The sequence below is a fragment of the Erinaceus europaeus genome, chromosome 12 (assembly GCF_950295315.1).
Source record: "Erinaceus europaeus chromosome 12, mEriEur2.1, whole genome shotgun sequence".
Classification (NCBI taxonomy): Eukaryota; Metazoa; Chordata; class Mammalia; order Eulipotyphla; family Erinaceidae; genus Erinaceus; species Erinaceus europaeus.
In genome coordinates, this window is record NC_080173.1 from 16,144,234 (window position 1) to 16,216,107 (window position 71,874).

Here is a 71,874-nt window from a genome sequence, read left to right on the forward strand (position 1 = left end):
CCAAGATCAAGAAGTCTTCAGGGTTGCTTACTCCCTCAGCCTCATTTACTTCTTTATTTCTTTTTTATTTTGGATGGAGACAGAAATGGAGAGGGAGGCTGGAGAGACAGAATAATGGTTCTGCAAAAACCTTTCAAGCCTGAGGTCCAGAGGTCCCAGGTTTGGTCCCCAGCACCACTATAATCCAGAACTGAGTAGTGTTCTGGTCTCTCTCTTTCTCTCTCTCTCTCTCTATCTATCTATCTATCTATCTATCTTTCCCTCTGGATCTACTCTTTCTCATAAAAATAAAAATATTTTTAAAATTAAAAAAAAGGAAATTGAGAGGGAAAGGGGGGATAAAGAGGGAGAAACAAAGAAACAAAGACCTGCAGCAGTGCTTAATCACCTGTGAAGCTTCTCCCTTGCAGGCGGGGACTGGGAGGTTGAATCTGGGTCCGTGTGCATGGTAGCAAGAATGTTCTATCCAGTGTGTTATCCTCTGGTTCCCCTCTCTTGGCCTCTTTCGTCTTGTTGATGCCTCTTCCTTGCTGTGTCTCCATGTGACCTCTGTCAGTCACACCCATCCATGAAGTCTCTTCCACTCATACTGGATTAACGACAACCCAGTGGCCTCATTTTCATTTCATCACCTTTTGAAAGGCCCAGACACAGTCACAGTCTAAGGAAGTGGGATTTAGGATCTAATGTGTGAACCTGGAAAAGACACAATTCAGTCCATAAAGATTGTATAAGTAGGCCCTAATACTAGAAGGTCTATGATCATTCTTTTTAAAGTATTGTATCCTAGGATGCTGGGTTCTCAGGATCCTGTTTGTAGTGTAGAAGACAGAACCCATGATCCAAACACCTGGTTTAAATTCTGCTGACAGGGCCAGCAAGATAGCTCACCTAGGAGGGTGTCTGCTTTGCCCTGGGCATGACCCAGGCTCTGATTCCAACCTCTGCCACACTGGGGGGAAGCTTCAGTGTTGTATTATCCTTCCCTCTCTGTCTCTCTCTATCTAAAAAAGTTAGGGTGGGGGAGAAAGCATTGGTTATGCAAACAGACTTTCATGCCTGGGGCTTCTAAGTCCCAGGTTCAATCCCCCCACACCACCATAGGCCAGAGCGGAGCAGTGCTCTGGTGTTTCTCTCTCTGTGTGTGTGTGTGTGTGTGTGTGTCTGCATCTGTCTCAGAAATAAAATAAATGAAATTTTAAAAGTTGGTTTGAGTGGTAGAGCTCCAATGACAACAACAACAACAATAAAATTCTGCTCATGGTTCTCTGGGCTTGGGCAGGTCATGAGCTCTGCCTGGGCTGGGGTCTCCTCCCGAGTAAGTGGAAGCAGAAGATGGATGCTAACGCAGCAGTCACATGTGTGAACTTCCTGTGCAATCTCAATCTCTCAGGTTTTTGCCCGAGTTTAAAAAAAAAAAAAAAAAAAGTAGAACTAGATGAATGGTTTTGATCTTCCTTTCCACTCTCTGTGACTGATCTTGGGGTGGAAATTCAAGTTTTAGAACAAACTGTCAGCATAGCAGGTTCTGGCTTCAGGCATCAATAGCTGTGGAATCATCAGTGAAGAAAATCATCTCACTGCAGGTAATGCCTGCTCGACATCATAGTCCTGAGCCAGGGTGGTGCCCAGAACATACTCATTCCCTGGGCCCTGACACAAATGGCTGGCCTGTGGGAACTCACAGCAAACTAGGCCTAGAAACTAGGTCTGCCAGGAACTGAAACCCTCCCTATCTCACCCAGTAGGACATGTGTGTTACCATGTTCACAGCTGGGAATGAGCCCTACTACCACACAGGAGTGCCAAAGCACTAGGAGAAGCCTTGGTGCTCTGGTATTTCTCGCTTTATGTATATTTCTGAAGTAAAAGGAGTGAAAAACTCAGCCCAGGAACAGTGAGATTGTGTCTATGTGAGGTCCTAAGTCAAAAGAAAGAAAGAAAGAAAGAAAGAAAGAAAGAAAGAAAGAAAGAAAGAAAGAAAGGAGAAGGAGGAGAAATAGGAGAAGAAGAAAGAGGAGGAGAAGGAGGAGGAGGAGATGGAGGAGAGGAAGAGGAAGAAGAAGAAGAAGGAAGAGGAGAAGGAAAAGGGGGAGAAGGAGGAGGAGGAGGAGGAAGAGGAGAAGGAGAAGAAGAAGGAGGAGGAGGAGGAGAAGAAGGAGAAGAAGAAAGAGAGAGGACTCAGGGGCCGGGAGGTGGTGTACCCTGGGCAGAGTGCACACAAGTGGTGGAGCAGTGCTGTAGGTGTCTCTCTCACTGCCTGCCCACCGCCCCGTCCATTTCTCTCTGTCTCTATCCAAAAAGAGAGGAAGAAAATAATGGCCGCCAGGAGTGTTGGAGTCTTCCTGTAAGCCTGGTGTACAGTAATAGCCATGTGGGAAAAAGGAGGAGGGAGAGAAACAAGAGGAGGAGGAGGAGGAGGTGGAGGAGGAGGAGGAGGAGTAGGGAACTTCAGTTCTTTTAGAAATGACTGCTAGGTCTTAACTTCCACCTTTCTTCAGGCACCTTTCCAAAACTCTGATCTTCTTTAATGACTAAGCTTTAGAGGAGGGAGTGTAAGGAATGATGGATTTGGAGAGTCAGAATCTTTGTCTGAATTCACACTCTCTTCCTGACTCTTGGTAAGCCACTTTACTGACTTAGTTACTTCATCTATCTGATGGAGCAATGGGCATTTTTAGCTCACTGGGCATGTGGAGCTTCAGTGGGGTAACATATATAAATGTGTCTCATTCATTCATTCCACAATGATATTTTTTTTGCGGGGCGGGGGGTGGGGGGTTGAACTGAGGACCTGGAACATGCGTGACACCACTGAGCAACCTCTATAGTCCAATTTAAAAATTTCTAAATCCTTTATTTAAAAATTTTTTTTTCTTTTTTCTTTATTTCCTTTTATTGCCCTTGTTGTTTTATTGTTGTAGTTACTATTGTTGTTGTTGTTATTGTTGTTGTTGGATAGGACAGAGAGAAATGGAGAGAAGAAGGGAAGACAGAGATGGGGAGAGAAAGACAGACACCTGCTGACCTACTTCACTGCTTGTGTAGCGACTCCCCTGCAGGTAGGGAGCCAGGGGCTTGAACCAGGATCCTTATGCCAGTCCTTGCTCTTAGCGCCACCTGCGCTTAACCTGCTGTGCTACCGCCTGACTCCCAAAATTCTAGATCCTTAGGTAGTGGAGAGTAAAGGGGGTAGAAAGAAAGAGGTGGGGGAGGGGGGAAGAGAAACCAAACAGTTTCCACCTTCCATGCAGTTCTGCAGCTGCTGTCCATGGTGCCCAGGGTCAGACACAGGGCCTTGTGCATGACTAGACGTGCATGCTACCCACTGAGCTACCCTCCACACCCTCCATAAGTAATTTTCAAGTTCCCACTCTGTGCAGGAGCTTCCCTACGTTGTTCTAGATACCGGGATACAGAAAAAAAAGCAAAGCAAAGTCATAGCGATGATAGAAATTAAATTTTTAATGAAAGAATAAAGGAAAAAAACAAATTATACTTCATGTACACCAGGTCATGATAAGGATGGAAAAGAAATCACACAGGGAGGCCAGGACATGGCTCACCTAGTAAAGCATAAACATGGAACTCAGGGTGAGGACCTGAATTCAAGCTCCTGGTCTTCATCTGCAGGGGTGAAGCTTCACAAGTTCCTGGTCTTCATCTGCAGGGGTGAAGCTTCACAAGCTCCTGGTCTTCATCTGCAGGGGTGAAGCTTCACAAGCTCCTGGTCTTCATCTGCAGGGGTGAAGCTTCACAAGCTCCAGGTCTTCATCTGCAGGGGTGAAGCATCACAAGCTCCTGGTCTTTATCTGCAGCAGTGAAGCTTCACAAGCAATGGAACCATGCTGTAAGTATCTCTCCTTTTCTCCATCTCTTTCTTCACTTTTCTCTCTGTCTCTCACTGTCTATTAAAAAGAATGGCTGCTAGAATGGTAGAGAGGTTGTGCAGGCACCAATAACCCTAACAATAACCCTAACAGAGAGAAAACTGATGAGGAGGCTGATGGGGGTGATCCTGACTTGGGTTGGAGCAGTGGGAATGAGATAATGAGAAGTGATTAGGGTCAGTAAGATGATCCACCTATGTGGGTACCTGCTTGGCCATGTGTGACCCAGGTCTGAGTTGGCTTCCACAGCACTGGGAGAGACTTCGTTTCCCATTCTCCCTCTCTACCTGAAAAAGTTGACCAAGAGCAGTGAAGCTCCAGTGATGATGAAAAGTCAAAGCAAAATGAACTGGTCAGGGGCCGAGCAGTGGCACAGTTGGTAGAATGCACGTTACCATGAGCAAGGACCTGGGTTCAAGCTCCCAGATCCCCACTTCCAGAGAGGAAGCTTCACAGATGGTGAAGCAGTGCTGTAGGTTGAGGAGACCATAATGGGGGTTGAGGGTGGGGGTAGATAGCATAATGGTTATGCAAAAAAGACTCTAACGCCTGAGGCTCTGAAGTTCCAGGTTCAATCCCCTGCACCATCATTAGCCAGAGCTGAACAATGCTCTGGTTAAAAAAAAAAAAAAAAAAAAAAGAAGGGAGTCAGGTGGTAGCTTAGCGGGTTAAGTGTTAATAGACTGGAGTAAGGATCCTGGTTCAAACCCCTGGTTCTCCACCTGCAGGGAGGTCACTTCACAGGTGGTGAAGCAGGTCTGCAGGTGTCTATCTTTCTCTCCCCCTCTCTGTCTTCCCCGCCTCTCTCCATTTCTCTCTGTCCTATCCAACAACGACAACAACAACTACAATAATAAAACAAGGGCAACAAAAGGGAATAAATAAATAATAAATAAAGAAGAAGAAGAAAAAGAGATATATAGAGAGGGAGTGGAAGTGGGAGAGGGATAGAGACAGAGAGAGAGAGAATAATGGTTATGTAAAAGACTTTCATGCCTGAGGTCCCAGATTCAATCCCCAGCACTACCATAAGCCAGAGCTGAGCAGTGCTTTGTGTGTGTGGGGGGGGGAGGAGTGGTCATATTTAGAATATATATTATTTATTGATTGGTTTTTATGAATGAAAGAGGCTATTGCAGTAGTCCTGTAGATGTGTATTGAGGATGGAACGGGCTTCACACATGCAAGTCCTGTGCTCTGCCTCTGAGCCACCTTGGTGGCCACCAGGATTTATACTGAAAGTCAAATGCAAAAGATTTGCTGATGGAGGAGATAAAAGGAAAAGAGGGGCTCACTTGGATAGTATGTTGTTTTTTTTTTGTCTCTTGAAGGAAGCTTTGGTGCTGTGGTCTCTTTCTTTCTCTTTCTCTGCCTCCTCTATCAAGAGAGAGAGAGAGAGAGAGAAAGGGGGAGACATGACTCCCAGACTTATAGTCTGAGCAGTTGGGTGAATTACTGAAAAGAACACTTGGGAAATCACAGGGTTATCCACAGTGCTAGGTACAGATCAAAATTACAAAACTGTGGCTCTTAAGGGGACAGGGAATATGGAATGGAAGGACTCACGGAATTTCTCAATTCAGAATGGTTACAAGTCAGACTTAGTGAGGTTTAATTTACATAAACTTTTCCAAATTTTGATAAATACATCTTGTCCTATAATCATCTTAAAATCAAGATGTAAATTCCTTCTATGTTCCCTTTTGCTATCCCTACTTCTGTAGTCAGTTCCTTCTTCCACTCGTGTACGTGTGTGTGTGTGTGTGTGTGTGTGTGTGTGTGTGTTTGTGTGTTAGTGTGTGTGTGTGTATTATTGCTAGGGCTTCACTGCTCCAGGCTGACTTTATTAGTTATGTAAAAGGAGACAGAGAGGGAAGGGGTAGATAGCATAATGGTTATGTAAAGAGACTCTTATGCCTGAGGCTCCAGAATCCCAGGTTCATCCCAACACCACCATAAGCCAGAGTTTAGCAGTTCTCTGATAAACAAAACAAAACAAAACGCCACTGAAACTTCCTCCAGTGTTATAAGGGCTTGGCTGAAACCTAGGTCGAGTATATGACCAAACAATGTACTATGCGAGTTAGCTAATTTGCTGAGCCTGTTTTTGTTTTCTTAATTAATTTCCCCCCCAAGCACTGGAACTTCATTACTCTGAGCTAACTTTTTCAGAGAGAGAGAGAAAGAAGAGCGACAGACACTAAAGTTTCCTCCAATGCCACAGAGCTTTTTGTGATATAAGAGCTCAAACCTAGACCATGTTCATGACAACATGGGTGCCTTCCCAGGTGAGCTGTCTCTGTGTCTCCTCTTTAACAGTGTCTTTCAAAGAGCAGAGGTATTTAATTCTGATGAGATCTATGCTATCAACTTCTTCTCTCTCTCTCTTTTAATAAAAATTGTCCTATTTATTTTTATGAGAGAGAAAGAGAGAGAGAGAGAGCCTGAGATCCAAGAACACTGCTCAGCTCTGGTTTACTGTGGTTCTGGGGATGGAACCTGGGACTTTGGAGCCTCGGACGTACAAACACTGTGCTCAAAGAAATGGAGCTATTTCCTCCACACACCCACACCCCAGCCTTCAACTTTTCTTTTACAGATCATGTTTTTTGTGGATCATGCCTAAGAAAGCTTTGTTTATCAAGGTCATGTAGCTTTTCCCCTACATTTTCTTTTGGAGTTTCAGAATTTTAGAGACTATACTTAGGTCTAGATAGATTTTGAATTACTTTTTGTACAGTGGTGTGAAGTGTATAACCCAGAGCAGTTGGACTTGGATATTTTCCTCTGTCAAGAAGCAGATCAATACAAGTTTGCATCTCTTACAGATGCTGCACAGGTAACATCATGATTGGTCACGAAGTCTGGCTAAGGTTCAAATGCAGGTGACAGGGAAGCCCTACCTCTTTGACTTGGGGCTGCTTTCTGAGAAGCTAATTCTATCTTCAGTGTCACTTTACAAATGATACCAGCACAAGTCTGTATCTTTTTTTTTTTTTATTTGAGAATTACTTTATATGAGAGCACTGTGAAAATGGAGCAGTACTCTGGGTTAACACTGTGCCAGGGATCAAACTGATGCCTCACATGTGCAAAGCACACACTTACCTCTTCGTTTTTGAGTGAAATGAACTACTCCCTCCACCCCCAGTTTCTAAGACATAGACATTCCAGGTACATAGCTGCTTCAAGAGATAATATTCTCTCTTAAAGCACTGAAGGAATATCCAGCCCAAAAGACATTAAATCTTAGCAATTACATTAGGAAGCCTGACTTTCCCAGCTTCTGTTCTTTTTGGTAGCATCTTCAGTGACCAAATGATACTGCTTTCTACCTCCTCTTCCCCCTCAAGAACACTAGCTTTGGAAGTTAGTTTCTTACACTCTCTCTCTCTCAGTGCACCATTCAGCTTTGGCTTATGGTGGTACAGCAGGGGAATTGAACCCGGATCCTGGGAAGCTTGGGCACGAGTCTGTTTGCATGGTCATTATGCTATCTTTCCCTGTCTGAAAGTTTCATTAAAACCATTTAGATCTTCAAAAACTTAAAATATTGGGAGTTGGGCGGTAGCGCAGCGGGTTAAGTGCACATGGCACAAAAGCTCAAAGACCGGCTTAAGGATCCCGGTTCAAGACCCCAGCTCCCCACTTGTAGGGGACTTGCTTCACAAGCGGTGAAGCAGGTCTGCAGGTGTCTATCTTTCTCTCCCCCTCTCTGTCTCCCTTCCTCCATTTCTCTCTGTCCTATCCAACAACAACAACAACAATAATAATAGCTACAACAATGAAGTAACAAGGGCAACAAAAGGGAATAAATAAATATTAAAAAAATAAAATAAAAACAAAACAAAAAACTTAAAATATCAAGAATAAAACCAGTGAAGAGAGATGATTGGGAAACCAGTACAGAATTGTCAACTTTTGGTCTGGCCTGTGATGGACATTTTTAGGAAAGGCAACTACCACCTACTATTGCTATTATTCCATTAAAAAGGGGGCACTTATTTTTTTTTGTAAATTTTTTTTTCCTCCAGGGTTATTGCCAGGGCTTGGTGCCTGTACCATGAATCCACTGCTCCTGGAGACATTTTTTTCCCCTTTTGTTGCCCTTGTTGAAAAAGAGGACACTTATAAAGCCGCAGCTTAGATGTTACCAGGAGATAGCTCACCCAGTTATGGGTTCAAGCTCCCAGCATCACACCGATTCACCACACATGGCATCTGGAACTTTCATATATTTTTTTTCCCCTTTTGTTGTCCTTGTTGTTCATCGTTGTTGTTATTAGTATTGCTGTTATTATTGTCGTCGTTGTTGTATAGGACAGAGAGAAATGGAAAGAGGAGGAGAAAACAGAGGGGGGAGAGAAAGATAGACACTTACATACCTGCTTCATCGCCTGTGAAGGGACTCCCCCCCTGCAGGTGGGGAGCCAGGGGGGCCAAACAGGGATCCTTATGCTGGTCCTTGCACTTTGTGCCATGTGTACTTAACCCGCTGTGCTACCCCACCTGGCCCCCGCATCTGGAACTTTCATGGTCAGTGCAATGGTGTCTCTCTCTCTTTCTGTCTCCCTCCCTCTATCTGAAATTAAAAAGAAAAAGAATTTATAGGAGTGGCAGAATTGTTTAGGCATGAAGTTTGTTAAGAAATGAATGAGAGCAAACAATGACTTACACAATCTTCAGAGAAAAGGGGAAAAATAAAAGGAAGGCTATAATCTCAGAATGAAAAAAGTTCTTCTTAACAATCAACAACTGATCATTTACTTGGATGGAATGACATATTCATGCGTTTACCCTCCTTATCTCTCTTTTCCTTGAAGATAGGTGAAAATGTCATCCTGAACTAGAGTTTGAGGGCACAGAGCATTTGAAGGTATAACATGGGTTGGCTGGGAGTAAACCCTGACGTATTTGGAGAAAGACTTTTTCTCTTACCAGCTTGTGTTCTTTGGTATTTCTGAGTCTCAGAGTCACAGTCTTTGTGAGCATCTAGAGTCTTGCCTGAGAGCAGCACTTGTGTATTGAAAGGTATGAGGAAACACAGTTGGTATTGTTCCAGACCCTTCTATGGGCAAGCACTAGTAGGTTTTTTTGTTGTTGTTGTTTGTTTCTTAGCACAAGAAAGGAAGGAGACACTGCTCCTCTTGGTCTCTCAGCCCTCCCTGCCAAACTTCCAACCTCCACTTCCCCCAACCATCTCTTTCATTACGGGGTCCCATGTGGACAAATTCTCCTGGGAAACTCATCCGTGGCTTCTATAGTCCAGGGCATAAGGACCTCACTCCCAGCTAAGCCCATCCTACCCTGAAGGACAGATTTGGCTCTCTCTGTCCAGTCCCAGCTCACTTCTCCTCCACCATTAACTGCTGCTGGCCCTCAGGCCATTCATAATACCCCATTCCAACTCTTCCAGGCAATCTCACCTATTTCAAGCGCCCCTCTGCCACCAGCCAGCTCGTCAACCCTTCCCCCCGTGTCCTCTTCTCTTGTTTACTTGTATAAAATCTGGTTTCTTCACTGGAATGTAAACTCCAAAAGATTAGGAGTCAGGTCTCTATGGTTTATCTGATCTTTCACCCTCTGGGAAGGGGCACGGCACCTAGCTGTTCTTTTATAAATTCTTGGAAAATGAAAGAAATTCTTTTCAACACATGTTTACCAAGCCCTGTTCTGGGCACCTGATATATCAGTAGATCAGTGAGGAGAGGAAGCATAAGAAGGCTGTGGTGGGAGTCCCTACCATTATGGGGATTACTACTACCTTTCTTTGGGGTGGGGGCTGGTGTAAAGATCTGCTAAGCAAGATGAATAAGCTGCCAGCTATGGTGCGACAGCAATAAGTGCCACAGAGAAGGCAGAAAAACAGTTATGAGGGGCAGAGCAATCAGTTGTAGGTTGGCATATGAGATTTTTGGATTGGGCAAGCAAGGGTAACCTCATTGAGAGAATGGGACTTATGAACAAAGATCTGCATCAACTGAAACAAAATGGCCTAAAAATGGAGTTCTCAGGGCCGGGTGGTGGTACAGTGCACAAGGACCCGGGTTCAAGCCCCCAGTCCTCACCTGCATTGGGAAAGCTTTGCGAGTGGTGAAGCAGTGCTTCTGTCACCCCTTTTTCCCTCTCAATTTCTGACTGTCTTCAATAAATAAAGATTAAAAAAAAATTTTTTTTTAAGTGGAGTTCTCTCTCTCTCTCTGTCTGTGTGTGTGTGGTGGGAGACTCTCTAGGCAGGGGGAGTAGCAAGTGCAAAGACCCTATGATAGAGGCATGACTGTTTTGGTTTCTAACCAGGATGCATTCTAAAGCCAAGAATTTCAAATGAGTTTTTTTTTTCCCCTCCAGTGTTATCACTGGGGCTCAGTGCCTGCACTACAAATCCGCTGCTACTGGAGGCTGTTTTTTCCTTTTGCTGCCCTTGTTGTTTATTGTTATTATTATTGATGTCATCATTGTTGGATAGGGCAGAGAGAAATGGAGAGAGGAGGGGAAGACAGAGAGGGGGAGAGAAAGATAGACACCTGCAGACCTGCTTCAACGCCTGTGAAATGACCCCCCTGCAGGTGGGGAGCCAGGGGCTCGAACCGGGATCCTTATGCCGGTCCTTGGGCTTGGCAGCACCTGCGCTTAATCTGCTGTGTTACCGCCCAGCCCCCAAATCAGTTTTAAGTAAAGCAGAAAAACAAACACACAAACACACAAACATTAAATGAAAAATGAAGTGGATGTTTAAGACAGGAGACAGAACTGCTCTTTTTTTTCCTTTCTTCAAACTGGCCCAAAGAAACACCTGGGAGAAATGTATGGTCCTCAGTTAACTCAGGTGGGAACCTCAGCTCTAGAATTGCCTGTGGTTCTCCTGGGAGCCAGAACGCACCGTAACATGTAACACGCTGCTCTAGAAGTCTGCAGGGTGAATGCCACCAACTACGAGGAGACTTTAGGTAGATATTACCTCCAACATCTGAAGGAAACCAGAACCACAGGGTGATGTGCGGATCTGATGCGTTCCTAGAAGTTGGCTCTCTGTTCTGGAATTTCTTTTTTTCATCCTTTCTTCCTTCCTTCCTTCCTCCCTTTCTTTCTTTCTCCCCCCCCCCCTTCTCTTTTATTTTGTTCATTTGGACTTTGCTGCTCTGGGTTGACTCCTTTTTATGTAGAGAGAGAAAGAAAAGAAACAGAGAGAGAGGAGGTACAATTGCACAGAAGCTTGCCCCATTGTTATAGTACTCCCATGGGGTATACTGGAGACTCGAACCTGGGTCTCAAACATTGGCAAAGCACGCACCCTCACAGGTGAAGCATCTCACTGTCATTGGCCCCTTGAACGACAACTACTACTTTGTCTTCTTCTCCCTCTTTTATTCTTATAAACGTGAAGAGCTTTCCCCCCCCCCTTTAAAGTAAGACAGTATAAAGACAACAATATGGATTACTATCACAAATATTTATTTTTATTAAAGTTTTTAATATAAATATACCCAGCCAAAGGTTCCAGATGGACACAGGAGCCCATACCACATGACCTGCATACATATATGACTTTCATGAACAGGAAGAGCTAAACTTTGGTGATTGAAGTCAGCACAGTGATTAGGTGCTGGGAAGGAAGTAGTTCACTGGGAGGATGAGAAGGTTTTACATCTTGCTATGGATGGTTGATATAACGGTGTAATCCACACAGATATACGGAGCCTGAGTTGTACATTTTACTCTATATAAATAAAAACAGTAATTCAGTGTTCTTCCTATTTCTTTTTTTTTAATATTTATTTTATTTATTTATTTCCTTTTGTTGCCCTTGTTGTTTTATTGTTGTAGTTATTATTGTTGTTGTTGTTGGATAGGACAGAGAGAAATGGAGAGAGGAGGGGAAGACAGAGAGGAGGAGAGAAAGATAGACACCTGCAGACCTGCTTCACCGCCTGTGAAGCGACTCCCCTGCAGGTGGGGAGCCGGGTTCGAACCGGGATCCTTGTGCCGGTCCTTGTGCTTTGCGCCACCTGCTCTTAACCCGCTGCGCTACAGCCCGACTCCCATTGTTCTTCCTATTTCTAAACTACCTATGTCTATCTCCACTGAAGCTACTCACCTAGCTGGGACTTTTTTTTTTTTCTTCCTTTATTTCCTTTTTAAAAAAATTATTTATGGAGGAGAGAGAACCAGAGCATTGTTTTGGCATATAAAATGCTGGGAATCAAACTCAGGACCTTATGCTTCAGAGTGCAAGGCTTTATCCACCGTGCCATCTCCACGGCCATCATTTCCTAGTGCCTTTTTTTCTTTCAGTCACATCATACCAGAAGCAGAGTCCTGTGAGTATGCCAGGCAGATACCAGAGACCAAGATGTGGGCGTTGGGCCATGGTTTGTGTGCATGCTCCTAGGTTCCTCCGGCCCCTTTGGTCCCAATCCCCTTTTCCTCCCTTCCGTTTCTGAGCAGGCAGGGCACCTAGTTGGCCCCTGCTAAACCGAGCTGTCCCTCCTGGTTCTGTGGAGAGGGCCCCTGCCAGGAGAGGACAGTGTGTGCACAGCCAGCTCATCCTTGACACAGTCACTTTTTCCTTCTCTACCCCTAGATCCCTGGCCTGAGAACTTGCTGCTCGCCAGGCACTCAGTCTCCAGGAGCTGCTTTGGTCTGCAGCCCTGCAAGTCTCCCTTGCAGGAGGCAGTCGTGATAACAACCCACCTCGTGTTTGCTTATAAACGGGCCTTTCTCAATGGGCGCAGGGGGCCGGCCTTATCTTCCCTCCACACCCCCCCCACCCCCAACTCCTTAACATCATCCGGTGACCTTGTTTATCCCGCACCCAGGGCTGCAGCTCAGACAAGACTTTATCTAATCACCTAGGGTCCTCCCCTGCCACAACTCCCCAATGCCTGGGGGCAGAGAAGGTCCTTGTTACATTCACATCAACTTGGTAACCATTCTTGGAACAGAGAAGAAAGTCAAGGGTACTACCTGTTCCTGCCCTCAACAATGTTCTAAAGCGAGGGTGGGGGGTGGGAGTGGAGGATGGGGGGTGGATGCTGGTACACACGCAGACCCAGAGACAACAGTCCTGAACCTGATACTTTTGGTTCTTTTTTTAGGCGCCAGGAGCCGAGCGGTGTGCTTTTCGAGCACTGCCTCTTGCGTTTTCGTCAACAATTCTCGAAGAGGCTTTTCTGCCTTATTTTGGAGAGGCAGGCGCCGAGCCACCAGGTTAGACAGCTGGCACGTGGCCGCCTGAAATGTGAACAGCAACTTCCCCAGGGAGACGCCCTATTTCGGCTCCCGGGGACTGGAGCTGGAGGCTGCACCCCCCACCCCCGACTCGGGGTCGGGCCTGGGGGGGGGGGCCTCTTCGCCGTGCCACACCCTTTCTGCACAGTGCACACGCCGCTCCAGCTGCAGGCAGCGACTTGAGGAGACGCAGATACAAAGCTCCGCGTGGCAGAGCAGCAGAAGCGCGCGCGGTGGGGGAAAGCGGGCCGAGAGGCCCAGTCGGCTCCGGGAACACAGCAAGCCTCGAGGCGCTGCGTGCGGCGCGGCTGTTGCAAGCCCCAGCGGCTAGCGCAAACTGCGCACAACTACTTCCCCGGGGCGGCTGCGGGACCCGAGGCCCCGCGACAGCCCCCGCCGGACCCGCTGCGCCAGGCCCGCAGCCCACCGCCGGCTCCCGGGCGCGGCCACGTGCGCCCCGCCGAGCTCGCACGCTCCGCCGCGCCGGGCCGCGGGGCCACCGGCAGGCACGCGCGTCCCCAGCGCGCACACACTCCGGGGCACGCACACCGACGGCCCGGCCCACGTCCGCCACGCCCCGCCCTCCCCTGCGCCCCGCCCCCGCCCTCGCGGCGCCGACCGCCGCCCTCCCATTGGCTGCACGGCGCGTGACGCGCGGCGCCCGGCCCCGCCCCTCGTCAGTCACTCGGCGGAGGCGGCGCTGGCGGGGACTAGTCTCGTCCGGAGACTGGCGGCGGCGGCGGTAGCGGCGGCCGGAGCTCGAGCCCCAGCGGCTGAGAGCGGGCGGGCGGGCGCGGGGGAGGGAGGGGGGCCGGTCTGCGACGACTCCCCGGACGGCGTTTCTCCTTCGAGCGGCGCCGGTTTCGGCTTTGGGGGGGGCGGGGGTACAGCCCATCCATGACCATGGGCGACAAGAAGAGCCCGACCAGGTACCTGCTCCGAGCCGAGGGGCGGAAGGGGAGGGAGGCTGGGGGCGGGCGGGGGCCGACGACGACTAGGCCCCGGAGCCACCCGGGGCGGGGGGGGGGGGGAGGCGCTGCTAAGATGGAGATCCGGGGGCGGGGGGAGGCGGCGGGCGGCGGCGGCGGCGGGAGGCGGTGTCGCTCCCGCTCGGGGCCGGCGGCCGTGCGCGCCGCAGCCATGGCGGCTCCTCCTCACCGCCCTCCGCCGCCGCCGCCGCCGCCACTCCTCCCAGACAAAGGGAGATTTAACCAGGTGGGGAGGGAGGGAGGGCGCGAGCCGGGGAAGGCAGGGGGAAGGAGCCGGCCCTCTCCCCCGCCGGCCTCGGGCTGCCCCCGCGCGCCCCCTCCGGATCCGGCCCGCGGCGCCCCGGCGGCCCCCCCACCCCGGCCCGCGCTCGCGTCCACAAGTCCGCCCGCTTCCTGCGCCCGCGCGGCCCTAACCGGGCGCCGCCGCCCGCCGCCCGCCTGCGTGCGAGCCGCCCGGCCTGGCCCGGCCCGGCCCTGGGGGGTGGCAGGCCGCCTGGGGAGGGCGTGCAGGGGAGGGGGCGCGCTGCCGGCTCCCCTTCTCCCCGGTCTGCAGAAAACGGCGGGTGGGTGGTCGCCCGAGCGAAGTTTCCAGCGCCGGCTTTCTGCGGAATTGCAACGACTCATCAGCGCCTGTGTTTTGCTCCCTCCCTCCCTCCCTCTCTCTTTTTTTCCTCCCCCCCCACCCCCTTTTTTTTCCCTCCTTTCCCTGCTCCCTGTCTCCCCCCCCCCCCAACTCCTCTAAAGGCCAAAAAGACAAGCGAAACCTGCGGCAGACGAAGGGTTCTGGGATTGTAGCGTCTGCACCTTCCGAAACAGCGCCGAAGCCTTCAAATGCAGCATCTGCGATGTGAGGAAAGGCACCTCCACCAGGTACTTGGGTGATAGATAATGTTGGTCTCCTGCTAAAAGGCTATTTACTTATTGGGGGGGCTCCTCTCTCTCTCCACTTGCCTTTCCTCGATTTTTTTTTTTTAAGTTGGGGCTACAAGAGAGTGAGCGCTCTCTACTTGCTGTCCCTCTCCAACTTGTTGATCTCGGCTTTTTCCAGCCTTTGGGGGGGGGGAGTGGGTGATGTGTCTCTGGCGGTGGGCATCGAGCCTCCAGTTTGCTGAATGGTTTATGGCAGGGGATTCCCTCCCCTCCAGGTTTTCGTTCCTTTCAGACAGTTCCTGGGTTTATTTGACACTTGTGCCCATCGGCTTTATTGACACTGGGCCCCAGAGAAGGTGGGGGGGGAGTGCTTTTGCTGCGGATTGTAGGACATCAGACCTTTGTATTTTTGCCATGTGTAGAGTGTTTCTAATTTGCCTGTCTGGAGTTACTTTTTCTCTGAGCAATTTCTTGGTGGTACGACAGTAACGCTGGTTGTGCTTTTCCAGTCTTAAGCTGCAAGCGTCTACTAATTTCCTGCACTGGGGATTTTGGGAAGGCTGAGCTGTCAGCTTTTTTTTTTTTTTTTCCTTCCCCCTTTCCCCCCCTCATTAGCTTACGCAGAGTAAGTGGTAGAGAGCAGTTGTGCTAAAAAAACGGTAAGCTAGTATTAACTATAGTAGTTTGTCTAAAGCTTTATCACAATGAAAAGAATGTTGAAAGAATTCCTTTTCATTTAGATGAAGACAGTAGACTGCACATGGTATTAATAATTGAAGTGATTTGGTGTAACATTTACATACAGTCCGGACAAAATGTCCAAGCTGATTTTTGAAGTGTTGGCGGTCATCTTTTTTTTGTTTGTTTGTTATTGGATAGAGACAGAGAAATTGAGAGAAGGGAGATAGAGAGACAGAGAGACACCTGCAGACCTCCTTCACCGCCTGCCTGTGAAGCGACTCCCCTGCAGGTGGGGAGCCGGGGCTCGAACCAGGATCCTACCCGGCTTTGCGCCATGTGCGCTTAACCCACTGCGCTATCCTGACTCCCGGCAGTCATCTTTTAAGGTCGTTTTTAAACTTGTATCTGGAATTGTTTCCATGACACTAGAGTTTGAAGTTAAACTATCTTGATGCTATTTAATGGGCAAGCAGTTGAGGGTTATGTGAATGAGAATGAGTTGAGGGTTATGTGAATGTGAGTTCCTGGTGGATCCTGGAAGACTTCAAAGTCTGATCAGGTATTTATTGTTTTGAATTGGAGCCTTTACATAGACTGTGAAGTAGTATTCTACAATGTTAACTGGGTGATATTTTCTGACTACAAGAGTGTGTCCTGTTAGGGTTTCGTTGCTGTATTTATATCTGGTGTTAATAGGATACTGGGCAGCCTGAAAATAATGTAATGTAACTGGGATGAATTGATCTAATTACTGCTGGAACTGTACTGTGAATTTCACTGACTCTGAAATATCAGACTTTTGAATAAAGATAAGACAACTCATGAGCTCAAATGCCTCATCATTAAGTAATTTTTACAGTGAATTCATGGTACTTTTTATGTGAGCATAGAATTCAGTTTAGTTTGATTCACTTGTTTGGAGCATAATAGAGTTGGTTTTTTTGATCATAACTGGGAATTCCATCAAGTGGCATCAAAATGTATAAATGTATTTGTTATTTAAAGCAATAGTGATTGTATTTTATTTATGAGTAATGTTTTTTACATGTAGAATCCCTCAGAGGCCAAAGCTCTTTATTGTGGTTTTGCTTTGAGTGTTACCGTAGATGATGTTCAAGTAAATGACTAGGAAACTCCTAAGAACTTGAGAACTTTACTGGTGAAGAGAAACTTAAACCACATTCAAAAGTTTGTGTCTGGCATATTGCTGGGAATAATTCACCTCAAAACGGAGTGCATTTCAGTTTCTATATGGATAAAAATAATCTGATTCAGCGACTTTTTGGAAGCACGTGGAAGGCTTTGACTATAAAAACAAGGTAGATGTTTAAAATCTTTTCAGGGCTACAGATGGTGATGAGGTTCTGTCTTAAAATGAACGTGTGAGTGTTTTAAGAGTTGATTCTGGAACGGAACACTCACCTTTAGGGTCTTGGTAACTTCTTAATGTCTTGAGTGACTAGCGTTTGAACAAAATGTCTGAATCTCAGGTTTTTGACACTGAATTTTTGCCTTGTTGGTATTTTGGTGTTTGAGATATATTGATAGAAGTCAGCATTACCTGGAAGGCAGATGACATCTGAATGGGTTTGCTTTGGAAAGGTGAATCTTACAGGTGTTCCTCTCCTCTCTGTCGCCAGGGTTTTAGTTGTTGAATTCTATGTGATAATCGCTGCTGCTGTTTTTTGTCTTCTTGGCCTTTTGTACTTTTCTTGGTACTTGAGAGGTTGGGCATTTGCTGTCTAGCAGAGTTTTAGAAGTTAGACTTAGTATTAATAGTAGTAGAAAACTTGTTGAGTTTAGCATACTGAGAAACAGGCAAACACTGAGTTTTGAGTATATTTTAATTGATGAAACCTGTTGACTTTTGTGTAGAAATTGGGTTTTACTGCTCGGAGCTGGATTTTTATATTATGTCCTGCTTGGTCAATGGTCATTTTGGTGTTTGTTTAGAGTTTTTGTCACTTTTACCTGCCAGTCACCCAGGGAAGTCAGTTTTCTGTTAGTGATGGTCTAATAGGGCACAGAAGTACCCTTTGAAGGTACAATTGATGCTCCTTAATTTGATCAGAGTTCTGGTACCCTCAGTCAGAGAACAGCTACTCAATTCCTAGTCTGAGAAGTAATATTCAAAACGTGGAGGAGAGGAACATTCAGTGTATATTCTTTTTTTTTTTTTTAATATTTTATTTATTTATGAGAAAGACAGAGGGAGAGAGAAAGAACCAGACATCACTCTGGCACATATGCTGCCGGGGATCGAACTCGGGATCTCATGCTTGAGAGTCCAAAGCTTTATCACTGCGCCACCTCCCGGACCACCAGTGTATATTCTTTAAGTTGGTAAGACATGTCCGGAACATGACCATAATCTAAGTTACACAGTCTCAGGGAAGGTCTATAGAAAATGCTACAGGAGGCGGAGCAGACTGGTGTGGGAAATTAGGTTTCCCGCTTCCTGTTTCTTCTGGACAAGTATTGATAGAATTGGTTATATGAAATCAACTGCTAGCTCTTGACTGCTATTGCCATGTGTGCCAGATATATTTAATCCTGCAAGTGGGATTGTGAAAATGATGCCGAAGGCTCCCCCCCTTTTTTTATTTGAGCAGTATGGTGGCAGAATAAAAGCTTAGAAGCACCCGAGGAACATGTTAAGTGAAGAGACAATAAATATAGGCTAGCTGGAGGTTCTGAGGAAGTAGGGATGCTTGGTTTAGATGCTTCCATTATGTGATGGGTCTCTGGTTTTTAAATAGTTTCTCCCCCCCCCCCCCAACTGTACCTCCTACTCTACTTGCTGGTCATTTTTCTGTATAGCTTCTTTGAGATATATTTCACATACTGTAAGAAACCACTCGTGTATAACTAAATGATTCTAGTAAAATTTAAAAAGTTGTGCAACCCATCATCTCAAACCAGCTTTATAATATACCTGCCACAGCATACAATTTCCTCTTACTTGTTCTGGGGTATACTTTTACCTCTGACACTAGAGCATGTTGGAGTTGACAGGTGGGAAAGTTGTCTCCTTACTGACTACGCTGCCTGGCTTTCAAGGTAGACACATAAAGGTGGTGATGGTGGAGAAGAAACATTATTCCTACGTGTTAGCCGAAGTCGGATTTCCCAGCCAACTTTGCTAGCTTCATGAAAGAGGATACCCCAGTTTTTAAAGGGGGGAGAACCTCCCTATGATTTTTACAAATTGTTATTTTGTTAAGTTAAAGTTCTTGTGTATTGGGCAGACTGACTACTTAGACTTGATGAAAAATATAATTGCTTTTGGTCTTAATCTTTTTTGTTTTTTCAGTGATGCATTGGGACTTCACACTTGAAGCATCACTCCTGGACTTCTCAGTCTTTCTCATTTCTGTTAAAGGAGAGGGGGACCCATAGTGCCACTGCACCGTGCTCCCATAGTTATAGCTATGGGACTAGCTCTCTACTGGGTCAGCCATTTTCCAGCCTCTGGCTATCTGTGAATGGCAATGCTGCTTTTATTTTAAATAAAAAATTACCAAGATATTGCTTCAACTCTTGCTGATTCTTTGACCTTAAGCTGTTGCACAAATCACACTTCAAAAATTGGAAAACTTTTGCTTTGTGTGATTAACCATAGATTGAAATCTTTTTAGTTTTCATATCCTTCAACTAGATTTTATTGTGAAGTTTTGGTTGAAATCATGTTTTTAATTTGTTTGAATGTTGTCCCTCTGAAGTGGTCTTAGAGCCTTTTAAGACAAAATAAGATTGTTTAGGGAAAAAGTCTGTTTTTTTACCAGAGCACTACTCAGCTCTGGCTTTTGGTGGTACAGGGGAATTGAACCTGGGACTTCAGAGCCTCAGGCATGACAGTATCTCTGCATAACCATTATGCTATCTCCCCCCGCCCCAGAAAAACATAATTAAGAAAAAAAAGTTGGTATTCTTTTTTTCTTTTTTTAATTTTAGAGCCTACGAGGTGACACAGTGGGTAAGGCATTGGGCTTTCAAGCCTGAGGTCTGGAGTTTGATCCCTGGCCTTGAACGTTCCAGAGTGATGCTCTAATTCTGTCTATCCAGCAACCATCCATCCAGCCATACCTGTCGCACGCATGTGCTTCCTCTCTCCCCAGCCTCTCATAGATAAAAGGAAATGGGGTACTCAGGATATTGAATTGGAAGTTGGCGTTCAGTTGTGTGTAGAATGGCTCTCATGCTCTGAAGATAATTTTGCAGTTGTAACTTTTGGCTTTTTCTCTTAAAGTCAGATACTGTCGCAACTCAAAATTAAATACTTAGGAAGCATTTTTAGAAGTTTTATGCAAAAGCATAACAGTTAGTGGCAATAGGCAGAAAGGTATCTTTCGTGGAAATCCTCTCTAAAGTACATCAGAAAATTGCCCGTCTTCCTGATAAATTAAACCATATGAAACCTTTCAGCCTCAGAGCTGGAACAAAAGCTAGTACAGCTTTTAAGATCTCTTACCTGGAAATAGAGTGGTAATCTATTTTGTGTTTGCCATTACATTGGGCTTACTGATTTATTGGTACTGACTTGAACCTGTGTATACTTGGTGACCTTAAAGTAAATTACCTGGGTAGTTGTGGTCATTTTACAAGTTTTTATTGAACACACAGCCCAGCATGAAAGGCCCTGCCTGGGCTCTGGCTATGTAGTGATATAAAGATAAGACAAGGTCTATCTCATGTTCTCATGGAACTTGAAATACTATGGAGAGGAAGAAAACAAAACAACTAAACAGGAATGTTTAGGTAATTTCAGCTAGTAACAGGTGCTGTGAAGAAACTAGAGCCAGATAGGGGTGGGGCGATGGCCTAAGAGATACGCAAAAGACTTTACTACCTGTGGATCCTGGGTCCCAGGACCTGTCCTTAATGTCATCAAAAGTCAGAGATGACTAGTGCTCTGGAAAAGTTAAATGAGAGAGAGACACAGAGACAGACAGAGACAAAGATGGAGGGAGAGAAAGAGAAAGAAAGACTAGAGCTAGATAGAGAACAGTACTTGAGAACTGGATGGAGGATTGCTTTGTAGACAGTGCTTGGATATACATAAGAAAAATGCTGTTTACTTCTGGAGGACTGGGAGAAACACCCCCCCCATTTATTTATTAATGCTTGGAGTGGGGGAGGGGAGGGAAACCAGAACATTAATTACTCTGGCATATGTGATGCTGGGGGTTGGATTCAGGGCCTTTAGTGCTTCAGAGTCCAACTATTTATTTATTTATCTATCTGTTTTAATGAGATGGGTAAAGGCAGAGAGACCACAGCATCAAAACTTCTTTCGGTGAGGTGTGGGGGTCAGGCTTGAACCTGGGTCTTGCACACGGCAAAGTAGCACACTACCCAAGTGAGCTGTTTTGCTGGCCACTTTCTTTTCCACCCCACACAGCCAGGGCTTCATATGTCAGTGTATTATTTCACGCCACCCAGACTGACTTGTTTCTTTCTGCTAGAGACAGAGCAAAGGGAGACACCCAGTGTCATATATACCTGTGTGGTGTCAGGGCTTGAACCTGGGTTGCACTGTGGACAGGTGTGCACCCTAGCCAGTTAGCATCTCTGACCCCTGGGGTGGTGGTGGTTTTATTTCCATGGTTTCTTGAGGATTTCTGAAAGCAGCCTCCCAGCACCCTGCTTTCCCCATATTGAAGGTGTGTGTTTCATGTTAAAATCTTGGTGTTTTACAATTATGAACCTTGGTGTTTCACTTTCATACTTTAATTAATGTGTTGAGGCCTTAGGCATGTGTGATAACCATTGCTCCCAGGCTGACTTAAAAGTTTGTGTGTGTGTGTGTGTGTGTGTGTGTGTTTGAGAGAGAGAGGAAGAGGGAGGAGAACATCAGAACATGCAATGTGGGGGATTGAACTTGGGACCTCATAGTTTCAGGTCCAATGCTTCAGTCACTCCCAGCTGAAGCATTTTTCCAATTCATGAAAAATGAATTCATGAACTTACATACAAATGAAAAATGAACTTCTAGACGTTATTTTGAGGGGGGGGGAGGGAGGGAGAGACTGTTGGCAGAGATTCTGTTGGTGTCCCTACATGGTACAGGGACTCAAACCCAGGGCTTTGTGTGTGGTGTGCACAGTACTGGTTGGGCTATCTGCCAGCCCTTTGCTTCATTCTTTCACACAGCGTTTTCCTCTCGTTTCCACCCCCTTCCCCCTCCCTCCCTCTTACAGAGGCAAGAGAGAAGCAGAGCATCACTCTGGAGTGTGTGATGCCAGGAACTGAACTCATACCAGATAGTAGCACTCCAGCCATTGGGCCACCCCCAGGCCACCCAACTCCGACTTTCCTTGTGTGTTCTTATGTGTTCTTAGGGAATCTCGGTTGACCTCTTAGGTGTTGGGGGAAGCCTTTCAATTTTTTTGTATCTTGCTTTAACATTTAGCTGTGATTTTATTTGAATATCTGTTGTTTTTTCACTTTCTTTTGAGGGCAGGGCTTTTCTAGTCATAACTTTATTTTCCTGAATCTGTCGCAATGCCTGGAACCTGTAGGACTTGGAATTTACAAAGACTGGGGGTTTCTGTTAAACAGTCAGGAGTTCTAATAATCTTTCATATTAGGGCTGGTAGTTTGTGTGTGATGTTGCTGGACTAGGGGAACGTTATCTTTATGAAGTGTGTCCTTTCAAGTAGTGTTCCTGGTTTCCTGGTTTTGTTTTCTAAACAAGTTTAAACCAATTAAACACAGAATTACAGCCTTGGAGGTGCTAGGTAATGAATGGATTCAAAGTACTTTCTAGAGTGGTTTTGGATTTCAGAGCTCCATCACATATACCTAAATAACCGTGACGGTTAGTAATTATTTTAGATGCACATTTGTTTATGTCACTAGCCAGAAGTCATACTGAAAAATCTGGTTGTAAAACAGCATCATTCATATTGTACAAAAACAGTTTTGAGGTGTGAAAGGAACTTCTTGGGTTACACTTTTAAACTGTCACCCAAAGGCAGTTTTTAAAAGGCTACAGAACATTGAATATTGTTGCAAATGTTATGCTGTCCATTGTGTAAATTCTGCCATAACTGGAAGGTTGTATCACATACTGTTTTGTTGAGTAATTTGGATTAATTACTTATGTTAAGTTCAAATCTTGACTCATTCACTTCATTTACTTAGCTGTAATTTCATTTCCATGTAGTGATTGACGCAGACTGTGCCAGAAATAAATTCTCAGTAAAGACAACGCAAATAAGCTCCTGTTGTCACTTAGAACAGTAGAAGTCACTAGGTGAACAGGTGAAATTTTACTTTTTAAATAGGTATTTCCTTCTGCCATTTTAGATGTATTCAAATTATCCTTTGATTGGGGAAAAGAAACTAGTGGAAGAGATTCACTTTAAAACTGCATCTGAAACCTTGCTAAAAACCTTGTTTCTCTTTAACTTAAGAGCATTAACAGTATGATTTAAGATGATATTTGGGAAGACAGGCGCTTATGGCGGTGCAGGATGCCAGTCTCATGCTCACCAGGTTAGTCAGAGGGAGAAAGCAAACCTGGTGATGGCTTTCTAAGAACAGATCAGATTTCATAAGGAGGTTAAGAGGTCTCTTTACTATGATCAAAGTGAAACTTGCTTAATATCACATCTAGCAAGAATATTCAGGGTCTCAAGAAATGTGAATTTGACTCTTAAGTCACAATAGACACTCAGATTAACCAGTCCACATAGCTTATAAAGGGAATCCAATTTGAACTGAGAAACCCAAAGGGAGAGCTGTAGTAGAAGTCAGAACTCCAGCCTCATGCTCAGTTCCTGGAACACTGTTTCTTGAAGGTTGAGATACTGTGACTGACCAAGCCTAACATGTCTGTAGGGCATGCTATATGAAGGGAGATTGTACGTTTACCAGGTGGCTAGCTACCATAGCCTAGTGTTCTGGCTCTGTTACTGGGTTAATACTCTTGACATGCTTGCTTCTAATTTTAAACTATAATAAACACCTTGAGTGTGAGAATGTGCTTTATCTGGTATTAACCCAAGCATTTATTAGTTTGTGTTGAGAGAGAAAGGGAGAGAGGGAGAGGGAGAGGAAGAGAGAGAGAGAGAGAGTGTGTGTGTGTGTGTGTGTGTGTGTGTGTGTTTTAAGGAAAAATTATCTTGGAATTTAGTGGAAAAAATAATTACCACTTAAGACACTTTTTTTTAAACTCTAAAGTTGGCAGTAGAGGCAAAACCTTACACTGTATGATGCATTAGAAACTTGAGTTTCAAGGATCGTATTAATTAACTCATCTTTCTTAAATTCTAAAATCAGCTATATTTTCCATTACTGACACGTGAATGGGATTTTTAATAGGTGTACTAAAAAAACAAAACACCTTTTTCATAACATGTTAGAACCAGGCCTTAATAAGTAATTCAACATCTTAATAAAATAATGACAAAGAAAGTGAACAGGTAACCCATAAAAGAACTACAAATTATGTCACTCAACACAAGAAATGTATCTCAATAGTCAAAATATAAAAATTACAGAAAAAAATCATCATTAACCAATAATATTTTGCTTAGTTATTACTTCTAGGTATGTACATACCATTAAATATTAAAATGGGAACATGTGGATTATAATTTATAATTATATGAGTTTTTCCCATGCATATTATTATTTGTTTATTTCATTATTATTATTATTATTATTATTATTATTATTATTATTTTAACCAGAGCACTGCTCAGCTCTGGCATAGCTGTGTGGAGGATTGAATCTGGGATATGAGAGCCTCAGGCATGAAAGTTTTTTTGCATAACCATTATGCTATACCCCCCCCTTATTATTTCTAATTAGAGCACTGCTTGGCTCTGGCTTATGGTTATGCTGGGGATTGAACATGGGACCTCAGAGTCTTAGGTGTGAAAGTTGTTTCTCTATAACCACTGTGCTGTCTTCCCTGCCCATGGATGGTTTCTTTTATAAATAATTTTTTTAAATTTCTTTATTGAGGGATTAATGTTTTACATTAGGCAGTAAATACAGTAGTTTGTAAATGCATAATATTTCTCAGTTTTCCACATTAACAATACAATCCCCACTAGGCCCTGTGTCATCCTTTTTGGACCTGTATTCTCCCCACCCACCCACCCCAGAGTCTTTTACTTTGCTGCAATACACCAACTCCAGTTCAGTTTCTACTTGTGTTTGCTCTTCTGATCTTGTTTTTCAACTTCTGCCTGAGAGTGAGATCATCCCATATTCATCCTTCTACTTCTGACTTATTTCACTTAACATGACTTGTTGAAGCTCCATCCAAGATAGGCTGAAAACAGTGAAGTCACCATTTTTTACAGCTGAGTAGTATTCCATTGTGTATATAGACCACAACTTGCTCAGCCACTCATCTGTTGTTGGACACCTGGGTTGCTTCCAGGTTTTGGCTATTACAAATTGTGCTGCCAAGAACATATGTGTACACAGATCTTTTTGGATGGGTATGTTGGGTTCCTTAGGATATATCCCCAGGAGAGGAATTGCAGGGTCATGGGGTAGGTCCATTTGTAGCCTTCTGAGAGTTCTCCAGACTGTTCTCCACAGAGGCTGGACCAATTGACATTCCCACCAGCAGTGCAGGAGGGTTCCTTTGCCTCCATAACCTCTTCAGCATTTGTTGCTGCTACCTTTCCTGCTGTATGACAGCCTCACAGGAGTGAAGTGGTATCTCATTGTTGCCTTTATTTGCATTTCTCTGATAGTCAAAAATTGGAGCATTTTTTCATGTGTTTCTCGGCCTTTTGGATCTCTCTGTGGTGAATATTCTGTCTATATCCTCTCCCCACTTTTGGATGGGGTTATTTGTTTTCTTGTTGTTGAGTTTGGCAAGCTCTTTATATATGTTGGTTATTAAACTCTTGTCTGATATATGGCATGTAAAGATTTTCTCCCATTCTGTGAGGGGTCTTTTGGTTTGGGTAGTGGTTTCTTTAGCTGTGTAGAAGTTTTTTAATTTGATGTAGTCCCATAGGTTTATGCTTGCCTTAGTCTTCTTTGTAATTGGATTTGTTTCATTGACGATGTCTTTAAACATCCAAGTCCTGATCCACTTGGAATTTACTTTTGTATTTGGTGAAATATAGTGGTTCAGTTTCATTCTTCTGCATGTTTCAACCCATTTTTTTCCAACACCATTTGTTGAAGAGACTACTTTCTCCATTTAATAGTCTGGTCATCTTTGTCAAAGATTAGATGTCCATAGGTGTGGAGGTTTACTTCTGGGCTCTCAATTCCGTTCCACTGGTCAGTGTGTCTATTCATGTTCCAGTACCAAGAAGTTTTGATAACAATGGCCCTATAGTACGATTTGACATCAGGGAGGGTGAAGCCTCCAGTTCTGTTCTTTCTTCCTCAAGATTGTTTTGGCAGTCTAGTTTTTAGTTTTTTTTCTGGTTCCACATAAGCATTTGTTCTATTATGTAGCATTTGTTCTATTCTCCTAAAAAATGTGCTTAGGATCTTGATTGGGATAGCATTACATTTCTATATGGCTCTGGGTAGTATATTTATTTTGATGATGTTAATTCTTCTAACCCATGAACATGGAATATCTTTCCACCTTTTTTTTTTTTTCCCTCCAGGGTTATTGCTGGGCTTGGGGCCTGCACCATGAATCCACCACTCCTGGAGGCCATTTTTCCCCCTTTTGTTGCCCTTGTTGTAGCCTCGTGTGGTTATTATTATTACCATTGTTGATGCTGTTTGTTGGATAGGACAGAGAGAAATGGAGAGAGGAGGGGAAGACAGAGAGTGGGAGAGAAAGATAGACACCTGCAGACCTGCTCCACCGCCTGTGAAGTGACTCCCTGCAGGTGGGGAGCCGAGGCCTCGAACCGGGATCCTCACGCCGGTCCTTGCTCTTTGCGCCTCCGCCCAATCCCCTATCTTTCCACTTCTTTGTGTCTTTTTCTATTTCCTTGAGTAGTGACTCATAATTTTCAGTATACAAATCTTTCACTTCTTTGGTTAGGTTTACTCCTAGATATTTTGTTGTTTTTGTTGATACAGTAAAAGGAATTGATTTCTGGATTTCAGCTTCTTCGAACTTAGTGTTTGCATAGAAGAATGCCACTGACTTTTGAATGTTAATTTTGTAGCCTTCCTGTTAATTTTGACACCTTCCTGTATTGCCTGATGATTTCCAAAAGCTTCTTGCTGGATTCCTTAGGTTTTTCTATATATAGTATCATGTCATCTGCAAATAGGGAGAGTTTGACTTCTTCTCTTCCAATCTGTATCCCTTTAATTCCTTGCTGTGGCAAGAACTTCCAACACTGTGTTCCCAAGCATATTATTATTTATTTCTAACTAGAGCCCTGCTTGGCTCTGTCTTAATGATTATCATGCCTGAGACTCTTAAGGTCCCATGTTCAATCCCTAAGTGGGACTGTACATGGGACCTAGGGATTAAACATGGGGCATTAGAGTCTTGGGTGTGAAAGTCTTTTCTAACCACTGTGCTGTCTCCCCTGCCCATGGATGGTTTCATTATAAATTCTTTAAAAAAAAAAAAAAAAAAGACTTGATTGTGATATATTTACAGAAAGTTACAGGAATAGCACACAGAAGTCCCTTACTCTGGCTTCCTGGAAATAATTGCTTCTTTCTGAGTACAGTAGAGTATATGGAAATTAACACTGGGGCAGTGTGTGTATAAATGCTGGGTTGTCAGAAAAGTCGTGACACACTTCTGCATCATAAAATACATCATAATCTATCCAACAACCCAAGAAGATTTGTGCCATCTTATCACACCTGTATGTTCCTAGTGTAACCACCACCTAGATGCAGATGATTTCATCACCACAGAGGTCTCTCTGCTACGCCGTCACAGTCATACCATCTCCCTGTCTCTTAACCACCAAACCCCAATCCCTGGCAACCACTAATCTGTTATCTACAGTTTTATCACTTCAGAAATGTTAGTGGCAGACACTGTGACCTATAGAAACTGGCTTTTCCTTCACACAGCACACACCCTTGAGGTCTGTGCAAACCAGTTCGAGCCCCAGCTCCCCACCTGCAGAGGAGTCACTTCACAGGCAGTGAAGCAGGTCTGCAGGTGTGTCTCTCTCTCTCCCCCTCTGTCTTCCCTTCCTCTCTCCATTTCTCTCTGTCCTATCCAACGACATCAATCATAACTACAACAACAAAACAACAAGGGCAACAAAAGGGAATAAATAAATAAATTATTCAGGACCTGGTTGAGCACACACATTACAGTGCACAAGGATGCTGGTTCAAGCCCCTAGGCCCCACCTACAGGATGGAAGCTTCCTCTGTCTTTCCCTTCACTCTCAATTTCTCTCACTATCCAAAAATAAAATATAATAAATAACAAAAGAATGAAAAAGAATTCAGGGACTACTACAGTTAAAACAATGACATTTGTCCCCACTAAACCCCCCCCCCCATCACAATTCCTTTTGTTTTGTACTTGGGGATCACTAACCAGTATGCTTTATTTTAGATTGGTTTGGTATATATTTATATATATTCTTGCACACAGAGACACCATGCCTCATGTACTCTTGGAGGGGTCTGTCTTGGATTTGAATCAACAGGCTTATTTTGAAATTCATTTGTTTTCCTTCTTTTTTCAAACAGTTGTATACATATTCTGTTAATCCTGTCCATGAGTTTCCAGTTTCCTACAGTTACAAATAAAAACTACTCTATACTTCGAAGTTGCTTATGTGGACATACGCATTTAGCAGAGAAATTGTCTGCTGGAAAAAATCATTCATAAAATTTTTCCTAACAGCTGCTTTCCTTTCAAAGTGGTTGTACCATTTAAATTGCCAAAACCTGTACAAGAGTTCTAGTTTAGACTAATCAGGAGTATCCAGTGCTGTCTCATGCTAGCTTTAATTTTTTAATTTTTTATATTTTTTTTAACCAAAGTACCGCTCTGACTCATGGTGGTGTTGGGGGTTGAACCTGGGACTTCAGAGCCTCAGGCATATATAAGTCTTTTGCCTAACCTTTATGCGATCTCTCCCTCCCAACTAAAGTATTATCAACTAAGACAGCACTAGGCTATCTAGCCATAGCTACTGGGGGAGAAAGGGTAGAAGGGTTTTTTTCTATCTCAGTTGAAATTGAAGCCCCTGTTTTAAGGACTTTTATTTATTTATTTATTTATTTATTTATTATAATTATTATTTATAAAAAGGGAAACACTGACAAACCATAGGATAATAGGGGTACAACTCCATACAGTTCCCACCAGAACTCCTTATCCCATCCCCTCCCCTGGTAGCTTTCCCATTCTCTATCCCTCTGGGAGTTTGGACCCAGGGTCATTGTGGAATGCAGAAGGTGGAAGGTCTGGCTTCTGCAATTGCTTCCCGACTTAAACCTTTTTTTCTTTTTAAATTGTCTTTATTTCTTTATATATTGGATAGAGACAGCCAGAAATCAAGAGGCAAGGGGGTGATGGGAATAGAGACAGACACACCTGCAGCCCTGCTTCACCACTTGCAACGCTTTCCCCCTACAGGTAGGGACCGGAGGCTTGAATCTGGGTCCCTGTGCATTGTAATAGGTGTGCTCAACCAGGTGCTCCACTACCTGTCCCCAACCTGTTTTTCTTTATTGGAGGACTAATGGTTTACAGTCGACAGTGAAATACAGTAGTCTGTGCATGCATAACATTTCTGCCTAACAGTCCAACCCCCACGAGGGCCTCCTGCCATCATGACATCATGCTTCAGGACCTGACCCCCCCCCCCCCCCCAGAGTCTGGCTTTGGTGCAGCCCACCAAGCCCAGTCCAAGAGCTTTGATGTTTCTCACTGACTCCCCCCTCCCCCGTTATGATTGATTGGTTCCTAATCAGATTTTCTTACCATTTACTTACGTATTTTTAATAACTGTTCTGTTTCCAGTTTAAGGCAAACACGCCGGTCATGGAGTTGAATGGCCTTAGAAAATAATATCCAGTCAGCATCGTCAGAAAACTAATGTCTAGTCAGGGGAAGTTTGGTGATGGAGCAGGTTAGTGGTGAGAGAGCCTGGGCTACACACTCCTCATCTGTCCTTGTCCTCTTCCCTTTCCTGATAACCTGCTATCTCGAGAATCAGCCAAACATGAGGAAGATAGCTAGGAGCTGTTGGTATTGGACATTATGGAGCACCATGACTGTACTACTGTTCCATCAGAGATGAGGTGCAGGAGATAAATTTCATCATTGTTAACAGCTGTGTAGTATTCCTGTGTGTGTGTGTGTGTGTGTGCACGTGTACACATACACTTGTATGTATCACAGCTTTCTTAGTCACTCATCTGTCATTGGATATTTGGGTGCTTCCAGGCTTGGGTTATTATGAATTGTGCTACTATGAACATAGGTGTACATAGGACTCTGAATAGGTGTGTTTTCTCCAGTGATTTTTTTGCTTGCTTATTTTTGCCCAAGACAACTATAGCCGGCACACATGTATTTTGTAGTGAAATAAAAGCTGTTTCTTCTCAATTTTCAGTTTTTGTTCTGAATACACTTTGAAATAGCTCCTGTTGTAGTTTGAAATAGCTCCTGTTGTAGTTCATAAATAATTATAAACATCTTAGACTTCTGGCACTTCTGTGTCTTAGAAAAATCTTTGATTTGGTTTACTTGCCTAGGTAAATCTCTTACTTGATATGAAGTGCTTCAGGGTGTGAACTTGTTTTCTCTTGACATATGTTTGTTCTTCTGTCTACCTTATTATTTCCCCAGTGGAAAGTATCTCTGACTATGAGTTGGGTTTTTATTTTTTAATTACCATCTGTATCACCTGCATAGCTCTCTTTCACACTTTGTAAGCTTGTCTTTGTTGCTGCTTTGTTTTTAATAGAAACCCTTAGTATTGATTCTTCTTGACGACTTTCTCTGTAGATAATTTTAGAGCACCTGAAATACATTGGCAGAAGTGGAATGCTTTACATGTCTTTACCCTTTTGAAGCTTATCTGGTTGGCTGTACATTCTGATACGTTAGTAACATTGTCTAGTAATGTGGACATCCGGTCACCTTGTCCTGCAGAGCTGAATATTGATGAAGCTGGTTATAGGAGACTCTTAGAAGAAACTCTAGAAGACATGATAAGAGTTTTTAATGGAAAAATGAAATGTTAAAAATCATTTAGAGAAAATACTTAAACATCTGAGAACTCTTAAGTCAATTATTGAGCTATTTATAGCTATATTGGTGTGTGGATATAGGAATTCTGATGCATTTATTCTTGTAATTACAGGCAAGGGATAGAATATTACCATCATCTCAAAGCATAATTTTGCATTTTTGTCAGTAGTATCAATTTTGATTTCTGTACATCTTCATTTTATGGTGTTATCAGTTTGACTTAATAGGCAGTAGGTCAAGTGGTATCTTACAAATAGATAATAAACCTTTCTTCATGTTAGTATCTTTTATATTTTTATTTATTATTGGATAGAGAGGGAGAGAGACCCCTGCAGGTGGGAGTTGGGCTCGAACCTGGGTCCTTGTGCACTGTAACATGAGAGCTTAATCAGGTGCGCTACCACCTGGCCCTCTTCTTATGTTAGTGTAGGTCCCTCCTAATTCTCTTTGAAGTAAGCTTAATCTCTCATTTAAAAATTGTGCTGTCTTTGTTGTGGAGTAGTATTCCACTGAATATCCCATTACTTAAAAAAATTTTTTTGGTCTTTATTTATTTATTGGACAGAAACAGCCAAAAGGGAAGAGGGGAGGTAGAGAGGGAGAGACACTGAGACACCTGCAGCCCTGCTTTACCACTAGTGAAGCTTTCCCTCTGCAGGTGGGGACCAGGGCCTTGAACCTGGGTCCTTGCACATTGTAGCATTTGTGTTCAACCAGATGTGCCATCATCTGGCCTCTATCCCGTAAGTTCTTGACGTGTGTGTGTGTGTGTGTGTGTGTGTGTGTGTGTGTGTGAATGAGAGTGAGGGAGAGGTTCTCTGCCCCCTCTACCCCCGCTAGATAGAGATGTAGAGGGAGAGGGACAGGCCATAGCACTGCAGTCTTCTTCAGTTAGGTGGGGGGAACTAGGCTTGAACCTGGGTCATACATGTGGTCGGGCAGCACACTATGACAGCTATTTTGCTGGCCTTGCCTGTGTTTTTCCCCCTTTACTGGGGAAAACTAATGGCTTACAGCTGATAGTAAAATGCAGTAGTTGGTACATGTGTAACGTTTCTCAGTTCTACATGCAACACTCTAACCTATACATATGGTTTTAAAATATTTTTAAGCATTTTTTTGTGATTTGAGGTATTATGATAGTGTATTATCCAGATTCAGTTAATTATTATATGTGGAGACATGAATTGTGATGCTTAAATTCTGCGTCAGTCTCCCAAGTGTCTTTTTTCTTTCTTCCATACTGTTTATTGACTTGTTTTGTCTATCCAAACACTTTATCTTTATTGAAAATCAGGTTACCCCTTGGTTGAAAAGGGTTTCTTTTCTTTCTTTTTTTCCTACTTTTCTCTCACTTTCTACCTTTCTTTTTTTTCCTGGAAAAGATGGTGTTTTTGGTATAATTTAAAAAGAAACCATATTGTCCCAGGAGATTTCTGTTTTAAGTGTTGGGAGATAAAGATCCAGACAATTTATTTAATAACTATAAATCTGGTTTTTGTATTTCTTGCGTGTTTGTTTCTTGGTTGTTATCACTAGGACATGACTGCTGTGGTTCAGCCTTTTCAGATAAGAGTGGAAGCCCCAGCACCTACCTCAGTGTTGACCCTGGGTCGTGTGCACGTGTAAGCAGGCTCACTGTCCAAGTGCGTTATTTATGCTGCCTTCTTGGCATTCTTGACAACTCGAAAAAATACTTAGTACGAGCTGTACGTTAGTCTTTTATTTACTTACTTATTGAACAGAGACAGTAACTGGGGGGGCAGAGGGGGAGATACTTCAGCACTGCTTCACCTCTCATGAAGCTTCCCCTTGCAGGTTGGGGGCTTCTTTATATGTATACATACCTTCTCTCTTAACTTTTTTTTTTTTTAAGTTTATTCACTTATTTTACCAGAGCACTGCTCAGCTCTGGCTTATAGGGTGCAGGGGATTGAACCTGGGACTTCAGAGCCTCAGGCATGAGACTCCTTGCTTAACCACTATGCTACCTACCCCTGCCCTCTTAACTTTTCCAGCCAAAGTATGAATATGATGCTCTTGTGCATATTTTTCTATTTAAAAAGAAATTATATATTTACTTATTCTCTTTTGTTGCCCTTGTTTTATTGTTGTAGTTATTGTTGTTATTGATGTTGTTGTTGGATAGGACAGAGAGAAATGGAGAGAGGAGGGGAAGATGGGGAGAGAAAGTTAGATACCTGCAGACCTGCTTCACCGCTTGTGAAGTGACTCCCCTGCAGATGGGGAGCCGGGGGCTCAAACTGGGATCCTTACACTGGTCCTTGCGCTTTGCACCACCTATGCTTAACCCGTTGCACTACTGCCTGACTCCCATATTCTATTTTTAATGTTTTTAATATTTTTAATATCTATTATTAATATCTATTTTACAAATCTGTCACCATTATAAGCCCTCTTTTTTTTCTGGTTCAGAGAACTTACCTAAATGGTGTGAACTGTTGATACTGTTTTGCATTTTTTAATTTTTTAACTCAAATTATTGGGTTGTCGGAAAAGTCACGACACATTTTTGCATAGAGAAAAATGGTACTTTTCCCACAATCCAATACATTAGATTACTCGAAGTGGAATTGCCATATCATAGGGTATGCACCTCTTTAAAATTAGAATGATCAAACTTTTCTCCTAAGTGTTTAACACCAAAAATGTGGGGTATTGTTTTAGCTATTTGCATTCTTCTATGTTTGTTAACTATTATTGAATTGTTGACATTTATTTATTCCCTTTTGTTGCCATTGTTGTTTTATCGTTGTAGTTATTATTGTTGTCGTTGCTGTTGGGTAGGGCAGAGAGAAATGGAGAGAGGAGGGAAGACAGGGGAGGGAGGAAAGACAGACACCCGCAGACCTGCATCACCGCCTGTGAAGTGACTCCTCTGCAGGTGGGGAGCCAGGGGCTCGAACCGGGATCCTTACGCCGGTCCTTTTGCTTTGCGCCACGTGCACCTAACCTGCTGTGCTAATGCCCGACTCCCTCTAAATACTGACATTTTATCTAGACCTATTTCCAGTGTTATATTTTGAACATTGTCATAACTCCTTTGATGAGATTGTCCTTGTCTTCTAAATTTTTTTAAAAAATTTCTTTAATGGGGTGGTGGTGCAGTGGGTTAAGCGCATGTGGCGCAAAGCGCAAGGACCTGCGTAAGGATCCCGGTTCGAGCCCCCGGCTCCCCATCTGCAGGGGAGTGGCTTCACAGGCGGTGATGCAGGTCTGCAGGTGTCTATCTTTCTCTCTCCCCCTCTCTGTCTTCCCCTCCTCTCTCCATTTCTCTCTGTCCTATCCAACAATGAACAACATCAATGATGGCAATAATAACCACAACGAGGCTACAGCAACAAGGGCAACAAAAAAAGGTGGAAAAAATGGCCTCCAGGAGTGGTGGATTCATGGTGCAGGCCCCGAGCCCCACAGTAACCCTGGAGGGGAAAAAAAAAAAATTCTATAATAGAGGATTAATGGTTTACAGTCAACAGTAAAATACAATAGTCTGTGCATGCATAACATTTCCGCATAACAGTACAACCCCCACTAGGTCCTCCTGCCATCATGTTCCAGGACCTGAGGAACCACCCCCCATACCCAGAGCCCTTTCCTTTGGTGCAGTGCACCAGACCCAGTGCCAGTTCTGCTTTGTGTTTATTGTTCAGCTTTTTTTCTTTTTTAAAATTGGATTCGTTTCATTGAAGATGCCTTTAAAATTTAGATGGAAAAGAGTTCTGTCAATTATTTTCCTCTAAGTAATTGATAGTTTCCCCTACTATTACAACGACTGCCACCTCTCCAGATTCAAAGGAGGTCTCGAAACTTTACATCAGGCTCAACCTGACGCTGTTAACTGGCTACGGAAGAAGGGCAAACGCTAGAAGAAGCATTTGCTTGCAAATGATCTAGGGCATTTTGAAAATACATGAGAATATTAGTAAAAAATTAAATGGTGGGAAGATAGCATAATGGTTATGCAAAAGACTTTCATGCTTGAGGCTCCAAAGTCACAGGTTCAGTTCCCACACCACTAAGAGTCAGAACTCTTATGATATCTTTATTTCTGCCCCAGAAGTTTCTGAGTGTATTATATGCCTATGTGGAAAGCTTGGTTTTCCTCATACTACTTTATTTTTTAATATGTATTTATTCCCTTTTGTTGCCCTTGTTGTTTTATTGTTGTAGTTATTATTGATGTCGTTGTTGTTGGATAGGACAGAGAGAAGGGGAAGTTGGGGGGGAGAAAGATAGACACCTGCAGACCTGCTTCACCGCTTGTGAAGCGGCTCCCCTGCAGGTGGGGAGCCGGGGGCTCAAACTGGGATCTTTACACCGGTATATTAACACTTTGTGCCACGTGTGCTTAACCCGCTGTGCTGCTGCCTGACTCCCTCATACTACTTTATATCAAAGAAGTACTGACTACATTCACCCTAGACTTGCTTGAAATATGCTCTTCAAGAGCAATTAAACTTCATTAAATAGACCACACACGTGTGTTAAAATTAAATGCTAAATGACAACATATTATTAGAAATACAGGATAGTGGGGAACTAACATTCCTTGTGGTCATAACAAAAAAAAAAGTCTCTTAAAATCTCTTCCTCTAACTTTTTAATTTGTTTAACTTTTTAAATTGTTGTAACAATTTAAAAATTCTTCTATGGAGAGCTTATCTGGAAAACAGTGTAATTCTGACTTGAGAGGTGCCAGATGTTGTCATTTTCCATTTAATTCAACTTTGCCTTAGTTTGCCACCAGGTCACTAGTAATAAGTCACCAAACTGTAAGATAAGTCGTCAGTAAACTCTGCTTTTTTTTTTTTTTTTTTTTTAAGATTTTACTTATTTATTTATTAATGAGAAACATAGGAGGAGAGAGAGAGCCAGACATCACTCTGGTACATGTGCTGCCAGGGATTGAACTCAGGACCTCATGCTTGAGAGTCCGATGCTTTATCCACTGCGCCACCTCCCGGACCACAGTAAACTCTGCTTTTATTTATTTTTTTATTATTTTTTTTTTTACTTGTTTGATGGTTCTTTTTTTTTTTTAATTTATTTCCTTATTGGGGAATTAATGTTTTACATTCAACAGTAAATACAATAGTTTGTACATGCATAACATTCCCCAGTTTCCCATTTAACAATACAACCCCCACTATGTCATTTATCATCCTTCATGGACCTGTATTCTCCCCACCCACCCACCCCAGAGTCTTTTACTTTGCTGCAATACACCAACTCCAGTTCAGGTTCTACTTGGGTTTTCTTTTCTGATCTTGTTTTTCAACTTCTGCCTGAGAGTGAGATCATCCCATATTCATCCTTCTGTTTCTGACTTAATTTCACTCAACATGATTTTTTCAAGGTCCATCCAAGATCGGCTGAAAACCGTGAAGTCACCATTTTTTACAGCTGAGTAGTATTCCATTGTGTATATAGACCACAACTTGCTCAGCCACTCATCTGTTGTTGGACACCTGGGTTGCTTCCAGGTTTTGGCTATTACAAATTGTGCTGCCAAGAGTATATGTGTACACAGATCTTTTTGGATGGATGTATTGAGTTCCTTAGGATATATCCCCAGGAGGGGAATTGCAGGGTCATGGGGTAGGTCCATTTGTAGCCTTCTGAGAGTTCTCCAGACTGTTCTCCACAGAGGTTGGACCAATTGACATTCCCACCAGCAGTGTAGGAGGGTTCCTTTGACCCCACACCCTCTCCAGCATTTGCTGCTGTTACCTTTTCTGATGTATGACATTCTCACAGGAGTGAAGTGATATCTCATTGTTGTCTTGATTTGCATTTCTCTGACAATCAGAGACTTGGAGCATTTTTTCATGTGTTTCTCAGCCTTTTGGATCTCTCTGTGGTGAATATTCTGTCCAAGTCCTCCCCCCATTTTTGGATGGGGTTATTTGTTGTCTTGTTGTTGAGTCCGGCAAGCTCTTTATATATGTTGGTTATTAAACTCTGATGTATGACATGTAAAGATCTTCTCCCATTCTGTGAGGGGTCTCTTGGTTTGGGTAGTGGTTTCTTTTGCTGTGATAAACTCTGCTTTTAAAAAGAGGAGAAAATCTGATAAAGAAACACAAGTTGTGCACCGAAGTATGGCATTAGGGTTTGAATTCCTTCTACATCCTCTTCATTTGTTAAAGGCACTTAATTGAAAGCTGATGTCTTAGGTGGTCTTAAGGATTGGCTCAAATTGGAGATCATTTGAGTTCTTTTGCACCAGTCATCTTTCATGAATTCTGTATAGAAAAGCCCAGCATTATGGACAAATGTCTATGTATGAACCACATTAGTGAATGTCAGAAACAATAGGGAACTGAATAAGACATAAGAGCAAGGAGGAGTATACACTTCCTAAAAAATGGAATATGTAGTCTTTTCCCCCTACAATGCTGTAAATCTTCCTCCCCCCCCCCTTTTTTCACTTTTTATTATCACCAGGATTGTCTCCAGTTCAGTGACTACATCACTAATCTAATGGTACTGGTGGACATTTTTCCCTTTTTAAAAAGAATTCTATTTTATTGGATAGGACAGAGAGAAATTGGGAGGGGAGGGGAAATAGGGGAAAAGAGAGACCTGCAGAACTACTTCATCACACATGATGTCTACCTTGAGGAAAAAAATATGTGTGTGTTGTATTGGGATATTTATGGTGGAATACTGCTGGGTTGTCAGAAAAGTCAATGCATTTTTGCATAAAAGCAAAAAATAATAGTGTCTTAAGTTTTAAGACAGCCGCCTTGTGTAAGAGGATTCCCATCAGGATTAAGTGTGCCTTTTGGTTGGATGTCTTCTTTGTTTTGCTTCCTTGACAGTTATGGAGCCTCCTGCTTCTACAGACATGAAGCACAATGTAATGAGTGGTCAGAAAGTTGGTGGGGGCCTCAGTTTCCACACTGAGAAAAAGCATGAATTGTTGAAAAGTTCCTAGCTATCACTTCTTTTGTCAAAGACATCTGTAAGACCTTGCATACAATCGTTGCTCAGTAATTTGTTGAGTAAATGAAATGAGACTTAAAAGTTGTAGTCGGGAGTTGGGCGGTAGCGCAGCGGGTTAAGCGCACGTGGTGCAAAGCACAAGGACCGGCTAAGGATTCCGGTTCAAGTCCCCGGCTCCCCACCTGCAGGGGAGTCGCTTCACAAGCGGTAAAGCGGGTCTGCTGGTGTCTTTGTCTCCCCCTCTCTGTCTTCCCCTCCTCTCTCCATTTCTCTCTGTCCTATCCAACAATGATGACATCAGTAACTACAACAATAAAACAACAAGGGCAACAAAAGGGACTAAATCAATAAAAAAAGAAAAGAAAAGAAAATTTGTACTCAACAAAGATGACTCCATTGGTTGAGCTGGAATTGCAGGACGTGGTCTAGGCAAAGCATGCCTCTGGAAAATGTGTGGCAGGGCTTCTTGGGGATGGCTTGTGGAGTTAACTTGGTTCTGGCCTGTATGTGAGAATTCTTGCTGAGCCTTAAGAGGAAGGGGCAGGTGTAATCAGTGACTGAAAAATGACCTTTGACACTGATAAAAAAGGACAGTTGCTAGTGGGGAGGAGATTTCTATAGTAAATACTGGTGAGCCTGCTTTGATTGACAGCAGGATGTGGGATGACACTCACTCACCGAGTGACCATTCAGTGCCAGGCTGGGTACTAGGCATTTTTATAGATGACTTATCTTCATAGCATCCTGAAGACTCCTGCTATTACTGTTTTGAAGATAAGAATAGATACAGCCCCTCCGAACACACAGTGTGTGTGATAACAGACTATGAATTAGAATTGAAGAGTTGTGCTGGAGACAGATGTGGGAGAGTGGGATGTTGTGTTGTGAAAGGTTGATCTAGACTGTGGCCTTCAGTTTTGATGAAGAGCTAGGACAAAGCTGCTTCTGGCTTCTTTGCAAACACTGTTTTATTCATTACTTGTTAATCATTTAAACAAGTCAAGCCTTTTACATTTGTTCTGTTGCACTTAGCATAGGTCTTACTGTGAGGAACTTACTATATTGAAAGGAAATTTGCTAAATGAATGGTGGAAATACAGATTTTCTGAATTTGTGGAAGAATAACAATTACATATTCTTGAAAGTAAAACTTAAGAAATACCCAGTAAATAACTTCTCACCGTAGTCTAATCATACTAAACACCCAGAGAAAGAAGAAAAACTTTACCATTCAAGTATTTATGCTTTTTTACATTGCTTTATATTCTAAAGCCCCTTCTTTGGGAATTTGTGAATTTGTTTCTGATATCCCTCCATGTCCATGAACCATATAGATTGATACTCAGCAATTCTATTTCCCCATGAGTAACTTCTTAATAACTGCATTTACTTCTGAAATGCCCTACTGGCTTACTGCTTCTTCCTCTCTGTGATGCTCCAGAGTTTGAAATCAGGTCGACTCCTATAAAACAGCTATTCTGTAGGAAATCATTGTGGTGTATCACAACGTGCTGCTGTTACTCCATTACCTGTTCATTCATCTGTCCACTGAGTGTGCTGTGTAGCTGACATCAGACAGGCTCTTTTTTTCCTTAAGATTTTATACTTATACTCTGAATGTGTTGAGTTACTTAGAGACTTAAGTCATAATCCCAAATGGGTTATTCTAATATATATCATTTCCTTAGCATTGTACTTAGTCCAGTGTAAAACTGGCCCATTACTTAAAAAAAAAAGTTTCCTAAGAAAGAGTTTAGGTTACTGTCTGAAGCCGCATCAGTGTGATGCATTAAAGGGAGAGGGACTCATTTAGTTGTACCAAAGAGAAGTGTGTTTGAACATGATGCATAATAAGTAACTTTGACCTTTTTGGGGAGGGAGGCAGTCCTAACAGTTATGAATAAATTTCTTTAAACAGAAAGACATACTTTGCCTTAATCATGTTGGGCTAGCCGAGTATTTTGAGGACGTAAAAATCTAAATGAAATGTGTTTTGAATCATGTCATCAAAAGGTGGAATGGAATGTTCTTGTTCCTGGATTTAAAGAAAAACATTTCACGTGTGTTTGAAACTTAGAGGTTTAGAAGCCAGAGGCATCTGATGAGTACTTTTGTTTGAATTTCATTCAAGACTTGTCCTTAAGACACCCACCTTTAAAGGGACAGTCCCTCTTACTATAATGCAGGTTCAACACCAAACGTTTAGCCTTCAATTAACTGAAGAGAAGTAACAGCATTAAGAAGACCAGTGATCTGCCTTCCCATTGACTTCACTGTTACTCTGGTTAGTGGAGCTGGGAAGAAATGATGGGTATTGAATGGGAATGGGAACACACACCACTTCTTCTGCCTTTGGTGTGAGGTTCTTTAAATGGAAAATGACTTCAAATAATGTTGCCAGGCTAGTGTAATATACAGTTGGCCCAAATTCATTTAGAAGGAACAGTTCTTAGAGCATCCCTCCCGGTTGCGTCACTTGTAATTGCTCTTAGCGTGGGCTGGTTTTTTAAATGGAGGTGAGAATGGTGTCTTGAAATGAATTGAGTAGCAGATCCTGATTTTTTAATATGTAAAACTGCCTTTATACTTTTTTGCACATTAACATACTAAGAGGCATGCACAATCCTAAGTAATTATTCAATAAGATGTATTCAGTTTTGAATTATTAGGTTGGGGAGGTGGCCTAGTAATAGGTAGAGCATGTGATTTGCATATGAGAGCCCGTGGATTCAGGGGCCTCTCTGTATATCAGGTATTTATTAGTTTGCTATCAACTTACTAGTAATAAATTCAAAAACCATCAGATTTTTTAAAAAAGGAAAGAAAAATCTGATGAAGCAAACTATACCTGATTTTGGCGATTTAAATTTCCCTCCCTCCCTTCCTTCTTCCCTTTCCCTTCTCTCTCTCTCCCTCTCTCTCCCTCTCCCTCTCTCTTTTACCAGAGCATAGCTCAGCTCTGGCTTATGGTGGTGTGGGGGACTGAACCTGGGACTTTGAAGCCTCAGGCATGAGAGTCTCTTTACATAACCATGATGCTATCTCCCCCCTGCCTAGTTTAGATTTCTTACACATCCTCTTTATTTCTTCTTCTTCTTCTTTTTTTTTGCCACAGCACCGATCAGCTCTGGTTTATGGTGGTGCAGGGCAGGGATTGAAGCTGAGACTCTGAAGCCTGAGACAGTTGTTTGCGTAACCACTATGCTATCTCCCCCTGCCCCACATCCTCTTTATTTACTGAAGGCACTTGATACGTAGTTAAAAACTGATGTCTCCAGAGCTGTGCTTTGCCAGCCCTCCTGTTTTATCGATTCTTGGCATGTCAGTTCTATGACGATATACAGAGAACTCAGCCACAGAAGACTGCCGTGCTGCCCTGCATTGCTTCTGCTTCAGTCTCTTTCCTCTGGTCAGTCAGCATACACTATACAGATGCGTTTGTCTACATTTTTGTACTTTATTTTAAACTTTTTATTTACTTCGGATACAGTCAGGGCAGTGGAGGGGAAGGGTGAGATAGAGGAGGTCACGCATATGCACACGCTTGTGAAGCTCTCCCCACCCCTTGTACTCTATATAGAGTTCTGGCTATCAAGGTTTTAAGACTGAGCTGCTTACTTTCCAAGGTGGTTCTGAGACTACCTCAACATTTCACCCAGCCAGGATTTTCCTTTATTTATACCAATTTGCTTGTTTGAAAGAGTGTGAAAAGGATGAGTGTGGCCCCTGAAATGTTTTAGCTAGTCAGATATATTTGGGGGTGGACCTCAGTAACTGGGTGAATTCCCTCCCTCCCTCCCTCCCTCCCTTCTCAGAGCACTGCTCAGCTCTAGCTTATGGTGGTGTAGGGGATTGAACCTGGAACTTCTGGAGCCTCAGGCATGAATGTCTGTTTGCATAATCATTGTGCTATCTATTCCCACATGGACAGGTAATTTCTAATGTTTGGGGTCAGGGCCATTTTTGAGAAGCTTTCTAGGGGAGTTATTTAAAGTATCTTTGTCTTGGGTCCGGGTGGTCCACCCGGTAGAGTGCACATGCTGGGGCCTGAGTTGCAGTGCTGCTCTTCTTGTCTGTGTTTATGTCTCTCACCTTTATTTGGGGGGAGGAGGAGCCACTGGGAATGGTGGAGTTGTGCAGACACTGGGCCCTAGTGAAGACCCTGGTTGCAAAAAAAAAAAAAAAAAAAAAAGAAGAGCCTTTGTCCCATACCAGACTTTAAAAATCGCCGTCTAATGTAGTGAAACTAAAGTATCATTTCTCTTGAAGGACTGCTCACTGGTTGGTGGTAATGTACCCTCAGACTTGAGAATCAGTGATGCAAATCTGCTAGGCTTGTATACTAGTTTGTTTTCTTATTTAGCAGTAGGTGTGTGTTAATATTTCAGTACATACTTATTGACATGTTTAGTATATTCAGCAAGTAAGTTTTCAGTTTCCAAGAATATATTGTACTACAGAAGAGATTACAGGGGATTCATAGAAACTTTTACATGCTTCCTAAATATTTGTAAACTTCCTTTCTTCTACCTTTGAACCATTATCTTTTGACTATGCCCTTGGTGAGACTGTTGTGGACACTTCATTAGTAATTTTTTTTTTTTTTTTACTTGCGTGGGTTAATTGTTTGCTTTTTTATTTATATATGTTGAATATTTGCTGGTTTTACTCTTTGGATTAAACTCTTTAAAAGCAGTGATTGCTTTTGACTGGTTTTTAATTAGTGCACTGCTCAGATCTGGCTTATTGGTGGTGCTGGGGACTGAACCTGGAACATCAAAGCCTCCATCCACTGGATCTCTATAGCATGGAACTTGAATCTCAGAGAAAACAAATGACTTTGAAAGATGGAACCAGATAGTCGCACAGTTTAAGGACCGAGATGTCAGGGGTCACTTGACCATTCTTTTACCATGAGGGCTTCGTTTGATATGATCAGCCTCATTCCAGGTATTCATTTGTTCATCCTAGTTGCATTTTACAGAGCTATAGGTGTCTTGATAAAGAAGACTGCAACTTGAGGAATTGTAAAACCAGAAGGTGTGATAATAGTAGTGAAGCTGAACTTGTATGATTTTTATTAAAATTTACATAGTATGCAAACCTGTCGCCTGTGGGGAGATCTTTTGAAGTATAAATTCTGAATTTTGGATTTGCTTTAGTATAAGAGATCACATAAGTCTGCAGCTGGGCTGCACACTGAGCCGGCATCGGTGGCATTCTTTTAATTCCACCTGACTTACCCATCCCATGGCATCATGGTGGCCTACTGTTGAGACACTGGAGTGCATATCCAGTACTCTCAGATAACGTGCCAGTGCAAGGAGACAGACCCTGAAGACAGAATTCAAAGCAAGTGCTGAGAGGAATTCTGGCAGCAGTGTAAAAATTATGAACGTGAAAAAATAAAAATTACCCAGACTAAAGCCTGAAAGGCTACATTTTCATGGTGCTTACCTCTTATGGCAGACTGAAAACAATCTCCCATCATAGAAAAAGGGAAGTCTGTCTTGCTTGAAGATTAATGGTGGCAATTAATTGAAGTATGGTTCTCCTCCCCCCAAAGAAAAGGCAAGGTACTGGGCAGTACTTGAATGCAAATATTACCATGTGCAAGGACCCAGGCTCAAGCCCTCTCCCCCTCCCACCTGCAGCAGCTAAGTTTCACAAGTGGTGAAGCAGGTCTGCAGGTGTCTTATCTTTCTCCTTCTCTGCATCCTCCTTTCTCAATTTCTCTCTGTCCTATCTAAGAAAAGGAGAAAGGAAATAAGGAAAAAGGGAGACGAAATAATGGTCACCAAGAGCAGTGAAATCATCGTGTGTGCACCAAGCCCCAGTGATAACCCTGGTGGCAGCATCAGTAAAAAACTTAAAATAGAAAAGAGAGATCACATACTGTTTGTCATTCAGATCCATTGTTCCTCAGAATATGTCCCACTGTGTGTGTTTGTGGGACCTGGGAGTGCAGAATGGTTTGGGTAGGATTGCTAGGTGACTTCCAATATAATAGATATTATTCAGTAATAGTTGTTCTTTATAGAAAAAATTCCTGCTCTTGGTCTTAAGGAATACAATTAATACCGACAATATTGGACTGAATATCTTAAGAGTTGCCTACAAGGTGCCAAAGCTTGGTTCCTATACTGAGACAAGCTTCTGGCTTCCTCAGTTGAGCCATTATTTCTTCTAAGTTAGCTCTAGCTGGGATGTGTACCTTAAAGGTATTGTAGAAAATAGTTTTGTTAGTACCTGAAACATGCATTATCTCTTCTAGGCTTGTTTGCTTTTGGGGTGGGGGGTAGAAGATCATTGTATACTGGAGCAGTGCGAGAAATTGTGTCTGCAGTGTGATGCTTTGTCATGTAACAGATTATCTGGAGAATAATGTAAATGTTACCTTATAGTTTCTTGAGAGTTGGGCATTTAGAAATAGAAACGATTTAGTTGGGCTGTTCTGGCTTTAGGTCTGTAATGAGGTGGTAGCTAGAAGGTGGCTGTGACAGCAGTCATCCCAAGGGTTGACTGGGGTTCTGGAGATCTACTTCTGTGTTCCAAAATGATGTGCTTACATGACTTTGCCAAGGGCATGATCGGTTATAAATGCATTAGGTTTGACTTTCTAGTTTAGGAGTAGTTGCTCATTTGGGTAGTGCATTTGTGTGTGGTGCTGGCATTGTCTCAAGAGTATAAATACACGAGGGATATGTATCTTTGAAGGTATTGTGCATATTGTTTAAAGAAACATGGGATGGGCAATGTTTTTCTGAGGCTTGCATGTTGGTTTGTCTGACATGAGTTGGGGCAAGGTAACAACACAGGCATGTGGTCTTATCTGTAGGAAGACTGGTAGGAAAAGGTAGACTCCCCAGTCTCAGTAAGCAGGCTGATTTCATGTGGAATCCTGGGGAAATTAAGACATTATTCTCTCAAGTTTGGCACATAGTCCAGAACATCACCTCTATTTTGAGGGACTTTTAAGTGTAGACTTTAAATTCAGGGCTGCTGTTCCACGTGTCACAGGAGCAAAGAAATACATTACTCAGTCCTTAGTAACAGCCACTGTGAGGTAGCTAGAAGACTAGGAATGATTATATCAGATTAGAATGATAGATTTCTAAAAGAATGGATGGAAACTGTAGTTCTTGATCATGATCATCACAGTGTTTCAAGTGTAGCTAGGGAAGTTTAATATGTAAGTAAAAACTTGAATATGTAAGCAAGTTTAAAAAATACGAGCTGTATTATATTCCCGTTAGACATGAAACGGTGACGATGATGAAGTGATTAGAAACGAAGCCGGAGGGTACTGTTTTTAGTTGTTTTAATTTAGCCAAATTTTTATATAATGTTCAAGGCATGAGCCAACTTAAATGCTAAGATTACTCTTCTCACAGTTGATAAGAATCAGACTGCTTGAACTACAATATCCTGAGATTCTTTGTTTTGTTTGATCTTTTTTTAGATAGACAGAGACTGGGAAGAGACCACAACACCAAAACTTCCTTCAGTTTAGTAGGGGTCATACTTAAAACCTGGGTTGGTACTTGGCAAAGTAGCTGACTATCCAAGTATTATTTTGCCGCCCCCATCCTTTGATTCTGCAGATCTCAGTTGGGATCTTAACCAGTTGTCCTTGCCCTTGTTGTTTTTATATATACTGGTCCAGTCACAACCATAACATCCACATGTTTTTTGGAAATGGCATGCCAACATCTAATTATGTGTTCAGTTTTTTGAATAGGTTAATAGTTCTCATCTTTCACAAAAACTAATGAAGGATTTATTTAACATACAGATAAGATAATGTTTGTTCTCTTTGTTTCCTCAGTACTTAGCGTAGTGAATAAATATCTCCCAGGGACAGAAGTCTGGTATTTTTCTGCAAAAATTATTGCTGTAGAATGTTCCATATCTTTAACTACCTTGAGCCTCAAAATAGCAGAATAAAATGCATAGCATTTAAAGATGAATATGTTGATTTTATAGACTTTTTTAAAAAGGCACTTGATAGGCACATGTGATGCTGGGGATCGAACTTGGGACCTCGTGATTGAGAGTTCAACATGCAATCCACCGTACCACCTCCTGTTTTGCGGGCATATTTAGCCCACCTCCATGAAGCTTTAAGTATTAATGGAAGTTTTATTTTGGATCACATGGTAGAAGAGGGGAAGAATATTTTAAGAATACAAGATCCTTTATTTTTAAGCAGCGTATCTTTCAGTGGTTATGGTAGTGTTAAACAGCAATTCAGTAGACCTTATTTTTTTGTTTGTTTGTTTGTTTGTTTGTTTTTCTCCTCCAGGGTTATTGCTGGGCTCGGTGCCTGCACCATGAATCCACCACTCCTGGAGGCCATTTTCCCCCCTTTTTGTTGCCCTAGTTGTTGTAGCCTCGTTGCGGTTATTATTGCCATTGTTGACGTTGCTTTGTTGTTGGATAGGACAGAGAGAAAGTGAGAGAGGAGGGGAAGACAGAGAGAGGGGAGAGAAAGATAGACACCTGCAGACCTGCTTCACCACCCATGAAGCGACTCCCCTGCAGGTGGGGAGCCGGGGGCTCGAACCGGGATCCTTACGCCGGTCCCTGCGCTTTGCGCCACGTGCTCTTAACCCGCTGCGCCACCGCCCAACCCCCCATCAGTAGACATTATTTTTAACTTTTGAGAAAAATGGACACAAGTTGGGGCTTTGCTTCGGGGCAACAGGTGGTGTCTCGCCAAGTAGAATACACACATTCCTGTGTGCTTAGGCCCAGGTTTGAGCCCCAACCCACCACATAGGGACTCCCGCTTCCAGAAAGCTAAGGGAGTAGTGTTTTAGTATCTCTCTCCCTCGGTCACTGATCCTCTTATACAGAGGAAAGGGAAAAAAGAAAATGGCCACCGGGTCTATGGAGTGGAAGCACTGAGCCCAGCACTAAACACTGGTGGGGGAGGGCCAGCCATACAGTTTAAATAGAGAAACGGAGATAGTATTCTAGCTGTCCCATCACCCAGCTTTGGCAGTAATCATATTGGCAGTCTCAGTATGTTGGCAAATGTTGTAAAAACACGTCTACTGTACTTGTATAAAAGTGCACTATGGGCAAAATGTTGGCTCATGATCTTTGGGGAACTGAAAAACACCAAGATTCAAAGCACCCACTGGAGTGGCTCAAATTGAAAGAACTGTTTGCCTGTCCCAAATGTTGAAGATGTAGAGTTGTTGGACAGAGCCCATCTTTCTGCTATAGGAAACGTTAGGTGGCACAATTCCTTGGAAAAACAGCTTAGCATTTTCTTTTGAGAGAGAGAGAGTGTGTGTGTGTGTGTGTGTATGTATGTACACACCTACTTTCTGTAGGTATTATATCAAAGTACAGGTAATGGAAACAACCCTGCACACGTGAACATTGATAGCAGTTCTGTTCACGACAGCTGAAAACCACCAACAGCCCAAACAAAGGTCCATTAGTAGGAGACTGGGTAAATAAGACAAGTAGCACAGGCGAATCTCAAAAAAAGTAGTCACCTAAAATGAAGAATGGCTGTGACTAGACCTGCTTGCGCAGTTTGGGGAAGATGCCGAGGAACCTGGATGGGTGCAGAGATGGCACCACTGTGTACACTGTCAGCGTTAAGTGGTCTGCATTTTCTCCTACCTTCTTCAGACTGTACTTTGTTAATGCCAGCAAACCTGTGTCTCTTCTTGGCTCTTATTTGTGTCGATGTTGGGGTGGTGATGCATCTGTAAAGAAGCAGGAACCAGCTAGTCTAACTGCAGTCTGCCATCAATCCTCCCGGCACCGTTAGCTCTGGCCACAAAATGTTGATGATCATGTATGTTGATAGAACACACCAGTTTCGTAAGAGTAGACACATTAGACTAGCGAGTGCTCTGAAAATGTGCTCACTGTAATACCCAAAATTCCCATTTACGTAAGCATGACCTAACTCTAATGATTATGCTGTGTGGCGTATGATTGACTGGAATGGGGGGCAGTGATTTTTATCACTTTGCATGGCTGACAAGTTGAAAAATTTTAATTTAACGGGTTTGAAATGTTTTTTTTAAGAATGTAAAGCACTTGATTCTAAAAACTACTTTTAAGAGCTCAGAAACTTTTTTTTTTTTTTTTTTTTTTTGCTTTTTAAGAGCTCAGAAACTTTTAATATCGAGTATTCTTTCTACTCCCCCTCACCACACGTATACCACTGAGCCTAAGTTCTTACTTCTGTGGCAACTTAAACCACAGTGAACACTGTCCAGTTATCCATTTGTTGCCCTTGCGTGATGCCAGATCGAACCCAGAGTCTTGGATGTATTTGTGCACTCTGAACCATTCGCTCATCTTGGGAGGAATATCTCTTGAGAAAACTTGATGGGATCAGTGCTGTCTTGTTCTGGGCTGGCTTCCCATATTTTTAATATTCCTGTTCACTCACATTCTTTCTGTCTATATGGTTCTCATCTGAGGGGGATTTTTGTCACCCATTGTTGGTATGCTTCTAATTCTGCTTCTAAAAGCCCCTTCTGTTTCATTTGGTTTAATCCCCCCTGCTTAACACTGCATTCTATTTACATTACCACTGTATTCTATTTACATAACCACTGCAGGGCATTGGGTTAATCCCCACTGGTTCATGATGTCTTTTTGCTCTGCCCCCTCTCCTTGTCACACCCTGATTTTCACCAATCACTTTTCTCTCCACCCTCTCTACGTCACATCCTGTTCACACCCTACTTGGAAAGTATATATAAGGACAGCATTGTTCGTTTTAGTTAGTTGTAGTTTTAGTTTAGCTCGCCATAGATTGTGCTGCGTCCTGTGTGAATAAAGAGATACTGCCTACAGCTCAGCCATGGGTCCCTGGTCATCTGTCTCCCGCTCGCGAAGCTTGCCCAACCACCCATATAATACTTGGTGTGTCTGGAGACATTTTCCTCTGTACAAACTCTGGGGCTTGGAGGACAATTGGCATCTGTGAATAGAGGTCAAGGATCTGATTGACTATCCTGCAGTGCTTGCTCAGGCCCCACTCAGCAGGAGGTCTCAGATGTCAACTGGATCTCAGTGTCTCAGCACCATTTCAGAGTGACTAGGGGAAAGCTTTTGAGAAGGCCTTGGTTACCTCCAGTTTGGGAGGCTTACTAAAACATGATACTTTGACTATAAACTATCTTATTAGAAGGGTTACTTTCCAGTACGTACATTTTTCTTTTGTCTTAAATATTAGATTTGAGGGAATCCCTAAAGATGACCTTCATTTAACCAACGATTTATAAGTGAGGGGATCAAGATGATTGGATTTTCTGTGATTGTTTTTTCTCTTGGAACTTTGGGTTTTGCATACCTTTATACATGCCCAGCTTTATGACAGGAACTGTAGTTTCAAGATGGTTTAAATGCATTTTAAATGGGATCTCTGGCAGCAGTAAATAACACACAGAGCACTTTATTCATTACCCAGTTTATTTGCATCTTTAAATGTGATTTAGAGATTTGTCATTTCTGTGATTCCTCTTAAATCAGTTTCATGGTGTGTAAGGATCACTTACTCGAACCTCCTTGAAGAAGCTGAAGTTTGGGGTGAGAGCTCACCAAGGTTCTTCTTCACAGAGAGTGTAGGTGTCCTTACCATTTGAGTCCTGTGATCTAGCTATTTGACAGGGAGCGCGCCCCCCCCCCCCCCCGACTCCTCACCAGAGTTCTAGGCTGTCCATAGCATCCTGCCTCAATATATAGCAGGCACTAGAAAGAGTCTGGTGAGTTTGGAATTGTAAGCAAGAGTGACAGGTGAGACAGGGAAGAGCTGAATCTCAAAAGGCTGCATTTTCGATTCCAATAGAATCGAGAAGTAGTTGGTGGCCCAGAGTCAGAGTGATGAGGTGCTTCTTTCCTCCTCTAAAGCAGGTGAGGAGAGGTACCCCCGCTCACTGTGGCACTCACTATAGGCACTGGCTGAAGGGCCAGTGATGCTGGACCACTTTCAAGACTATGCCCTTACTTTTCCAGTTTCAACATCAAAGTAATTTACTATGGAATAAAAATTTGTTGAAAATACAGGGTAGAACATCAGAAAGAAATTCAGCTAGTTATCTTCAAAAGAGATCATTTTGAAAGCAGTTTAGGAAACATTTTTCTTTACATGATTTCAGCTACTATAGGCTGTCTGTAGACTTTCCTTAGAGGATGCTGTCGGAACTTAAAGGGCATGTTTATCCTGGGATGATTTCTTAAAATAGTTGAATGACCACAGTAAAATTCTGTTATTAGAGGTACCACGGGGGGGGGGGGGGGGGGCTGAGGAGACTTTATAGTTTAATGGTTGAAATGCTTTAATCCAACTTCTCTGTTTCTCCCTGTCTGTATCAAACAAAAAATGCTGGGAGCAGTGAATTCCTTTGTTGTTGGCACCGACCCCGGTGAGAACCCTGATGGCCAAAAGACAGTTTGGTGCCACACATCTCTTGAAGGAAGCTAGACCAAACCAAGCAGATGTCCTGCTTACTATATGGCCTCTATAGTTAAGAGTTTGTTGGTCGATTGGCTTTAATCTGAAGCTTAGACACCAAAAGCTGTAAACCGTGTGCTTTGATTTAATGTTCACTAACTGTTGTGAAAGTTCCTCTAATGCTTCTTTAGATTGTTAGTTGGAAAATGTAGGTAATTTTAGAGAACCCAGACTCCCAGCTCTGTCTTGAAGAGTCCATTTTTTCCAACATATATAAAGTTCTGCTTTAACATTCCTAGATATCTACAGATGATTGTGTGACATGGAGACTTCATTAAGCAGTGTGAATCTTTGGGGATTAACTACCACTGATAAACAATGTTAAGGTTTTGATAAGCTTTTGTTCCTTATGAGGAGGCAGTGGATATCATTCATGCCAGCTCCTCTTCCCTGTGTGATGATCAAGTTGTCCTCTTGGGACCGATGACAGGAGTGGCCAGAACAGTTCTGATAGTGTCACTTGGTAGACGCCATGCTGAAGCTAAAAGAAACTTGAAGTTGTCTCTACCTTGCCGTCGCCCCCCCCCCCCCCCCGGGTTGTGCCACTTTTTGAATCAAAGTGTTGTTATGTTACTCAGAATTAGGAATATCTGAACATTCCTGTTCCTCACTCTAGAACTACTGATGGACGGAGTTGGTGGGGAGGATGGGCGGCTAGTTTGAAAAGATCTAGAACTAGTGGAATGGGGCTTTTGTGAAAGTTAATGAGGGAAACAATCACTGAAAACTTAAGTTACAACTTTAGGACATACGGTTGGCATTTCGAACACAGTTAACAGAAAACAACACAGGTGCTTTTAGCAATTGTCCCTTCTTGATAATATTAAGATCCTAAGTAGCTTGTCACAGTTACGTATCAGAGGAGAGGAGCGTTCTGATCAAACATTCATTGCCCTAGAAGCGAGGGAATCTGCTCAGCCTGCTAGCCCTTTACTGGCTTGGTCCTTCTTCCCATACCACAGTGCTGAGAGGGCTGTTTGCTGCCTGTGTTAGTCCTCTGACAGCCGGCAGTCCTAGTCCTCAGTGACTCTAACCCCATGTGGCCTGCTCTCTTGAAAGTCACAGACGCCTCAGCAAAGTGTGAGCTGCCCTTTATTTTCTCAGCAATGTTTATTTACTCTTTATCGGCATTTTATTGGTTCTTGGAACTTGGCTGAATGCCAAGGTGACAAAGATGATTAAGATACAGCCCTTCTATCAAAGAATATCCAGCTGGTTGACAATTAGTCACTGTAGTGTCTTGTAGGGTGTCCTATAATGAGACAGATACCTTTACTTCAGCGTGGATATGAGTGGCCTGGGGTGAGCAGGCTGGATGTTCTTTGAGCTCAGGCAGCAACGTAACCCATGACTTATTTCTGATGGTGCTCTCAGTTGGTATCCAGGTGTCCTTTCTTGTCCTTGAAGTATAAAGTACATAATACTTCCTTAATTGAAATTCTCCGAGTGCACTTTTCTTTTTTAAATTGTCTTCAGGGTTACTACTGGGGCTCTGTGCCAGCACCACAAATCCACTGCTCCTGTGGCCATCTTTTCCATTTTTGTTGTTGTCGGATAGGACAAAGAGAAAAGAAAGACGAGGAGAGAAAGATAAACACCTGCAGACCTGCTTCACTGCTTGTGAAGTCGTCCCCCCCACCCCCCCCTTCAGGTGAGATCCTGGGAGCTTTAACCGGGATCCTTGCGCGGGTCCTTGTGCTTTGTGCTATGTGCACTTAACCCAGGGTGCTACCGGCCGGCCCCCTCTGAGTGCACTTTTCGGCACATGGGTTTGCTCACATTATTTTAGTTAGTTTTATTTTGACAGTATTGATTAGTGTACGTTTAACTCTGGTTTAAACTGCATGATAATCCCTACAGACAGCTGACCTGTTTGTGTCTCCAGCAAGTGCTTGTACACTGCTTGGAGATCATCTTCTTTGTATCAGCACAGTTCCTCTTCGAAGGAGCAGAATATTACAGTGGCTGCTGTTCCTTTTCTTAGAGCTTTGGGGAAAGTGAGTTACCTGTCATAAGGTTTCCTGGCATACCCTCAGTGTGGCCAAGACCTGTGTTTGCTGGTGGCTGGTAGAAGACTTAGTCAAAGGCTGCTGCTACCTTTGTCGGTACCACACTGCCCCTGAGCCAGAACCGGCACGCTCAGAAGAATGCATCCCGTGCCCAGGATTTCTTTCATGGAGGGGCATTGTGAGCCTCTGTCCCCTTCCTGTCCTGTGTGCCTGAAGGCCCATCACACTGCCCAGAGGTGGTATTCTGGCAGCCTGCTCAACTAGAAGCCAGCATGCCATCAGTCAAGCAGCTCCCTTTTTGATTGTCATCTTGGGTAAAAAATAGCACAAGTATTGAAGAATAAAGCTTTGTTTGTTTGTTTGTTTGTTTGGTGTGTGTGTTTTTCTGTCCATCCGTCCTGCACTAGTGACTATTCCCATTGACAAGCCAAGACATCCTCTGTCATCCAGAGGAAAGAGTTTGGTACGAATGGTGGGCACCAGGTTGTGGCAGCCACTGTTTCACCTCATGAATGATCTAGTACGTGGATGTGTTTCCTGCCTCACATTTAAGAGTTTATTGGGAATGTTTTTGAGAATTAATATTGTATAGAAATAATTCACAGGCTTTTCTTTATCTCTGTCCAGTTTGGGTCTGAATGCTCACACATTGTGAATAGTGTTTGGCATCACTTAGAATTTGTAAACAATAGTGTGAAGAACCAGTGTCAGTTGGAGATTGGTGTGGGCATAATGATTGACATAATGAATGTATCACTTATCTGAGTTTTTTTTCTTAATAGTTATTTTAAGTCTTTTACCTTTGAGTTAGTATGAACCATAGTTATTTGCTGCTTCTCTGTGTGTTATCCTTGCCACTCAGACAGCTGCAGGGGAACAGACCAAGTTGAAATAATTAGATTGAAGAGTGAATGTCACACTTCTAATTTCCTTTTTTTTCCCAAGGGATTACCAGTGTCCCTTTAATAAAACAAGATTAACCCTCTATAGCAGGAGTATTTGAAAGCTGTCAGTCAGTATAATCTTGATGGCTCAACAGAGGCTGTGTTCCCAGCACAGTGCCCTGTGCTACTGACTTAAAGGTGTTTTGTTTGTTTTATTGCATAGGGATATGGCCATTTGTGTGAGCACCTTAGTGTGTCTCATTAAAGGTGAATGCACAGAAAAGGAATTAAAAAGAGGAAAAGTTTTATGGGCTTAAATGCTTTTTGACATATATTGTTTGGTGTTACCGCACATCAGTAGTAAAGTGCCTGAGACCTTTTGAAGACACATAGTGATACATATTATTTTGATGTTTTAGAAAGCCTCGGATCAATTCCCAGCTGGTGGCACAGCAAGTGGCACAACAGTATGCTACTCCACCACCTCCAAAAAAGGAGAAGAAGGAAAAAGTTGAAAAGCAAGACAAAGAGAAACCCGAAAAAGAGAAGGAGATTAGTCCTAGTGTTACCAAGAAAAATACCAACAAGAAAACAAAGTAAGTTCTCAGTAGAATACATAATACTCTATTATTTTTCAAACGACTCATAGATATTTGAACATCTCCTTTTCGTGTCCTCATCTTTTAGACCAAAGTCTGACATTCTCAAAGACCCTCCTAGTGAAGCAAACAGTCTGCAGTCTGCAAACGCCACGACAAAGACCAGTGAAACGAATCACGCCTCAAGGTATTTGAAGCTGTCAGTAGAGTGAAATACGATGTCAGTGACTGATTGACTTAGCCAGAATCAAGAACCCAGGGATTTTGTGTCTGGTTTTGTGAGTTAGGAAGGGGTGTTTTGTTATTCGAAAGACTTTTTAAAAAAAAAAAAAAACATTTTTAAAATTTTATTTTCCCTTTTGTTGCCCTTGTTTTTTATTGTTGTAGTTATTGTTATTGTTGGATAGGACAGAGAGAAATGGAGAGAGATGGGGAAGACAGAGAGGGGGAGAGAAAGACAGACACCTGCAGACCTGCTTCACCGTCTGCGAAGCGACTCCCCTGCGGGGGGAGCTGGGGGCTCGAACCGGGATCCTTATGCCATTCCTTGCGCTTTGCGCCACTGCCCGACCCCCTGTTCTGTTATTTAACTGAAGCACTGCTCAACTCTAGTTTATGGCGGTGCTGGGGATTGACCCCGGCCTTGGAGCCTCTTGGAGCCTCAGGGCTAAAAGTCTTTTGCATAACCATGATGCTATCTCCCCAGCCCAGCTGGCTCACTCTCAGTGTATATGACTTACTTTTAGATGATGTGGTCAAAATAGGAGAAAGGTGAATCCATAATGAGTCTGTAGTGGTTCAGAGCTGTGCTTTGTCGGCAGTGGCTCCTGTTGTGCTGAACGTACCAACAGAGTTGCGCAGTGAGCCTGGTGTGTGTGATGGACAGTTCAGGTGGCACGCCACGGTGCTGTAAAATCTACTGAGGAGTTTTTGCCAGATGACATATTGATGGCGTTCTGCCAAAATTTACTCTAATCCACGAATTGATTTGATTTACTGTTACTTTCAGACCCCGGCTGAAAAATGTGGACAGAAGCACTGCACAGCAGCTGGCAGTGACTGTGGGCAATGTCACCGTCATTATCACAGACTTTAAGGAAAAGACTCGCTCCTGCTCCACCTCCTCCTCCACAGTGACCTCCAGTGCAGGGTCAGAACAGCAGAACCAGAGCAGCTCGGGCTCAGAGAGCACAGACAAGGGCTCCTCCCGCTCCTCCACGCCCAAGGGCGACATGTCAGCGGTCAACGATGAGTCTTTCTGAAATTGCACATGGAATTGTGAAAACTATGAATCAGGGTATGAAATTCAGATCCTCCACCTGCCCGTGCCGCTTGCACCCTGGAGAATCTTCTGTGGACACCGACCTCTTCGTGATGCTGCAGGGTGGTTTCTGCTTGCCGTGGGCATCTGGCCTCTGAGGAATTTCGCACCCTGATGATTACTCTTGACACTTTTATGTATTCCATTGTTTTATATGATTTTCCTAACAATCATTTATAATTGGATGTGCTCCTGAATCTACTTTTTATAAAAAAAAAAAAAATCTGCTGTGCACAATTTTCCATGTACATTACAACTGGTTTTGTTTTTGTTTTTGTTGGGGGGGGGCAAGTAAGGGAGGGGGCGGAAACGTTTTATTTATTGTGTTCACAATGTCCATCCTTTCAGCATATCCTTTTTAAGTTTAGTTCTTTCCAGTTATACTATGTACTATCAGTTTTGATATAACTATATATATATATAAATATAAAATTATATATAAAGGGTTATTTGAAACCAATCCATGGCAACGCTGGTGCTTGATACACTGTGAAGTGAATACAACGTTGAACAGTTACAGATCTGGGACAGTTCCTCCTGTGACAGTGCTGACATTAAATTAAAATCAGTCTTACATGAAGTATGTTCCAACCCATGTGGGAACTTGACTCTCATCTGTCTAAAGAGTACTGGACGATAGAAAAAAATATATATATTTTTTGAACAATGTGATCTCAAATTTAAAGACTGCTCCAGATAGCCTGCATTTGCAATGGAATAACTGACAAATCACAAGTGTTTTGTTGGGGAGGGCTTTGATCATTCAAAACTAAACTAGCTCCAGGGTGCCAAGTATTCAATGTAAAATATGGTTACATGTTAACATTACTGTTCTTACATGAACACTCACAAAACTACGGTATTCTGTAACTTGAATTCCATCCATTTTCCAGGCCTCTACTCATGTCTGAGGTAAATCTATATATTGTCTCTTAGTTTTAGGATTCAACTGTCAAAACTATTTTTTGGTCTGTTCAAGAAGCAAATCCCTGTTTCCACTAGGCATGTGACACTGCGATGATGGGTTTTGTAACAAGTTTGTTTTCCCTCATTTCTTCTTGTTTAACCGATACAGTTGTAAGAATATGTTTTCTTAAATTATCGTTTCACTGGACAAATGTTGTCAGTCTCAACACGTTCATCTGGGCATGGAGATTTTCAGTGTTTGGAGACTTCTCAAGTCCCTGCCATGGGAAGTAACTCAAGAGGGGAAGGGCTTGCAAGTTTGTAGTAGAAGTTGCAGGGAAAGCTCAAACTTCCTGCAAACAAGTTTTCTTCCCTCAAGATAGCTTGAGTAAACGGCTCTCAAGTTTCTTTTCACTTTCTTTTATGTCATGCAAAAATAAAAATAAAAAGACAAAGACCACTAATGTGATTCCACCCCTCCTCATTTAAAAATGTTTTGCTTCATCTCACTCTGTTTGGACTGGGGGTCTGGGGGGAGTCTCAGATTTCACTTTGCCATGTCCACAAGGTTCACTTTGGAGGAGTCATTTCACGTTACCTTCCTTTATTTGATCATACTTTAAGAGACTCACGGGAGGGCAGCTGATTTATAATGACACATCATATTTTGGTGTGAAAAAACTTGGTTTGCATAAGAAATAACTTCTGTCTGTGGAGGCAACGAGTAAAAAAAAAAAATATATAACAGCTTGATTTGAGTAGCCAACGGGAAAGGTTCCTTTCACATTTACATTAAAACTATGCTGTAGTCACTGATGCACCGTAACTTAAATTCTGTCCTCAAAAAGTGTAGATTATAAAGCAGTGCCATTTGGTGCTGTGGTCTATTCACAGATGCATGGACAATGGTCCCCTTTTTAAAAGAATGCTTGTATCCGGAATGCAAGCTACACGTCTCTTTTTTAAATACATTTTTAAAGTATTTATTAATGAACCAAAGGAAATTCGATGCTTTCTATATGCATCAGGCTATATAATACATAGTGATTTGACTATGAATTTTAAATCCACATTTTAATATTAGTGGGATATTGCAAAGACATTCCTTCTAAAGTTTTAATATTCCTTTTATTAAGGGTCTCAGGGAGGGTTAATTAGCCAGCCATATTTATTTTCCAGGGATGTAAGGAATTGCTAAGTTTTTTAAAATTAACTTAAAAAAAAAAAAAGCTTAAATGCCACCAAACTCAGATAGGTTGCACTGCATTTTTGAACCAATAAGTTGGTATGCACCTTGTTCAAAAACACTGCACTATTTCAAATTTAGTTTCATGTAAAGTGATTGGATCCCTAGATTAGTGGAAGAAGCTGATTAACCAGCTACTCATAGGCTAATTCGTTCATTGCCAGTGTTGGTTTTTCAGTTTTGCCTCCGTGAAAAGGGCAAAGGAAGGGAGGTTGGGGATGAATTTGCCATTTTGATAGACACCGCAGGACTTCCCAGCAATCAGCTGTTCTGGGCCAGTCCCTTAGCTGAATTGTGTATTCTGGTAAAATAGTGACGTGGTAGGTCCTTTAGACTTTTAATTTCTGAAATTGATGGCATCCCTCAGGCATGTATTCTGGAAATGGAATTCCTATAACTCTGCAGTTTGCCCTACAATTAGTAGGCAGCGCATAAAAAATAAAAACACTAGTGTAGATTATAAAGATGTATCTATCTTAAAAGAGGACCAGAAATACTTGGTATTCAGTGGCACAGTAAGCAGGTTATAAAAACAGAACAAACCCCCAAAGCACAGTGTTAATGCTTACAAGTTTCCATTTGTTTGGGCACTACACAATCGCTCACACTTGTGCATACGCACACACAGAGCTGACCTGACTTGCTCTGCTTGAGTCACGCAGTTAAAGGAAAAAAGACATCTCTTGACACCCACAAAATAATTGAATCAAAACCTTTCCGTTTCAATCTGGATATTTAATAACATTGGCAGAAGCTTCTGTGAGTTTAGTTCCACTAGGATATTTCACCTGCCTTATCAAGACCATTCTCAGTCTACTTTTTTAAGCGACCATATCTTAAATTATTGAAAATTTATTAATTGCTGACTATATAATAACCTTTGCTTGTATGTAACCGATAATGGTTTAAGAGCCAACATTTAGAGTATGACAATGGAGCTGAACAGTTTTTAATGCGCAAGCAGTTCTGTTCTTGTGTATGACTTGTAACCTTAATTTACTGTGTAAAGATGGTTACATTATTTCCTTAGCTTTGTTTGTTGGAGACAAATAGAGAATGCTTGTTAAGTATGTCAAAACATAATCTTATCTTGTGAATTTTTGTTCATGTATTATACGAGCTATATTTTTCATTTGCCCAAAAAGACAGCTTGTATAACGCTTTTGGAAGTTTCTGCTCTGTAATGTCTTAGAGCTGACAGTCTGTTAGGTTTTTTTCTCATGCTAAAGTGTCAGTTGGTGGTTTTGTGAACTGGTCAGAAATTCACAGGTCTTAAATGTTTTGGGGAAATTTATATTGGACACTGCTCTTTGTCTAGCAAATAAAAGATGTTAATATATTCCTGTTACTGGCATGTGCACGACTATGTTATTAGAAGCCACTTTATCATTTTCCTGCTTTAAATAGAAATGTCTATTTATGAATTCTGCTTGTAGTTTTTTCACAAATAAAATAGTAAAATTTACATGGAAATCTTTATTTTTGTGTGTGTAGATTTTAGCCTGTAGGAAAATATAGTTTTTGTACTCATACTGTGGAGTAGTTCAGTGTAAGTTAGAAGACCAATTTGTCTTTTTAAGATGAGCGACAGGTTTGCACGTCAGGACCATCAGGGGTGCAAGTCCTGTGCTCTGCTGCTATCTGTAGATAGTCCCAGACTCAAGCCATGTGTGTAAGAACCTGAGTTGTGTTACAAACAAGTTCATTTTAGATACCTCCGGCCGTGTCACAGAGCTTCCGTGGAAGATGCAGCTGAGCAAAAGGCCAGATGTGGGACAAAACTATTGTCTCAAGTACAGTCTGAAACAATTTACAGTGATTCAAAACAAAGAATCGCTTACAATAATTACACCAGTTTTTACCTAGAAGCCCTCAATACAGAAGTTGTTTGTGACCAGTGTCATGTGTTATATCTTAAAAAGCTGCACAAGCAAAACTTAACTGCCCTATGCTAGGAAGACCACTGCTGAGTGTATAGCAGACACTGCCGCCTTCAAGGATAAGGAACACTGCAAGGCCACTCTTTGTCATAGTTCAGCACGAGGTAAATGTGAAAGGAAGAGTGAAATAGTGCGTGACCCTTATTTGGGAATAGGTTTGTCCTGGTAGAACTTAGCAGACTTCTTTTTTTTTCTTTTTTTTAAGATTTTACTTTTTTTTTTTCAGGTAAATTAAACTTTTATTAAAAACAAAACATGTTAGGGTATGAAAGAGGAGTAAAGAGAGAGAGATTGAGATTGACTTGACTTACATGGTGGTTACAGTTCTGGCCAAAGAGAGCGAGAATGCTCTCAAGGTCTTATTAATGAGAAATTGGAGGAGAAAGAACCAGAGCATCACTCTGGTACATGTACTTCCAGAGAGTTTGAACTTGGACCTCATGTTTGAGAGTCCAATGCTTTATCCACTGTGCCATCTCCCGGACCACTCCACTGTCGTATTTTCCAGGAGATCATAACTTAAATGTAGCCCCTCGATAGTGTTGAGGGGGATCTGGAAGGGCTGCTGCCTTTTGTTGGAATCTTCTTCCCGTCTGTTGAGAATCTGTTAGGTGCAATAGAAATGGACCACTGAACGCTGGAGGAAGAGTTCAGATTTTCCATGGGGGAGGGACTCAGGTCTGGGCAGACCCTGGGGTAAAAGTTGAGGTCTAGGCATTAACCATTCTTCCTGGTAAGCCTGCCTTCATTCTTAAAGAGTAGAAAGTGAGCATCCCTTCTAAGACTTCCAGAGACTTAAGAAAAGTGGTTCCAAGGGTTTGTATAGTACTGTGCTATAAATAGTGAACACAGGTGAGTGTGAAAGGGAGGGTACAGACTGAAGCTGACCCAGCTCCTGCGAGTGCCTTTGAGAACTGGCAAAGAAGCCACTCTAGTGATTGTGCTTCCCCTGTGCCAGCATCACGAATCAGTTACTCTTTGAGCTGAATCCAGACTCAGTCCTCACTGCAGCTCTGTAGGCTTCTGGACTCATGTTTCTAAGAGGTAAAACCCATGAACCTTTCTTGCTCTGGACAAAACCCAGCCCCAAAGTGATTAGGAAACCCTGCAAGGCAGTTTTTTTTTTTTTTTTCCTCCAGGGTTATTGCTGGGGCTCCTGCCTGCAATATGAATCCACTGCTCCTGGAGGCTATATTTCCCATTGCAGTTATTGCTGTTGTTATTGATGCCGTTGTTGTTGGATAGGACAGAGAAATGGAGAAAGGAGGGGAAGACAGAGAGGAGGAGAGAAAAGACAGACACCTGAGGACCTGCTTCACCGCCTGTGAAGCGACTCCCCTGCAGGTGGGGAGCTGGGGGCTCCAACCAGGATCCTTAACACCAGCCCTTGCGCTTTGCACCTTGTGCCCTTGCGCTTTGCGCCTTGTGCGTTTAACCCACTGCACTACCGCCTGACTCCCGCAAGGCAGTTTCTAATCCACTCTTCCATTGTAGGGCACTCCTGGACTTTGAGACAAAGTCCAGCTGAGAGGCTTGGAGTCAGGAAAGAAGAGAGCTTAACATTTAACCTTCAACTCTTCTGCAGACACTTAACTTCCTGTTCAGAATGGGACCAGAGGACACTGCTGTTGAGCACTGTAGCTTTAAAGACAACTTTCAACCCAGATTCAGAGGCCTGCCAACCACAATGCATGTCACCATATAGGCCAGACAGGTACCTGCCCAGGTTGTCTCACCGGTTCTATCAGCCTTGGGGACTCAAATCACGGGGCAGAACACCAAACGGATATAATTCCTGGAAACAACAGGGTACAGCTTGGGAGCCGGACTCACTTCCAGCTGATGGACACTTGGGCCTCTTTGGGCTCCTTTTCTCCTTTTTTTGAAAAAGTCAGTTTACCCTGTTCTTGGCTCACAGGGGCTATGGGCCCAGACCCCACCGCTACCACTACTGCATTGCTTGTATTTTGCTGTGTAATTGTATGCAAACTTTTCTTCAAATGTTTTCACTGGTGTTGATTCCAGCGATGAGTGAGCCAGACTTGCTGTGGGATTGCTTTTTGCTATTTTTTTTTCAGATTTTTATTTATTCTGATCCAGCGACAGGAGCAGTTTGCTGAAGGCCCTTATTAATAAAGTCCCTTGGTATTTTTGACAATTGCCTGGTGTGCGATAGTCACTTAAACTTAATTAAGTGAATAGGGCTTGGGCTGGTGACACAGTATAACAGTTATGCAAAAAAAAACTTTCCTGCCTGAGGCTCAGAGGTCCCGGGTTCAATCCCCAGCACCACCATAAACCAGAACTGAGCAGTGCTCTGGTCTCTCATTGTAATAAAATATTTTTTGAAAGAATATGGCTTATTGTCACTGAAAGTTGGATTTTTCTTCAATGATGTTCACTTTCTGTTATTAAAAATAAGTCGAGTCAGTAGGAGGATTAGACATCTGAAGTCGCTGGCTTTTATGCGCACGTGGCATATCTATATATGCACATCTCATTCTTATTGTGGGTGGGATTTTTTTCTCTTTATTCATGCATAAATGTCAAGCTCCTAGCAGAGGGATTTGAGCTACAAACCACGAGGTCAGCCACAAATACACTCAGAGTGAATTCTAGATGAGAACCATTTTTTCAGCCTGAGTAACTCAGCCATTACTACAGTCCCAGAAGTGAGGAGCTCTCCATGCATGGGAGCAAGTCGGATGAATAAATTGTATTCATTGCCTCTTTGCATTTAAAGGAATCTGTACCCGTTTGGAGACGTCCACACTAGAGCTATCTCATTGGTTGGCATTATAACAATCTGTCAGAGTGGAAAATGTGTGAATTTGAAGCGTCCCCCAGAGGACAGACCCTCTAATAAATTATACTGTGGAGTTCCAGGCAACTCCCGTTTGCAGAGACACCCTGATGGTGCAGAAGAAGGCAGCAAACACAGGAATGAGGGGAAGCTTTGCGAGCCTGTCCCGTCCAGCTTAGCAGAGGTGGTACTGCCAAACCCTGGCACTGACCCCAAGTGGCATCAGAGCCCCAAGGGAAGCTGCGTGAAGTGCGGACACAGACACAAAGAAGAAGACAACTGTGGGAGCAACAGTCAGTCACCCCAGGATCTGTCCATGCTCTCTGACTGCTTCTCATCCTGTTCTGACACTGTCAGCCAGTGCTACTCTGCACGGATGGCTGCCATGGCAGCAGCAGTGGGGCCATTTCACGTGGCCGTCTTCAGTGCTCTTCCTGCATCACCTCATTGAACCTTCCCCTGTGAGACTGGAATGTGACAGGGGCTTGAGCTACAGTGGTCCTGCCTGCTTCTGCAGAGCCCTGGGCTGACAATGGGTTTGCAGTGGTTGAGAACACTTTCAAGGAATAATGTTTGTGTGAGATGCAATGATCTGAAACTCTCATCTCAGTGTCTGTAAATAAAGTTTTACTGTAACGCAGTTACACAGTTGTTTGTGTGTTTTCAACATCTGCTTCCCCAGGGTGGAGACAGAGCAGAATCTTGCGACAGACCAGGTGGCCCACTAAGCTAAAAAAGCTACAGTGGCATGAGAGGCAAAGTGTACTGACCCCTGGACTGCAGACCCATAGTCGTGTTCTGTGAGGTGGGCGCCAGTCAATCCCTCAGAATCTAAAAAGGTGATGATGTGTCTGTCAGCACCAGGTAGTTGGTGGTGGGGTGAGGGCATTTCTGCCTTCCTGAAAAAAAAAAAAGTCACCCAGGAGTGAGAAGTCCCAGTGAAACAACAAAACAACAAAAAAATCATATATATTATAGCAGTAATATCCCTTTTATCATGCAAGATAACATACAGGTTCTGGGGTTTAGATAATGAAGATCTTGGGGGGGGCATTATTCATTCCACATCATTTGTGCAGTTTAAGTGACAAAAGGGACAGAACACAGGTTCTGAAGCTGGACACAAGTGCAGAACAGAGAACAGAGAAGTGAAGGAGCGAACCCCAAGACCTCCATCTAGTAAGTGGACAGGTCAGGCCAGATGATTGACAAGTCAGGGCCAAATAAGTTTGCTAAGTACTGTGTACTATTCATGCCCACATAGTTATTCCAAAGGCTCTGAGGAGTTCTGCAAGAAAGAAATGAATTTAATTGTCCCTTTAATGTGGTTTAAAAACTTGAGTGAGCTGGGGAGACAGCATAATGGCTATGCAAATAGATTTTGATGCCTGAGCCACCAAAGGTCACAGGTTCAATCCTCAATACCGCCATAAACCAGAGCTGAGCAGTGCTCTGGTAAAACAAAACAAGCAAGGAAGAAAGAGAGAGAAAGAAAGAAAGGATGGAAAGAAGGAAGAAAGAAAGAAAGGGAGAAAGAGAGAAAGAAAGAAAGAACCTTTCTTTGAGCTCCCACAATTAACAGAACTCTGGAGAGTGTTAGTGAGAAGACTTGAAGTTGAGATAGGTACGAATTATATCTCGGGGGCCAGAAAAATAGCCCATCAGGTAGTGTGTGTGCCTTGTCAGCTGCATGGCCTCCGTTAGAACCCCAGCACCAGATGGGAGACTGTGGAACTGAAGGAAGCTCCGGTGATGTGAGGATGTTCTCTCCTTTCTGTCTTTATCTGAATGAAAAAGCAACCAGCAGCCAATTCTTGATCCTGTCCAAACCTCAGCTTAGAACTGGAAAGGGTTCTAAAGGATTTTGGAAGCTGATAAATTCCTGACTGGCTGATGCTCACACCATGTTAGTTCCCTGGCCTCACTGTGTACCTCCACTTCCACTTCCCGCCCCGTGGCCAGGGACTGTTCTTTTTCCCATCAGGCACCTGCCAGCCACAGAGCCATCACACAGAACCCCTGCTGCAGGAAAGAGGCACTGGTATCCTGACTGCAGATGCAGAGATGCCCCCCCGACCCTCTGCCAACCAGCCTCGAGACTTCTGGCTCTGCCTCGGGGGCCCCCACTCATCCCTCCCAGGAGAGATCTGACAGGGCATTTGGCTGCTGGAATCTGCTCTCATCTCAGTCCTGCTCCTGCTTAAATGAGCCGTCCCCAACTCCCTGGACACCAGGAGCCTTTCTTCCTGATAGCAGGTGAGATGCTGGCGGCCTCTTGATGTGATCATTCACTTCAGTGCCTGGGAACATCCCCACCACCCCAACCAGACATCTGAAGATCCCACTAATAGATGCTGTTTGTCAGGAAAGGGGTGTGGGCTTGGCGACCAGTGGCAGGACATAGACAGCTCGGTCATCTATCTGGTGCTTGGGCAAGGCTGATGCTCCCTGAGAGGGTAGCAGGGGCCACTGCCAGGCACCTAGTGGGCTAAGTGCATGGCATCATGACTGGGAGCAGGCATGGAGCAGGCGGGGAGATGCAACCCTCACAGGAGCCAGGCAGTGGTATACTCTGTAAAGCACACAGTCACTATGCCGCTAAGACTCAGGTTCCAGCTCCCAGCCCCCACCTGCTGGGAGGAAGCTTCATGAGTGGAGAAGCAGTGTTGCAGGTGTCACTCTTTCTCCCTCTCTACCTTTCCTACTAACCCTCAGCTGAAAAGTATGAGCAAGTCAGCAGTTTCTGCCACCTCCCCCTTGTAAATTTCCTACTTTGGGGAGGTGTGGAAGAAAGGGTTAAATATCTATTTGACAAGGCAAAGTTTCCAAGATGCTACTAGGAGTGTTCCTTCATCTTTAACACTTGGTAAGTGGGACCAGTGGCCCTCTTTCACACATATTCCTGAACACCTCAGAGATGCATGGGATTTGGAGTGGGGTGATAGCATTGTGGTCATGCAAAAAGACTTCCATGCCTGAACCACCAAAGGTTCCAGGTTCAATACCCAGCATGACCATAAGCCAGAGCTGAGCAGGTGTCAAAGACAAACAAACCAACCAGCTTAGGAATAAACCATGTGGAAGTTTGTCTCTGACAACCTTTTGTTCTTAGCTTGTCCCCATCACCCTCACAGGAAGCCAGTCTGCCCACAGGAAGTACAACACTGATTCTGCTGCTTGATGTGAGAAGGACACAATCCCAAGACAGAAGCCTGGCTGACACCCTCACCTTCTCTCCTAACTGCTATCCACATTGGGTCCACTTGCTCTCCACCCCTGGAGAGAAGATTCTTTTTTAAAAAAAAAAATTTTATTTATTCATTTATTCCCTTTTTGTTGCCCTTATTGTTTTTATTGTCATAGTTATTATTGTTATTATTGTTGTTGTTGGATAGGACAGAGAGAAATGCAGAGCAGAGGGGAAGACAGAGAGGGGGAGAGAAAGACACCTGCAGACCTGCTTCACCGCCTGTGAAGCGACTCCCCTGCAGGTGGGGAGCCGGGGGCTCGAACCAGGATCCTTACACCCGTCCTTGTGCTCTGTACCACCCACACTTAACCCGCTGCATTACTGCCCAACTCCCAAGAAGATTCTTGTATTAGAGTCTTTGTATCTGAAGACAGAAGCTCTTCAGGAGGACTCGGGATTGTGACCAGCCACCCATAGTTGCATTGGAAGACTTAATACAACTATACGGGGTTGTGGCCTGTATGTGCCTCAAGTTGACTGCTTCTCTTTCTCTCTCATTAGTGATTGAATATTGATTAAAAAATTACAAGATAATAAGGGTACAACACTCCCCAAGGAGAAACTCTGATCAGCAAAACCTAGCTCTCCACTCATGCTGCATTTTAAAAATTGGCAGAATCATGAAGCCAGGTGGAGGCAGTTGGCACAAGGAGAACCTGAATGGAGAGGAGGATGCCCTCCCACCCTCTCCTCTCCTCTCCTCTCCTCTCCTCTCCTCTCCTCTCCTCTCCTCTCCTCTCCTCCCCTCCTCTCCCCTCCCCTCCCCTCCCCTCCTCTCCTTTCCCCTCCCCTCCTCTCCTCTCTTCTCCTTGCTTCTCTCTTCCCTCTTCTCCCCTCCCCTCCCTTTCTTTCTTTAATTCCCCTCTTTCTTTCTTTCTTTCTTTCTTTCTGTCTTTCTACTTTATTTGATAAGACAGAGAAATTGGGAGGGGAGGGGGAGATAGGGAGGAAGAGAAACATCCCCAGACCTGCTTTACCACCCGGCAAGCATCCACCCGGCAGATGGGAACCCAGGGTTGCAGGGTTTGAACCCAGGCAGCCTCCCATTTCCAACCACCCCTTTGACTCCTCTGAAGTGAGAAGTGAAAAATGTTTCTCAAGTCTGGAAGTATTGTGACCTGAAAGTTGGGGTGGGGCAGAGATGGCATTTCAGTTCCACACTGACTCTTTTGCCCAGGAAGATGTTTGTACCAGTCTGTCCCTTCTCGATGGTCTTGACACCAAGCATCCTGTCGTGGTCCAGAGGCAGACTCAAAGGAAGTGAACTATCAACAGATGCAGACCATTGGCCCAGCGCACTCTCTGCCTCCACACTCCCAGTGCTGGCCTTTAATCTGGTGTGCTTTTACCCTCCTGTACCTGGATATTGTACTCTGTGCAACACATGCACACTCCAGAGGATCTCCTAAGTGGACAAGGCTCATTCATTTTTGTTTGTTTTCCCAGAGCATGGGTCTGCTCTGACATACAGTGGTGCTGGTGACTGAACCTGGGACTCTGGGGCCTCAGGCAGGAAAGACTTTTTTTTTTTTTTTTTTTTGCATAACTACAATGCTATCTCTCCAGCCTAGTTAACTCTAAAGAACTGATTACTGGGAGTGGGTAGTGAGTAGCGCAGCCAGGTTAAGCGCAGGTAGCATAAAGTGAAAGGGCCCGCATAAGGTCTGCAGGTGTCTATCTTTCTCTCCCCCTCTGTCTTCCCCTCCTCTCTCCATTTCTCTCTGTCCTATCCAACAACGATGACATCATCAACAACAACAATAAAACAAGGGCAACAAAAGGGAGTAAATAAATAAATATTAGAAAAAAAAGAACTGATTATTTTTTGTTCCCAAAGTTCACACTCTAGAGTTCTAACTCCCTGAGTGACTCTGGACACAGGGTCTTCATCTGCCTGAGGTTCCTGGCTCAGGGTGAGCTCTGTCTTCTTACTGGCCTCTCTGTCTCAGGTGAAACTCTCTTAGATGTAATTAATAAAAATCAATCTTTAAGAGAGATTGATACTTAAGGCTAAAAAAAGGCTATTAGAGGGGAAATTCATTTCCTTCAAAGATGAAGCAGAGAACTTTTTGTTAAAAAATTATTTATTTATTTATTCCCTTTTGTTGCCCTTGTTGTTTTTTATTGTTATAGTTATTACTGTTATTGTTATTGCTGTCATCGTTGTTGGATAGGACAGAGAGAAATGGAGAGAGGAGGGGAAGACAGAAAGGGGGAGAGAAAGATAGACACTTGCAGACCTGCTTTACTGCCTGTGAAGTGACTCCCCTGCAAGTGGGGAGCTGGGGGCTCGAACTGGGATCCTTATCCCAGTCCTTGCGCTTTGCACCACGTGTGCTTAACCTGCTGCGCTACTGCCTGACTCCCAGAACTCTTTTTTTTTTTTTAATTATTATTAGGGAGTCGAGGGGGTTTGGGCAGTAGCTCAGCGGGTTAAGCGCACGTGGCGCAAAGCACAAGGGCTGCCCGGTTTGAGCCCCCGGCTCCCCACCTGTAGGGGAGTCACTTCACAAGTGGTGAAGCAGGCCTGCAGGTGTCTGTCTTTGTCTCCCCCTCTCTCTCCATTTCTTCCCCTCCTCTCTCCATTTCTCTCTGTCCTATCCAACAACGACGACATCAATAACTACAATTTAAAAAAAAAACAAAAAACAAGGGAGTCGAGCAGTAGTGCAACAGGTTAAGCACATGTGGTGCGAAGCGCTTAGACCCGCGTAAGGATCCCGGTTCGAGCCCCCAGCTCCCCACCTGCAGGGGAGTCGCTTCACAGGCGGTGAAGCAGGTCTGCAGGTGTCTTATCTTTCTCTCCCCCTCTCTGTCTTCCCCTCCTCTCTCTATTTCTCTCTGTCCTCTCCAACAACGACGACATCAATAACAACAACAGTAATAACTACAATAAAACAAGGGTAACAAAAGGGAATACATAAATATTAAAAAATTTTTTTTCAACATATATTCATTAATGAGGAGAGAGGATTAGAATATCACTCTGGAACAAGCCATGCCAGGTATTAAACTCATGTATGAGGGCCCAACATTTTGTCCTCTGTACCACCTCTCTTCTGGACTGGGTTTTACAAAGTCTATTTTATGATTTTTTAATTAGGGGGCGGGGAGAGACACAAAGGAGGAGTGCTCAGCTCTGGCTTATGGCAGTATTGGGGCTTAAACCTGGGACCTCAGAATCTCAGGCATGAAAGGTGTTTGTGTAACCTTTATGCTGTCTTTCCAGCACCTGTTTTGTTTGTTTGTTTCTCTTAAGTGTTAATTTCCACTACAGAAAATGATATCTGAACTCTCTTTCCTCTTGCTCATCCTTCTATTGCAAAGGCAGACTTCTTCCTCTCCCATCTCTAACTTTGTCTATTACATTTGGTTAGGCCAGTGTTCAGTATTTATATTGTTCTGACCAGACAAAGGGCTGGGGTAATAGCATAGTGGTTATGCAAAAGACTCTCATACTTGTGGCTCTGAGGTCCCAAGTTCAATGCCCCTGTACCATCATAAGCCAAAGCTGAACAATGCTCTGGTTTAAAAAAAAAAAAAAAAAAAGGAAGAAAAAAATGTTATGTTTCTATTGAGCAGACACTGTGTGCATTATCGTGGAATTTTCAAGTCAAACCTTGACTCCTTTCCCTTTCCTGCACAATATTTTTTTTGCATTTTGGGGGCCATTATATTTTGCCTCCCTAGTTTTCTAAACGATTACCACCAGTTCACACACAAACACTCAGACACTCATTTAGGGGACTAGTTGGACATAGCATTTCCCTCACGGGTTTCAGCCCAAGGCTGTAAATGAAAGGGCTATAGAGGTGCCCGTGAAGGTGGACAGGCACTTCAAGAATAGGGAGAGAGCATAGATATAGGGATACTGGAGCTGTGGGGGAGAGGTGACCCTGTGGGATTCATAGGTCAGAAGAATGTAGCTGCTGCCGATAGGATGGCATCAAAGCAGACAGGAGTAGCATGCGACACACTTGACCTCTCTTGCAGTCCCCTTTCATCTCCTGCCAGCACCTTCCATTAGCCAAACTCAATAGGAAGCCAAGGAGAGGGAGCCTAGCACTGCTCTCCACTCCGGCAGCCTCCAGAGGCAACCGACTAGAGAAGGGGATGGGACTGAGCCAGATGGTGACTCAGCGGCACATTCTTAGTGGCCTTTTGTCTCACTCCTCCTCAAGGAATCAGTGACTTCATGTCTCTCTGTAAGAGTTTTAGTCTCCTGGAGACATCTCTCCCAGATCTCCTTGACCTGCCGCCAACCAAGCGGGGGTATAGGTGGGGTGGGGGTGGGTGGCTCAGCAATCCTGGTGGGACCTCCTTGGCCCAGCAGCCATTTTCACATGCCTTTCCTTCTCTACTGTGTAGCACTTCCTGTTTCCTGTTTTTTTCCTGCCTTCCTCTTTCCTGTTTTACCCTCTCATCTTAGTGGAGCTCATCCTTCAGTAGCTTCCTGAGATTAGATTGGGGGTGGGGGTGGGCAGAGGAAGAACTGGGGGGAGGGTGCATTCTTTGAAAGCGTTTGAGATCAGTGACATCTTTATCTTTCTTTCACATCAGCCTCGCACAATCCCCAGGTGGTAATTTTTCCCCCTCACAACTGGTGATGCTGTGAAGCCCCAGTACTTCTCATTCCAGATCCTGTGCTTTGAAATGATTTTTTTTTTCTTTAACTCTCTAGACACTTCAAGAAATTGTTCTGTGTCCCAGAGTCCTACTGCTTCATGACTCTGGGGTGGATCTGTTTTCTCCCCTGTGCTGAATGTCCAGTATTTGGCTTGTGAGAAAATGCCCTTGAAACTGCCCATTCTTCATTCACTCTCATTTTCCTTCATGAAATGTCTGCTGTTCTGAAAGCACACTTCCTTTGGTCTTCTTGTGATTTCTTTTTCGTGTCCCTGTATTTGTGTTCTTGGGAGGAGACGTGTTCCAGCTATGGGTTGCATTATATACCCCCCCAACCCCCCCCCCCCCACGACCCCGGTATGTTGAAGTCCTAACCATTCCTGTTTGGGAATGTGACCTTGTTTGGAAACAGGGTCTTGCAAATGACCAGGTTGAAGTGGGGCTTAATAGGCTGGCCCTGACTCAGTACCATTGGTGCCCTTAGAAATGGAAATTTGGGGAGTCAGGTGGTAGCGCAGCGGGTTAAGCACAGGTGGCGCAAAGCGCAGGGACCTGGTGTAAGGATCCCAGTTCAATCCCCTGGCTCCCCACCTGCAGGGGAGTCGCTTCACAAGCAGTGAAGCAGGTCTGCTGGTGTCTGTCTTTCTCCCCCCCCCATCTTCCCTTCCTCTCTCTATTTCTCTCTGTCCTATTCAACAACAACAACAACATCAACAACTATAACAATAAAAAAAACCTAACAAGGGCAAGAAAAGAGAATAAATAAATATTAAAAAAAAAAAGAAAGGGAAATTTGGACACAAAGACGATTGAGCACACAATGAGAACAGTACATGGGCAGGAGAGAAGGTCAGGGTGCTGCATTTACAAACCCAGGAAAGCCACAGAATGCTAGCAACCCATCAAGAGCTTCCAGAGAGGCCAGAGAAGCCAGGTGGTGGCATACCTGCTTGAGTGCACATGTCATAATGCACGAGGACCTAGGTTCGAGCCCCTGGTCCCCACCTGCAGGGCCAAAGCTTTGTGAGTGATGAAGCAGGGCTGCAGATGTCTCTCTTCCTCTCTATCTCCCCCTTCCCTCTCAAATTCTGAGTCTCTATTCAATAAACAAATCAAGATAATAAAAAATCAAAAGGAAGAGAGAGAGAGAGAGGGAGAGGGAGAGAGAGGAGATAGATCCTTGCCCTTGAGTTCTCAGAAACAACCAATTTTTCTCCACATCTAGGTTTTGAACTTGCAGCCTGCAGAACTGTAGGGACTCTAAATTCCTGGTGCTTTGAACTTGCCAGCTGATGGGGCTTTGCTTCAGAAGCTCTAGACAGGAAAAGTGCTCTAGCTCCTCTTTCCTATTCCCCTGTTAAGCTCTTGCCTTTTTTGTGTGTGTCTCATGTGTCTAATTTCCCAGAGATAGTTTCCTTCCAAGATCAGACGAGACCCGGTGTGTTCAGGGCGGTGTGGCCATAGACCCCAGAGACATTTCCCTTCGGTTCTCTGCACATCTCATTTTTGTCACATCGTCCTCGGAGTCCACGCCTGCAAGTAAATTCTCTCATTGCTCTGAGAGAAACTGGCGACGAGGTAATGCTTTCTTTTCTTGAACCAAACTCTCTTGTTCAATTTCCTGTTTTATGTCTGGTCTTGTTAAAGACTTCTTTTTCAGGTCTCTCTAAATAGTCCAGGCTCTTCCGTTTAAGAGAGGGAGAACTGAAGGCTGGAAACACCAGGCCAGAACAGAACCTGCTGAGAACTGAGAGTCATGGTGGGGCTCCTCCTGGGGGAACTCCAAATGCAAATGTCTCCAAGTCCCCTCCTCTGCTCTGCTCTGCTCTCCTCTCCCCTCCCTTCCTCTCCTCTCCCCCCTCCCCCACCCCTCCTCTGCTTTCCTCTCCCCCCTCCCCTCCCCCACCCCTCCTCTGCTCTCCTCTCCTCTCCCCCTCTCCTCTCCTCTCCCCCTCCCCTCCCTCCTCCCCTCCCCTCCCCCACCCCTCCTCTGCTCTCCTCTCCTTTCCCCTCCCCCTC

The 71,874-nt window shown here is 43.5% G+C and overlaps 1 protein-coding gene and 1 pseudogene across 1 annotated transcript; both read left to right on the forward strand.

Moving 5' to 3' along the window:
- Positions 1–13,820: 13,820 nt before the first annotated feature.
- Positions 13,821–58,701, forward strand: RYBP (RING1 and YY1 binding protein). Its single transcript, XM_060202863.1, has 5 exons — positions 13,821–14,047; positions 14,852–14,977; positions 53,584–53,760; positions 53,852–53,950; positions 54,773–58,701. The coding sequence occupies exons 1-5, from the start codon at positions 14,016–14,018 to the stop codon at positions 55,023–55,025; spliced, it is 687 nt and encodes a 228-aa protein (XP_060058846.1). The 5' UTR covers positions 13,821–14,015; the 3' UTR covers positions 55,026–58,701.
- Positions 43,034–43,301, forward strand: LOC107522920 (ATP synthase subunit epsilon, mitochondrial-like; annotated as a pseudogene).
- Positions 58,702–71,874: the final 13,173 nt, after the last annotated feature.

Coding starts and splice junctions, on each gene's coding strand:
- RYBP (XM_060202863.1), top strand. CDS start 14,016: ATGACCATGGGCGACAAGAAGAGCCCGACCAG. Junction 14,048..14,851: donor GACAAGAAGAGCCCGACCAG/GTACCTGCTCCG, acceptor ACTCCTCTAAAG/GCCAAAAAGACAAGCGAAAC. Junction 14,978..53,583: donor AGGAAAGGCACCTCCACCAG/GTACTTGGGTGA, acceptor TTGATGTTTTAG/AAAGCCTCGGATCAATTCCC.